Consider the following 72,089-nt stretch of genomic DNA (forward strand, 5'->3'; position numbering starts at 1 on the left):
CACTGCTGATAGCACATTACTTCATCTAATATCTACTGCTGATAACACATTACTTCATCTGCTATCTACTGCTGATAGCAAATTACTTCATCTGCTATCTACTGCTGATAGCACACTACTTCAACTATCTACTGCTGATAGCAGACTACTTCATCAACCATACACTGTTGATGCTGATAGCACATTACTTCATCAACTATCTACTGCTTGATAACACATTACTTCATCTGCTATCTACTGCTGATAGCACATTATTTCATCTGCTATCCACTGCTGATAGCACATTACTTCATCTAATATCTACTACTGATAGCACATTACTTCATCTGCTATCTACTGCTGATAGGACATTACTTCATCTGCTATCTACTGCTGATAGCACATTACTATATCACATTACTATAGCACATTACTTCATCTACTATCTACCGCTGATAGCACACTACTTCATCTACTATCTACTGCTGATAGCACACTACTTCAACTATCTACTGCTGATAACACATTACTTCATCTGCTATCTACTGCTGATAGCAAATTACTTCATCTGCTATCTACTGCTGATAGCACACTACTTCAACTATCTACTGCTGATAGCACATTACTTCATCTACTATCTACTGATGATAGCACATTACTTCATCTACTATCTACTGCTGATAGCACACTACTTCATCTACTATCTACTGCTGATAGGACATTATTTCATCTGCTATCTACTGCTGATAGCAAATTACTTCATCTGCTATCTACTGCTGATAGCACACTACTTCAACTATCTACTGCTGATAGCACATTACTTCATCTACTATCTACTGATGATAGCACATTACTTCATCTACTATCTACTGCTGATAGCACACTACTTCATCTACTATCTACTGCTGATAGGACATTACTGCATCTACTATCTACCGCTGATAGCCCATTACTTCATCTATTATCTACTGCTGGTAGGACATTACTTCATCTGCTATCTACTGCTGATAGCACATTACTATATCACATTACTATAGCACATTACTTCATCTACTATCTACCGCTGATAGCACACTACTTCATCTACTATCTACTGCTGATAGGACATTATTTCATCTGCTACCTACTGCTGATAGCACATTACTTCATCTACTATCTACTGCTGATAGGACATTATTTCATCTACTGTCTACTGCTGATAGCACACTACTTCAACTATCTACTGCTGATAGGACATTATTTCATCTACTATCTACTGCTGATAGCACATTACTTCATCTACTATCTACTGCTGATAGCACATTACTTCATCTACTATCTACTGCTGATAGCACACTACTTCATCTAGGCCTACTATCTACTGCTGATAGCCCATTACTTCATCTATTATCTACTGCTGGTAGCACATTACTTCATCTACTATCTACTGCTGATAGCACACTACTTCATCTACTATCTACTGCTGATAGGACATTATTTCATCTACTATCTACTGCTGATAGCACATTACTTCATCTACTATCTACTGCTGATAGCACATTACTTCATCTACTATCTACTGCTGATAGCACACTACTTCATCTAGGCCTACTATCTACTGCTGATAGCCCATTACTTCATCTATTATCTACTGCTGGTAGCACATTACTTCATCTACTATCTACTGCTGATAGCACATTACTTCATCTACTATCTACTGCTGATATGACATTATTTCATCTGCTATCTACTGCTGATAGCACATTACTTCATTTACTATCTACTACTGATAGCACATTACTTCATCTACTATCTACTGTTGATAGCACACTACTTCATCTACTATCTACTGCTGATAGCACATCACTTCATCAATTAGCTGCTGCTGATAGAACATTACTGCATCTACTATCTACTGCTGATAGCACATTACTTCATCTACTATCTACTGCTGATAGGACATTATTTCATCTGCTATCTACTGCTGATAGCACACTACTTCATCAACTATCTACTGCTGATAGCACATTACTTCATCTGCTATCTACTGCTGATAGCACACTACTTCATCAACTATCTACTGCTGATAGCACATTACTTCATCTGCTATCTACTGCTGATAGCACATTACTTCATCTGCTATCTACTGCTGATAGCACATTACTTCATCTGCTATCTACTGCTGATAGCACATTACTTCATCTACTATCTACTGCTGATAGCACATTACTTCATCTGCTATCTACTGCTGATAGCACACTACTTCATCAACTATCTACTGCTGATAGCACATTACTTCATCTGCTATCTACTGCTGATAGCACATTACTTCATCTGCTATCTACTGCTGATAGCACACTACTTCATCAACTATCTACTGCTGATAGCACATTACTTCATCTGCTATCTACTGCTGATAGCACATTACTTCATCTGCTATCTACTGCTGATAGCACACTACTTCATCAACTATCTACTGCTGATAGCTCACTACTTCATCAACTATCTACTGCTGATAGCACACTACTTCAACTATCTACTGCTGATAGCACACTACTTCATCAACCATACACTGCTGATAGCACATTACTTCATCAACTATCTACTGCTGATAGCACATTACTTTATCTGCTATCTGCTGCTGATAGCGAACTACTTCATCTTCTATCTACTGCTGATAGCACATTACTTCATCTGCTATCTACTGCTGATAGCACATTACTTTATCTATCTACTGCTGATAGCACATTACTTCATCTGCTATCTACTGCTGATAGCACACTACTTCATCAACTATCTACTGCTGATAGCACACTACTTCATCAACTATCTACTGCTGATAGCACATTACTTCATCTACTATCTACTGCTGATAGCACATTACTTCATCTGCTATCTACTGCTGATAGCACATTACTTCATCTACTATCTACTGCTGATAGCACACTACTTCATCTACTATTTACTGCTGATAGGAAATTCTTTCATCTACTATCTACTGCTGATAGGACATTACTTCATTTACTATCTACTACTGATAGCACACTACTTCATCTACTATCTACTGCTGATAGCACATCACTTCATCAATTATCTGCTGCTGATATAACATTACCGCATCTACTATCTACTGCTGATAGCACACTACTTCATCTACTATTTACTGCTGATAGGAAATTATTTCATCTACTATCTACTGCTGATAGGACATTACTTCATTTACTATCTACTACTGATAGCACATTACTTCATCTGCTATCTACTGTTGATAGCACACTACTTCATCTACTGCTGATAGCACATCACTTCATCAATTATCTGCTGCTGATATAACATTACTGCATCTACTATCTACTGCTGATAGCACATTACTTCATCATCATCAACTATCTACTGCTGATAGCACATTACTTCATCTACTATCTACTGCTGATAGCACATTACTTCATCTGCTATCTACTGCTGATAGCACATTACTTCATCTACTATCTACTGCTGATAGCACACTACTTCATCTACTATTTACTGCTGATAGGAAATTCTTTCATCTACTATCTACTGCTGATAGGACATTACTTCATTTACTATCTACTACTGATAGCACACTACTTCATCTACTATCTACTGCTGATAGCACATCACTTCATCAATTATCTGCTGCTGATATAACATTACCGCATCTACTATCTACTACTGCTGATAGGAAATTATTTCATCTACTATCTACTGCTGATAGGACATTACTTCATTTACTATCTACTACTGATAGCACATTACTTCATCTGCTATCTACTGTTGATAGCACACTACTTCATCTACTGCTGATAGCACATCACTTCATCAATTATCTGCTGCTGATATAACATTACTGCATCTACTATCTACTGCTGATAGCACACTACTTCATCTATACTGCTGATATCACAAATTCATCATATGAAAATTTTAGCTCTTAGGTTTAGTTTTCATGTCAAATTGAAATCTATTAATACAGGCTATAACAAATTGATTGCTACCTAATAAAGCACAATACACAATGAAGTCTGTAGATTATAAAACGTTATTAAAGGCCATAATTTAAAAAATAAATTCTAGTCATTTTTTAAGAGGTTCGAACATTGCATTAAGGAAGACATATGTGACGTGTCATGTCAAAAGCTTTTTTGGGTAGGATCGTAAATGGAGAAATAGCCAAAAATCTGCCCGGGGGTAATTTTTTCACAATTTGTGTTTGTTGCGAATTTGTAATGTTATCAATGTTAAAAATATTGTCTGATAGTTTCATACCGGAATATAACTACCATCTTGTATTTTTTGAGCCATTTTTCAAGGAAATTCATATTCTCAACATTGGCAATAATATTTTTAAAGGCCGATATCTCAATTTCCAATCTTATAATACCATAACTTACGAACTCAATATCTTCGCTTAGGAATGTCCGATTTCATAGGGGAAAACGGCGTTGTGGAGCAAAATATCTCTTTATTTAAGATATGTAAAAACCTCAAAATTGATAACCTGCCCAAAAGTGTCTGCTTTTGACATGACACGTCACATCATTCGATGGGAAACTATCATTTTGATATTATTGTATGACCCTTAAATACCACACTAAGAACTGTAAAGCAGAGAAAAACTTAAATGCAGGGTTTAAGGGCAATTTATTTTCTAGATTTTAAAAATATAATACATTAAAAATATATCAGATGGTTTGACTATCATGATAAGCATAGCCTAAATGCTACATGCATACATTCCTGAAAAAAAAATACACAAATTTGACTTGAATACTTTTCCAAGCATTGTGTTCAAACTGCAAGATTCTCAGTATATTCCCATTAAATGATATAAGGTTGCACGGCCAGATTGCCAGCCTTATAGGATAGGTTGCCAGTAGTCTTAGGGCATTTAAATAAAGGCACTTAATTTAATGCCCACGCGACCAGATGGGCACAGCGAGTGGTTTCCTGTGTATTTCAATTGGAAACACAGGATGCATGTCTAAATTTTCTAGCAAATTTGTCATTTTTTTGCAACTTTGTAGTATTATTGTAAGACTTTCCGTTGATAACTTTTTTTTTTTCAACGAAAACTTTCAAAAATTTAGTTCTTGAAAACATACTGAAAAAACCAGAATTCCCCAATTTTTAATTAATTTGCCTATTAAATTTTCAGCAATTTTGATGATATTTGTCTGAAAAATTCCTATCTCTTAGCATTGTAGCACATCTACTGATCACTTGGTGGACTTGGTATGGTGGCGCCCATGGGTCACGTGGGCATTAAATCTAGTACCTTTTATTTAATACCCTATGGTAATTGGTTTCTGTCCATTTTAAGCTAAAATAACAAGGTTAAGTGAAAGAAACCTCACTGGCTATTTAGGCCATTTAATGTGGAGATCTATAGCAAACCTAATGTTGAAATACAAAAATAGAGAGCTTGAGATTTCCAAACGTACGTATCATACGTCAGTGCATCTATTCAAAATCCTGTCACATGAGAGTGACTTTGAATAGATGTACAGGCGTTTGATACATACATTTTCGGAACTGCAAGCTCTCTATTATGTCAAAATTGCTGTGTTGACATGTGACAAATATAACAAATTTGGCTGATTCTATTTAGGCCTAAGTTGAGACATGTGTACACATTACATATAAGCCAAAAAAGTTTGAAACAAATTAACCAATTTCATATTATAAGATTATATACATTGTACATTATTGACTTTAAGACCCTGTACATTACTGTTAGGGTTCAAAAGATTGATGAAGTTCAGTGAAGGGAGGGAGAGGATTAACATAGCAATTAATTATGGTTTTCCTATGCTCTTAAGGGGTACTACACCCTTGATAAATTTGTGACTATTTTAGCATTTTTCTAAAAAACTAATAAAATACTGGTAACAAAGGTTATGTATATTATAGGGTCAACGTATCCAGTTACTAGACTGGAATTTCAATGACTCAAGACAAGTAGTTATTGATTTATTGATCAAATATTGGTTTTCAATGCGCTATAAATTTTGAGAAAAATGCAAAAATAGGCACAAAATTGCTCAGAGGTGTAGTAGTACCCCCTTAAAAACATTATTTTGATCGTTACAGATGGTTTTGTTATAGGGGGCTCAGCTATGGAACAAAATTAGTTATGTTTAAAGAACTTCATCTGTCTTTTGGGTTGTTTCCTTTGTTGGAAACATTTGTGACATGTCATGTCAAAAGCAGACACTTTTGGGCAGGATCGTAAATGGAGAAATAGCCAAAAATCTGCCCGGTTTGTTGCGAATTTGTGATGTTATTAATGTTAAAAATATTGTCTGATAGTTTCAGACCGGAATATAACTGGCATCTTGTATTTTTGGAGACATTTTTCAAGGTAATTCCTACTCTCAACATTGTCAATAATATTTTTAAAGGCCGATATCTCAATTTCCAATTTTATAATACCATAATTTACGAACTCATTATCTTCGCTTAGGAATGTCCAATTTCATTGGGGGAAATGGCATTATGGAGCAAAATATCATATCTCTATATTTAAGATATGTAAAAACTTCAAAATTTATAACCTGCCCAAAAGTGTCTGATTTTGACATGACACGTCACATCTGACATATTTCTAATTTTAAGAATGCATTTCTACTGATTTACACTAAGGTTTAGGTCCAATGTTTTTGACATACAGAGTTTCAAATTTGAGTTCATGATCACATCTTCCTAAAACTCATACATATTTCTCTCCACAAAAATATCATGAATACAATCACCTATTCATAGAATGCGTCATATATACAGGGTGTATCAAAATAAAGTATACAGTTTGAAAAATGCCTCTAGATTAAAAAGTATGAGGTATTTGGTCCAAATGCTATAGTTGATAACTGAATCAACATGATCTTGTCCTCCCACAACTGTAAAATCACTGGCGTGTGATCATTAATAAGGACTGTGATTTTCATTTTATTTTAATTGACTTCGCGCAACTGCATTTTTACACGGCTCACAAAAATCGCCACTGAGTCCTTATTAATGGTCATAGGCCAGTGATTTTATAGTTGTGGGAGGACAAGATGTTGATTCAGCTATGAACTAAAGCATACATGTACTGAATATTTTTCTATCTATTTCTATTTTTTAAACTGTATACTTTATTATGATACACCCTGTATACCTGGAAGAAAAATTCAGTAGATGAAAAAATATGCTATGTTGTTCTTTCAGCATCGCATGTTTAAATTTGTATTATTTACAAAGTACTATCATATAGTACAGCACATGTATTATGTAAAACTTATTTCCTTATATAAATTTGGCATTAGGCAAAAAAAACCAATTATGTTTGTTTCCTGGAGCAGGTCAAAGAAGTCAAATGCGAAATGCAATTTTTTTTATTTTTTATATAATCCGTCTTCAAATGAAAAAAACAACCCTTTTTTGCTGCAAATTGGAATGGAAATTTACAGTGGGTCTCTCTGACACAAAAAAAATCATATTTCTTCATATTCAAGAATCCCCTTTCAACCTGCAGATTAAAAAAGTATTAAAAAAATGTGTGATGTTTTCTCCAGTAGTTTTTTTGTTGTTGTTCAAAAGTGAAAAAAAAATCTAAATGCGCAAAATAGCCATCAAAAACGAAATGCGCACGCTACAGGAAACTTTTTTTTTTTGGCCTTATATTACCATATGATAAAGAGATATCGTATTGACTCTATTAAAGTCCCATTCAGTGATACCAGCAAAAGTGTAAAAAAAATAAAAACAAATTATAAGTTGCTTAAAAGTGAAGAATAAGTCATGCAAATTGTCATTTGATATTTTTGAAATACAACAAATTGGCAAAAAAACAAACACAAAGAAAACGGTAGTATTGACTAAGTTGAGCCCCATTCAAATACATGTAGCAATTTATATACTGTCAGTATAGATGAATCCAATTTCACACATTCCTACACCTCAATTAGCCTTTCAACAAGGCTCTGCCTGGAGCACCATAGTGGGAGCGCCATCTATATTATTCTACTGGAGGCAATTTTCAGGTTCTTATAGGATTGTAAACAGCATTTGCAAAGCTACATTTTGCAGAAAACCACACTGAATTTGGACAACCAGTTCAAAAGATATGAGTTTCCAAAACAATAGGCACTATTATCTCAAAATCTAACTTCAACTGATTTAGCTTGATCACATCGCATAATTAACCAAATCACATTCTTGCATAAAAATGCACTTACAGAGCTAATTTCATAGTTTTTTTCCCAAATAACATGAATTTCAAACCATATTTGACAAATTCCGGAAGTTGTATTTTGCCAAAATTTTTATTGAAAATTCACTTCTAATAAACGCCCCAAGGTATTATTTTGGGCCATTTTTTACATTATGTGATTATGTACATAATGTAAACAATAAGTGTCCATGCTAGGCATGTTCATAAAATTTTGAAATTTAATAAATTCATCTAAAATTGCTTTCATTGAAAAGAGAATCGCTTAACTTAAAAAATGAGGGTCAATCATGTATGTAGGCCTATAATTGGCAATGTTATGAGGAAAAGTATGCTCACCTGAATGTCCCAAAATGGGCCAAATTGTGTGTCCCAGCATTATCAATGGCTTCCTATGTCTTAACATGTGTACATGTATTTTATGGCTAAATTTTTGAGCACGATGGGCCATTTTACAAAAATGTGCTAATGTTTCATGAAATGTAGCTTTCATTACTTGATAGCATCAAATATTATTCAAATGCAGATTTTTAAAAATCATGCTAGGTTGGAGTTTTGAGGGTCAAAATCCAAATTTTCTTCATTTTCCTATTGGATTACACAGTTAAGACAGGATCTTGGTGCACAAGTAAGCTTAATGAAGCCCGCCCTCACATGTTCAAAATGTGATCATGTCTATCCATGCAAAATAACTTGAAAGTCCCATTCAGTGATCACAGAACAAGTGTAACAAAATTAAAATTGTTTATAAATTGCTTGAAAGTGAACGATAGTCATTCAAATTGTCATTTGTGACCTTACAGCACGATTGAGCCGTAAATGTCCTCAATTGTATTCTGAGTTACAGTGTAAAATGGGCATGAAGGTCGTATTCATAGGTACCTTAATTTAGTGCTACGTGTACCTCATTTAATGAGATACACGTAGCACCAAATTGAAATACCTATGAATATGACCTTCATGCCCATTACACTGTAACTCAGAATACAATTGAGGACATTTACGGCTCATTCGTGCTGTACGGTCACATTTGGTATTTTTGAAATTAAAAATTCGGCAAAAAACAAAGAAAACAGCAGTATTGACGAAGTTGAAGCCCCATTCAAATACATGTAGCTTATTTATATACTGTCAGTGTATAAATTACAGATTCATGTAAATTACTTATTTTGACTTAAAATACATATCTTTCAGCTGAAACACTAGCAGGCTATGTTAGTGCATCTATGACAATGACAAAGGTACCAAAATATGAATTTTGATAATTTTTACGATCGTGCGGATGAGCAAATCACTGAATGGGCCTTTAAAACAAAAACAGGTATCAATCCTGATCATTTCTTGTCACTATTATACCAGTCGAAGAAGACACTTTGTTAAAAAAGTAAATGGATGTTTCACTCACATAGCATATTAAACAAAACCAAGCCCTAATCTGATGATGGTAAAGATCATTGAGTGTGTATAGAAAAGTACAAAGTTTGACCCTGAGGGTTCTGATCCCACACGTTCAAAATTTGCCATGCAATATCAACCAGTCAAGCCCATGTTTAACATGAGTGACCACAGAAATACACATGACATACATTTAAACTTCAGTCCATTTTGGCTTTCACAAGACAGTGACTACAGTATGGCATGTTTTTTTACACAGGCAATCAAGGGCAGTGCATCTGTACATGCGTGAAGTATACTGTGACAAAGTACTGATGTCATGCACTGTCTCGTGGAAGCCAAATAGATACAACTATTATACACTGTTCAACTCATAATACTCAATATTTTGTTTTGTTACTGTGCAATCAATAAAGTCCCTACAATTCACAAAACGAGCATCAGTCAAGTGAGAAATTTGTGTTAGTGCTGTACATCATTCTACATGTATATCAATCCACAATGTTATGAATCTCGCTTATTACAAGCTGAACAAAGTATATTCCAATCACAGACGAGAAAATACACAGACCATCCACCAACAGGCAAAATCCCTGTATTTTGTATGCTGCGAATTCTTGCATATTCATGAGCATTGCTTGCCTTTGCGTTAGGCAATTAAGTGTTGCATATCTTCATATGCGAAAGACCATAAAAATATGTGGTACAATATATTTGCGTAGCAGGTTTGTCTCTCGCATTTCATGGAACGATTAGCAATAATAAATGGGTGATGCTAGGAATTGGATGGTAGGTGGTTGGTCTGTATATTTTCTTGTCTGTGATTCCAATTCTCTTTGGACTAATAATGTACACAGGGCTCACATTGACTAGTAATCAACTTTCCCCTAAATCTACATTTAACCTGTAGCTGTTGTTCACAATTGGCCCATCATTAGCCCTCGATATAGTCCGATTATTACAAACAAATTTGCTCAATTCATGATTATTCAAGTTAACCTAATTGTCACTATTCTTTGGTTCGCCTGAAGTTCGGCAATGACATCAGTGCCTTTTTGAGGTTGCGCTGCAAGCATGCCAACAAGCCGCCCTTGTACATGCGCATGATTCAATACTGCGACCAGGCTGACCAGCGAAATAAACAACCAACGTCACTACCTAACTTGAGGCGAATCAATGTACACCAGCCAAATTATCGGCCTCTCCGGAAGAAAAAAAATCCAGCTTTGCCTTGCTCAAACCACCTTGCCAGTGGTTGCGCCACGGGGGGCATGGGGGGCATGCCCCCAGTCAGAACTCTTGGCTTGGCGCACTACGGCGCAGCACTATGATGGTAAAAACTATCACACAGAGAGGCTGATGGTAAAAATGATAAATGGCTATCAACCAATGAACTGTCTAGAATTTATGTATGAGTCATATAACACCCTCTCACACTTGTTCGAAAGTCTTATATTGTTGGGTTAGGAGGCACCATTTGATTTTCAGGGGGCCATGAGAGTTTGCGTCAGACGTAAGGTTGTTTTTTTTTGCTGGCATAATTTTATTATTTGAATGTATACCTTCATACAGAGTTGGGTGGGGAAATTTGTTTAATTACCAGTGCAGCAAAATTCTTTTTTCGACAGCAGCAGTTTTTGAGTGCTGGGCAGCATACCGTATTTCACAAATAGTTGCCCCCCCCACCACTTTTTTTCAACCAAGATGTTTCAAAAATGCCAATATTTCCATGCTATCTTGTGTAGTAAGCTTACCAAGTTGCCCACATGGTCGATAATAGCGTTACCTTTTGGAGAAAATCCACCCAGAAGTCAGTGTTTCTAGTTCATAGTTCGTCATTTTAGCGTGAGTTTTAAGTTTACCTAATGATTTTAATGGCAATTATCGTTCTAAAATTGACCTTGAATAAACGCCCCCCCCCCCCCCTTGGGAAAATGTAACGCCCCCGGGGGCGTTTATTTGACGAAATACGGTATCCAAAAACTAAACATGTTACAGAGTTCATTGACCATAGAGTGTTTTTAACTAAAAAATTTATTCTGTCATTGCACTTTTAATTAGATGATGTACACATCTATCTTGTGGAATATTCTGGTGGGCGCCAACACTAAAATCACAGTTTAGTGGTGGGCGGTATTAGTCAGTGCTGGGCAGCAACCCATTTTCAGCAATTTGGTAAATCAATTTCTGGAAACCTGGTAAAATTTGTAAAATCTACTTTGAACATGACATAAAATTTAGGGCCATAGAATTTAATAGGTATACTGATGTGTCAAGCTTCCTTGGCAAATTGGTATAGCAATGGACCCAACTTCTTTGATTCATGCAGGCATTTAAGCTTGCGTATGTATCTCTTGATTGTGAATGGCTTTCAAAGTCTATCCATTTTCATGATTTGCAGGTTTCAATATCTCTCCCTAGGTGATGTTTAAAGCATTCAGGAGTTGGTTGTTGCTTGCATCATTTCTTTACACTCCAATCGTATTGTTCTATGGCGGATGCGTAGGTGTAAACTCTGGCATCGATGACAAGGTCTGCCCCAGCCATTTCTGTGAAAAATAACAAACAAACAAAAGTTATGAAATTTCCATCAGTAAATTTAGAGCTAGTTGAAAATCTGTTGAAAAGGTGGATTCTTGTTTTGGTTTTTTAATGGGGAAAACAGGGATACAACTATGATGTACATGTAATTGCTATAAAAATAAGGATATCATTTGGTTTGGTCATAAGATTTCAATTGGAGTTCCCCCATTTAGGTAACTTCATTTGAAATTCACACTCCCTGTGTGGGAGATTAAGGTCATATGTCTTCCATAGAGGGTGTATGGATTTCAACTGAAACCGCCCATAATGGGTTGTTAGGGGCTATTTACTTTGGTGGACTGGCCAAGAATAGCAAGTTGTAACACATACATGTACATATATCATATTATTGGAAAAATATGTGGTCAAATATTTCATCAACAAAGGGTATTTTGTAATCCACAGCCTCACCCCCCCCTCACCCCACTTTTTTCAAAACAAGTTGAGATTTTTATACCACTGGAAACCTCTGGCTACATAATGTTTTATGTACCAAATAATTCTTGCAGATTAATTCGTATAGCAAAAATATTGTCAAATTTGAATTTCGCTCTGATATACCAGAACGAAACTAGATGGACCACGGTTCTCGGATGTCGCGGTTTTCGACGCAAAGCGTCGACCGTGATGCCTCCACCAAAGAGAGTGATGTGGCACGTACTCACAAGTTGATACAAAGCTGGGTGACCCCGGATGACCCCTGGGTGACCTCCCAAACATTTGGCTCTAAATGTGACTGTACTCACCAAGTTTCATGGCCATATGATAGTTCAAACTAATTTGACATCAGATGACCCCTGGTGACCCCAAAATGACCTCCCAAAAATCTGGCTTTAAATGTTGACTGCACCCACCAAGTTTCATGCCCATATGATAGTTTTTACTAATTTGACCTCAGATGACCCCTGGTGACCCCAAAATGACCTCCCAAAAATTTGGCTCTAAATGTTGACAGTACCCACCAAGTTTCATTCCCATACAACAGTTTTTAGTAATTTGACCTCAGATGACCCCTGGATGACCTCGGATGACCCCAAAATGACCTTCCAAAAATTTGGCTCTAAATGTTGACTGTACCCACCAAGTTACATGCCCATATGACCATTTTTGCTAATTTACTAATTTGACCTCAGATTGACCTTTGACCTCAGTATATGACCTTGAACCCCACCCAAAAAAAAGTATCCATAGTTTTTGACCATGACGCACCTATCCTGAAAGTCTGAAGTCAATCCGCCCATTCATGCCCGAGATACAGCATCCGGACGGACGGAAGCACGGAAGCTCGGAAACTCGGAAGCTCGGAAGCTCGGACATTGCAAAAACAGTATGCCTCGCGGTGGAGGCATAATTACAACAGTGGCCTATGGAGCAGTGAAATACACATAATCATGCATAACTCGCAAACGCAAAAATTGGAATCAACTGAAAGTTTTTTCGTGGATCTACTGAAAATGTCATAAAAAGAGGATGCTAGGATCACGAAATACTCCTTTAAATATCATTTAAGAATATTTTGCAGTTGTGAAAACGTTTTATACCCTTGAGAAGTAATTCATTGGTAGAGCACCAGCGCAGTCACCTTCGGAGCCTTATTTCACCCTTATACAGATGAGCACTCCATTATAATGCCTCTTTGAAGGTGTCTTGGGAAGTACATATGTATATCTTGAACTGCATATCTCCTTTACTTGGGTAGGCAACAATTGATTCTCTGAGGTCTCTGAACTTAGGACCCGACTCTGGTAGGTTGTTGTTGGTTATAACCAACATTTATGTGTTTAGTGGCGGCCTTTTCTGTCCTTTTGCGAATAATGTCAAAAACCTTTTTGTGTTTGCTGGGTTATCATGCCAAATCACTTCAGTCAAGAAAACTGATGCTTGTTACCTCATTAATAAACTACATATAAGAGTTACAAAATTAAATATTAAAATATTTCAAGTTCTTTTCTACCCCAGCTTGCAGCATGAAGCATTGTTTACACAAAGACAATCAACTGTTGATGTATTCCATTAATATTGTTTGCACAATAACAAAGTATTGCTAAGTTTTACTCATGCAAGTAAAAAATCATCTTAAGTATTTACTAAGATGAGGTTGTAGAATCAGTGATACAGATCCAGGGGGAGGGTTCCTGGTTTTTGTGGGGATGTGAAGTTGCCTTTGGATACTGAAACTATCTTGGAAATATACCAATTTATCCAATTCTGTTCAAATGGAGAGGGGCATGAATATATTTTTTCACTTGTGACTATATCACATTCTTAAACACTTGAGAATGTTCCTGCAATCTTATTGGTTCTTACCCGTGTGATATGACATGATATAACACGGTTCAGCATGTGTGCATCGACGCGATAGGTGTACTTGCTATTTGAACCAATCGGAGGCGCATAGCAACAACGGGACTGATCAATTTTAAGCTCCAGGTAATTCCTAGTAAGATGTAGGATTTAATTTGATTAAAATTTGGTATACTTATGATATTTTTATTTTACATGTAATTGAAGTGTTAAAGAATAAGAATAAAGGTATTGTTTTTAGCAGCTGCCGTGCACCTATCGTCTCATATAACACGGGCGACATCATTATTTTTGGCATAAAACAACTCGGCTTCTCCTCGTTGTTATTTTCTTAAAATAATGATGTCGCCCGTCATATGTGAGACAATAGATACACGACAGCAGCTAAAAACAGTACCTTTATTCTCTAATTTAAACATTGGCCAAAATTGCAATTAGGCCAAAAAAATAAATTGTTTGCTTGTCCATAGATCACTTTCTATCGGTCGGTCGGTCGGTCGGTCGAGAAAAGTGTTTTTTTTTTTCCTTTTCTTTTTTCAAATATATCAAAAGTACCAAAAGTATAATGTGAAGTACTTGTTTGTATGTAAAATACTCACTGGCCACAGAACCTCCACCAAAGACAAAATCAAGGTTAATCCTACCTTATTTGGCATTGTACATGTCTGGCAGACTTAAAATACTGCATTTTTAAGTTCAACAATGTTTCAACAATGCTGAGGATGATAATACGAACTATCGGAACCCTCAGTCACGGACAACCGGCCAGGGGAAACATGCAGGAAATGGTATTTTACAAGATTTCTGTTATATCTTCAGTTTTTCAGATGAAAAGTTCATGACTTTTTAAAAAAAAGTTCTACAGTCGGGACTGCCAAGGACAAGCAAACACAGAGTTTTTTTCCAAATACACTACGACAACAAAACACCTTATCTTGACCTTTTGAAAATAATTTGTTTTGTGATTGCAGAAGGTGTCATAAAAGTTTTCAACCAAAGATAAATAAAGAGTGGGGGGATAAAATTTCTTCTGATATAAGGGCGGTCGTGAAAACTTGACTCAGGTCACTGACATATTCAAAACACCCCTTCCAAAGAAAATTTAACAGCCCCCCCCCCCCCTACAAAGTTTTAAAAAACAATGAAAAATATCACTTTTCCAGATTTTCAGAAAAAAAGTTAAAGCCTCAATGCTGTATATTTTAAGCTAGAATAACAAGGTAAAGTGAAAGAAACCCCACTGGTTATTTTGTCCATTTAACATGCAGTTCTATGGGAGGGCATATAAAGTCATGTCGAACTTTGCTCTGTTATCATACAAAGACAACAAATTTGGCCAATTCCATTTAGGTGCAAGTTGGGACATGTGTAAACATTACAAATATACAAAAAAAAATCAGGTTTGACAAAACTTAACCAATTTCATATTATAAGATTGTACGTTATGGCTTTAAGAAAGTACCCTTTCCCAACACCCGTTTTCTATCATTTTGTAACCAAATGCTATACTTGGCAGCCTAAAAATGGTTACCTTCACAACAGCACATCCCATACCCATATTTCCACTAAGACCCCACCCCCTGGACACTATATATGTACATGTCAGCAATTCAAGTGTGTTTACATAGAAAAAAAGCTTGCTAAATAGTACATTAGTTATTCTATATGGTTATTCACTAGTTAAGTCAATACTATTTAGAAGACCTTTCTAGAAGGATCTGATAAAATTAAAAAAGGTCTATAAAGAATTTGTCCTTTTATAAATATAGTAGTATGTCCAGGGTTGAGAGCCAGAAAGCCTTAACTCACAATCACCTGCTCCCACAAAATGAGCATAAAGATGTCAGGACATAATAGAAGATATAGTTTATTAAACATGACAAAATTCAATAGAAAAACAAAGGAATTCTAAAGGAATAATTGATTTTTGAAGACCAAAGCAAGGAGACATCATAACATGTTTGGTATGAAGTTATAAAATGTGACACGATCTGGTCCATGGGGGCCAACTCTCCACGTGGGTGTCGACTACAGACGACAAGTTTCAATTTTTTTGTAAAATTTCAAAAAATTCAGATTTATAAATTGTCATGACCATAGTTGGAATCAGCATCAAAAATGCATTAAAATGAGTACAAACAAGCCTATTATTGGTCCAGTGGTTCTTAAGATAGCTCTTGATATTGTGAGCAAATCACTGAATGGGCCTTTAAAGTCCATTGCAAAGCGATATGGAGAAAACCACGCATTATTATATTACAATAGATACAATAGAGTCCCTGATCATCACTGATTTCTGCCTTTGGTGAATAATAGCCTATTATTAGAATGTTTGAATCTCGCGCGTATAGGCATAGGTCTATACAACAGGAAATGAGAAGAAAATTGAAATTAGCAAAACAAAATACTCTTTAATCTTATATTCAAAATTTTCAAAAGTACTCAAATTGCTTTTTCAAAATCTGGAAAAAATGTAGGCCTAATAATTTATGTAATAATTGCTTAATCGCCCCCATCCGAATAGGAAAAAGTTGACAGTATTCTCCAATTAAATATACAAACCAAAAAAAAAGGAACATTTTTTGTATGAATTTGACCAGTTCTATATGATTCAAAAACACAAGCTGGGAAAATGTAAAAAAGAAGAAGAAGAAAAAAAAAAATTTGAGAAGGCTTGGGTGGGGTTCGAACCCGGGATATACGCGTGATATTAAAAAATTACGTTATGCTTGCGCTAACCGATTAAGCCATGCAGCCAAAGATAACTAAGTGAGGTAAAACGACAAACTTAATGAAAAAGAAGTCGAATGTTTATAAAACTAATTGATATCTCTCATTTGTGTTTTATTTGCATGATTAACAACAGAAATTAAACTTTATCCACATTTAAGCAAACAAAATACAAAACAAAGGCAATTCAAAATCCGCCTTTTTTAAGGGGAGGGGGGGGTCGAAAAACACACAGCTGCGAGGCGTTCAGAAATACATTTGTTATTGAAACAATACGCCAAGTTTATGCACGATATATCATGTCCCACTGCCTTAGAATATTTCAACTTTTGTATATTTTCCTAAATGATGTAATACAAATATTTGTGTGGAAATACACCTAATATTATGCTCATATTTAAGCTTTTAAAGAACTATAATGACGTTGCACTTCCGGTCCGTTGGAAGTGATTTGCCTCCATGTGATTTGAAACGACATCAGAGGGTGTCTGACTTGATTTAAATTTATTTGTCTGGTGTGATTTTCTATTTTTTTAAAGCAAGTTTCTTGGGGGGGGGGTGTGAATGACTTTAACTCAAGAGACAATTTTGTGTCTATTTTCTGTGATTCTTCAAAATTTATTAATCATCACAGCAACATACGGAGGAAATTTAACTTCAATAGGCCTATATCAACAAGGGAACAAAGGCCTATATCAACAAAATTACTATTGGACCCCTATCTACATGTGGGTCGCTCATTAGAGATAAATAACACTTGGCTTTTTCCAAAATGATTTTCTAATGCCACACTACCCCTGTGGGAAATTTTGGAAAAACATTCCACAGGAGGAGAATAATTTCCAATGGCGTGAGCACATATGAGACAGCACCATTTGAATTTCATACACCCCTTAAGAAAGATTTGAACAACCTTTAATAATCTTCCACAGAGTGAGAGTCATTTTTCAAATAGAGCTAGTTAATGTGCTAATTCCGTTTGACATTCATACTCCCCCTGGGAAAGATACTTCTAAAATCTTCCACAGGGGTAGTGTGGAATTTAAATGGAATAGCCCAATAAATTTACAAAATATTAATGTTTTGGTTCATTTATGTGAATACATCCACTATATAAACCACATTGCCAAAAACAATAAGACAAAAAAACCATTCTACGGGCCCAACCGACCCAGATTTTAAGAAAATGGGAAAAAAATGTCCTATGCAAATCATGAATGCTGACCCAAATTTCAATTTTAAGGTCATTTGCAAGATTAACAAAGGCCTAACTGACCGAAACTACTGGAAAGGTCCATCCGCCCATCAAACAAGTTTTTTGTGTCGCCTAAGTGAAGTATTAGCTCTAACCCAATAGTAATTAAAGTACAGATATCATATTTCATTTAATGAAGTAAGCTACCCTTTCTCCCGCCCATTCTGCATAGACGGTCAATACAAACATTTCCAACAGCAATCGGAGGTCCCGGGTTCAGCTAGTCTTTGTCAAAGACCTCGCTACCCTGGGGGGGGGGGGGCGAGCGGCAAAGCCGCGAGCGGAGCGCCGAAGGTGATGGCGCTCTCACTACGGTGCTCTAGGCAAAGCCTTGTTGAAAGGCAAGGGTTCAGCCATCTCTAAATCCCACACACTGTTCTTTCAAACTCTTATACTTCCATCAGGTCTTTATTTAAAAGAGAGTAGTCCAATTTTTCATGTTCTGCTTTTTAACTTACATTGAGGCCTACCATTATAACAATATCTTTCCAAATTTTGAGCTGTATTGATCCAGCGGTTTTGATATGATATGTGAAGCCAAACATGTATAACAATGCCCTGTGGGACAGTACAAACACATCCCGATGTGGTTACCACAATCACCATTTTTTTGTCAATTCACATCTAACAATATATGGTCAAAATAAGACAAATGTGACCCATTCTGACAAAACCAGGAACAAGTCACATTTTTAACATTTCATGATTTGAATAAAAATGTAACCTTGGTACAATAAGCTTCAAAATGATACCAAAATTATATACATAGTATCAACACTTTGCAAGATATGGATAACTTTGTAAATGATACCTTGATATTTTTGCCGAACTTCTGAGTGATGTGCTAATTAGTTTCATGCTTTACACAGGATTGAATTGGGATTATCATAGTTCAATTGTTAATTATTGATTAAATAAACCTCGCACACCGACATCACCTGGCTAATAATTACTTGGTACAGCAGAGATACTAAAATAAATACCCGGGATCGATACATGTGAATGTGCTATGCACGATTTTGATATTCAGACGAAAATCTTTGGATATAGCGGGGTAGAAATTGATGAATATCTCCCGTAAATGATTTCGTCTAAAGAAGCCAGATGTGGTTCCTTGCACTTGAATATATGTGTTGAACAGATATGATAGTCGTTAGCTTGCGTCTTGAGAAAGAAGCTTGCGTCTTGAACTCAAAAACTGACAATAATTATGATTTTATATGTGCCGAACTATAGCTAACTATATAGCGCAGTGTATAGGCCAATCGTGGAGGTAGTCTAAAAGCAGTGATCTATGGCGTACCATGCTTACTCACACACAGCGAGGTCAGTCACCAGGCTATTGTCAGTAGCCTTAGTCAGATGTCCTTCGGCCCATTATGCATCTCAAAACTATTAAACAGGTCTGAACAAAATGGCTATGCGTGGCGGTGCATTCATGGCGATTTCTGCCATGAAGATATCGGGGCGATGACACTGTGCCTCGTTTTGTAAGTCCCACAAGTCAAATACCATGGAATTAAGAATTCCAAAATTATTTGAATGTCATCCTTAATAAAGGCCTATAACTCAAAAACATGCCTCGCGACTTGTTCCGGGTTTGGTTGGAGCTGGTCACATATACCAAAATCTCAGTTTGATGAAGAAAAGGACTTGTAACCCATGAAGACAAGTCAGTAACTCGAGAGCTGAGCAATCTGGCACTACTTCAAGGTTAAAATCATTACAGTATTATAAATAACAAACCACTGACCCTAGGATATATCAGTATATACCTGCTGTAGTAGGCTCTTAATTGGAAAGACATACTACAAGGCTGGATTTCATAATACCTTGTGTGATGTAATTACCAACATGTTTGATTTCCCCTGAACTCATAGCCAAGGGTAAACAACCTTATAGTAGGGATGACCAATGAACCATCAACTTGATTAGAACACTCCCATAGACATGCAGGGAGCTCAACTGTGCACTGCTTGCACATACATTTCTAAATTGATCTCATTCTTTTATTTTTCAATATTTTTCTGTAAAATTTGGGGAAGTTACTGCCAATTATATTTTGTAACTATCTTGCAAATTACAGCAACATAACTTATTTTGTTTTTCTGTAAGTGCGAGTCAAAATTGGTCCATCGCCACAGTGCGCTTAATTGCCAGTGGCTGAGTTTAGCACTGCTCAAGAATGGCACAAAATATTCAAATCAGTAAGATCAGGTGAAAAACGTGGCCTACTGAGCTGTAATTTGGCAGAGTTGCCAGTAATACCTCTATCATACCCTCTGTAAAAAGGTTAAAAAATTGATCAAGTAGATCTCGAGTTACAAATTAAATCACCAGCTTCCCTTTGGAATTTTTATATTCCTTTCAAATCATGTTAAGAAGACACCTTTCTGAACATAAATGTGAAGTTTCGTGCTCATTCGATGTATTGTTCACCTGATCTTAACCCTAAACGTTTTCTTATATTTAGGCCTATAACATCTACAACTTGCTGCTGGCTATACCTTGTTTAGGACTTTCAAAAGAAGTACCTGAATGTGCAACCATAACTGTTTCAAAATAGCCCGCGATAGTCATGCAGGTAACTCCGAGGTCAAGCATTGAATTGGTTTGAACAAAGATACTCATAATGTATTGAGTGCTACTTTGGTTTGAATGAGGAATACTACAGGAATACACATGAGCATGATGAGGATAATCTCTATTGTTGTGAATGAGTCAATGACCTTCAAAACTTAAGATTTTGTTTACATACACCTACTAATTGGTCATATTAAACCCAATAACATTGAAATTCTTGGTTGTGAAAAAAAGTTCACCTACTTAGTGCAATTTTGATTTTGTGCCATATCGGCTATCTTGGATGATTTTTGGCAAATGTCCTCTAAATGCATGATTTCAATGCCTTGGTTTGAAAAAATAAGTTATGCCAGTGACTAGTTAAGTGCCATTTCATAAGAAACCCTTTGATACTTTCACAATATGCTTGTTTCATGTTTGCAAATATGTTAAAATAAAGAAATATATAAAGGTAAATATATGCTTAGGCCAAGTAAAAAAAGAAACAAGTTTCTCGTCCGGACTTTTTCAAAAAAGGAGGAGGCAGGGCTTTACTATTTACTATTTTTCAATTTTTTGCTATTTTTACCAAGATGGCCGCCATGCTAAATATGGCTGTTCAATGCCCATGTATATTTAATCACCGATATTGTGCTATTTGAGTATACTGATGCAATGTATGACAAAACAAATGATTTGTATCATTTTTAGTCCACTTGGTAAGCCTGTTTCAAAATTCAGAAACAGTGAAAATGTACATTTGTTCAGCTTGACAATATGCATATTCGATATACCCAATTTCCTGGTTTATATCGGTTTGAAATCAATACCGAACTTAAACCGATACGAATATTGTTTTTAATTTTAAACATTTTTTTAATGTTTTCCTACCCTCACACAAACTCTAACCCATCCCCAAATATACACCCACCCAAGCCAAACTAACCTTTAACCTATTCCAAAACCCTTGCCCTTACCCCCAAAAGGGAATTAGGGGAGAAATTGATTTCACCTGAAAATCAGACCTATATTTAATGTTTTAAAATGCATGAATGTGTTAAATTTATAATTACTTTTATTTTGCCTCAATTCATCGAAATTGTTATTTTTATCACTAACAAAATAAAAGAGAAACCTTTCATATTATTTTGGAAATTTTTTCTAAAATTATAAAATACCAAAAAAATACATCTGAAGTAAAAGCTTTTTTCTTCTGGTAAGAATTTTTTTTACATGCAACAGCTTTTTTATTGCACGTTAGAAATTTGATAAATAGGCCATCATATACAAAATGCATGCATGGGCCTATTTATCAAATTTCTAACCTGCAAGAAAAAAGCTGTTACATGTAAGAAAAAAATTCTTAACCCAGAAGAAAAAACTTTTGCACTTGAATGTATTTTTCTAGTATTTTGAGAAATTATGTGAAAGGTTTCTCCTTCCTATAATTAACCATAAAATATTGCCATGAGATGAGATGAGATGATGCTAAATAAAGTAATTGAAACTATTAATATATTCATGCATTTACTAAGTTTAAAAGTTAAATATAGGTCAGATTTTGGAGTGAAATCAATTTCACCCTTAATTCCCTTTTGGGGGTTGGGTCAAGGGTGTTTGGCTAGTTGGGCTTGGGTGGGTTTGTATACATGTAGTAAGGTTTGGGGGTGGGTTAGAGTTTGTGCAAGGGTAGGAAAAAAGTTTCAAATTTTGAAAAAAAAAAAAATCGTTTTTTTTTTTTTTTTTTTTTAAATAGTAAATAGTAAACAAAAGGAGGCGGCGGCCAAAAAGGAGGCGGGCGGGGACGAGAAACTTGTATTTTATTTTACTTGGCCTTATGTCAATTTTGCTCCCAACTGCTATTTTTGGACCTTGTCATTTTATTTCGCTCCAATGACCGGTCAGAATGGGAAACTTTGATAATTCATAATTCGACAAGTTTTTGACCGATTTTGACCATTTAACCACCAAAATACTTCTGTTGATTAGTTCTACTCAGAAAACAATCTTTTGTAGCAATAGGGTCAACATGAAATTTTGATGGTTATCCCTACTTATAGAGGCCTGCTAAGAATACGCCATTTTGAAGGCCAAAATATGCACCACGATTTTCCAAAAAATACAAAATCTTTTGCGATTTTTAATTTCGGTTTGTTGGGTTTTTTGCAGATTTGGAGAGTCCCCTGGACCTAAAGCCATGAACTGAAATCATTCATGGTTGATTAAAATAAAAAATTGGAAAAAAATTACCAAACAATTACAAGTTTGTATTAAAAAGGTGCAGATTTGCAGACTATATTAAGATCTACAAATGCATTGGTTTGGTACACATTTTTATATCTTAAGGGGGTACTACACCCTTCGATAAATTTGTGTCTATTTTTTGCATTTTTCAAAAACTAATAACACACTGGTAACAAAAGTTATGTGTATTATAGGGGCAAGGAATCCAATTACTACACTGGAATTTCAGTGACCCAAGACAAGTGGTTCGTTATTTATGATAAGAAATAAGGTACCGCTATATGATGTACCTCATTTCCTATCATATATGCTGAACCGCTTGTCTTGAGTTACTGAAATTTCAGTGTAGTAATTGGATCCCTTGCCCCAATAATATACATAACTTTTGTTACCAGTGTGTTATTATTTTTTGAGAAAAATGCAAAAATAGTCACAAATTTACCACAGGGGTGTAGTACCCCCTTAAATAGATTCTGAAGTGGCCATAAGTCACATATTGACCCCTTTTCAATACAAAATTTGAATATTTGGTGATTTTTTTTTTCAAATTAAAAAAAAATCAACCATGAATGATTACAGCACTTGGCTTTATGTCAAGGGACTCTTCAAAAATGCATTTGGAACCAAAATACGCAAATTGCACTGCAAATAACGCAATTGCATATTCTTAGCAGCCCTAAAAGGCCAATTAAATAATTTGTCTCAATTTGGCAAACTTGCAAATCATGCACCGCTTATTGCAATATAAAAGAAATAAAATAGTATATCTCTTCCACAAAATGTCAATTTTATTTTTGACCCAAACAGATGAGGAAAAACAAAGACAATTAGTGACCCGTTACAGTACGAATGATGAAAATGTCCTCAATTGTATTCTGGTTACAGTATCTCAAAATGAGGCATGAAGGTCAAATTGAGGTACCTGGTGAATACTAATGTTCATGCCCATTTTACACTGTAACTCAGAATACAATTGAGGACATTTACGCTCATTCGCGTTCTAATACGGTCACATTAATCGTTATTCAACACCACAAACATACACTACAGTGTTATGAACATCGCGTATGTGTTTGACTTATGTCAATCATATACATGTATATTAGTTAAATGACATACTCCATCAACTTTATTCAAAATCCCAGATTTTGTCACACCTAAAGCCTTGATTTTTGCCGGATTAGTTAGTTTACTACAGTACATTTTACATTTGAAGAAGGGCGTAACTCCAATTTGAAGAAGGGCTCAACTCCAATTTTTCTGCCGAAAGCAGTATGTATTGGAATTGGAACCTAAAACACGACTATTGGGCGGAATAATAGCCGGATTGCCATGACAAATCATTATGTCAAGTACTCTAATATTAATAGCGCTCAGGTTTGGGCTACGTTTTCCATGTTGCCACAAAGTTCTTACGGTACAAAATGCTGAATGTGTCTGCATGTCGGGCTAATGAATTATGCATTAGAAAAGAAAATGGCAGGGACGGTCATAAATTCTTTATATGGGGTTGTTGTAAAATGTTTGCCTTGAAGAGTGATTATAAAAAATGTTTGACTTGATTCTGGACTTTGAAAAGAATATAAAGCTTTGAATGTGTAAAGTTTTTATTGTTTTAAAGAAGTTAATCTGAAATAAGGTATCTGTGAAGGATTTTAGGGATATTTAGAGGGCCGGCACCCCCCGTCTTACAAAAAATCTCGGCACCTAAATAGTTCAGCCTGAGACGAATATTTAGGGGAGACCGAGGCAAAGTGGAACACGGGCAAAGCGGAATACCCCATTAACTATATGCGCCCTCAATCGCCAAGCTCATGTAATAAGAACATCACACTCATGCAGTTAACCCTCTATCTTTTTAGCCAAATAAACCACAGAGTTGTGCGATATGTCAAACTTTGCCTCTGGTCATAAAAAACAAAAAGTCAGTGGTCGCATATCTGTAGGATCATTGGTTGATGAGATATAGTCACTTTTTTCTACTTTGTGCATTTAACCCTCTATCTTGTTAACCAAATAAATCACAGAGTCGCATGCGATATGTCAAACTTTTCCTCTGGTCATAAGGAACAAAAAAGTCAGTGGTCGCATATCTGTAGGATCATTGGTTTATGAGATATAGTCACCTTTTTCTACTTTGTGCATTTAACCCTCTATCTTTTTAACCAAATATACCACAGAGTCGTGCGATATGTCAAACTTTTCCTCTGGTCATAAAGAACAAAAAAGTCAGTGGTCGCATATCTGTAGGATCATTGGTTGATGAGATATAGTCACTTTTTTCTACTTTGTGCATTTAGCCCTCTATCTTTTTAACCAAATATACCACAGAGTCGTGCGATATGTCAAACTTTTCCTCTGGTCATAAGGAACAAAAAAAGTCAGTGGTCGCATATCTGTAGGATCATTGGTTTATGAGATATAGTCACTTTTTTCTACTTTGTGCATTTAACCCTCTATCTTTTAAACCAAATATACCACAGAGTCGTGAGATATGTCATACTTTTCCTCTGGTCATAAGGAACAAAAAAGTCAGTGGTCGCATATCTGTAGGATCATTGGTTAATGAGATATAGTCACTTTTTCTACTTTGTGCATTTAACCCTCTATCTTGTTAACCAAATATACCACACAGTTGTGCGATATGTCAAATTTTTCCTCTGGTCATAAGGAACAAAAAAGTCAGTGGTCGCATATCTGTAGGATCATTGGTTGATGAGATATAGTCACTTTTTCTACTTTGTGCATTTAACCCTCTATCTTTTAAACCAAATACACCACAGAGTCGTGCGATATGTCATACTTTTCCTCTGGTCATAAGGAACAAAAAAGTCAGTGGTCGCATATCTGTAGGATCATTGGTTAATGAGATATAGTCACTTTTTTCTACTTTGTGCATTTAACCCTCTATCTTTTTAACCAAATCCAGAGTCGTGCGATATGTCAAACTTTACCTCTGGTACGTGAAGACGGCCCGATTGGCGCGAGGTTCATATTGGTGCATATGCACCAAATATGTATCTTGTAAACCTTACGTTTTGCCTTGCCTTCCTTCGTAATCCTGATTGGGCTGGATAAAAAAATGTGTTCCACTTTGCCCCGGTCTCCCCTAGGTATATTCGTCTCAGGTTAAGCATCAAGCTATTAATAGAGCTCGATGGGTTAAGCTTACTGATTTTCTTTATTTTATTACTAGTATATTGTGAAAAACCAAGTAGCTGTGGTGTTAGCTCAATATGCTAGGAATATATTATAACCGATGACCCCATGTTCACTTTGGCTAAATCAGCTGTATTTTTGCTGATAAGGGTACGTAAAATAGCATTCGACATCGGCCATGTTGCCAGAAATTTGGCGTCAATCAAATACGGGAATAAGTCTGTTTCACTATTGAAGTAGCACAACGTTCGCCGTACACACGACGAAATGATTGCAAATTTACACATTTGTAATCATTTTGACCACAAAATATGATGTGAAAATACAGGTAACTCCATGGAGTTGGGCCCTTCTTCCACAAATATTGGGTTAAAGAGGAATTTTGTTCATCCATGAAATCTGCTTTTCACTGCAATAAACTTTCTTGCCAACATATTACATGCTTCTACTTACGCAATTAATATAATGGATAATTACCAAAATTCTGTAGCTATTTATAACACATCTGCTTACGGAACTGGCACTTGCAGTATATTAGTGGAAGAAAGGCCCAACTCCAGCTTGTATTAAGACCTGTCCCGTTGCCATGGAAACATCATATATAATTTCGAATGCATGCAATATTGTATGTTCATGTATTGAAGGTCCCCTGAAGATGAAAACATTCTGTCTATAAAACTTTTCCAAATATCAAGTTTTTTGTTAATATCTCAAAAACAGTTTTGATGGAGTTGGGCCCTTCTTCCACTCAAGGTATTCATTTGTGTAAACATCTGTATTTTAAAAACACTGATGGCATCTTCCTCAGTATATTTTACAATATTGCTTTTTAAAGCAATACGACTCTGGGATGCATGATGGAAGGTGTGATTGTCTGTGCTCGTGGAGCATGTGTGGCTGAGTGGATAAGGCGCCCGACTCATAATCCATAGGTTGCGAGTTCGAGCCCCGCTTGTGCCAACGTGTTGTGTCCTTGGGCAAGGCACTTTATCCTCATTGCCTACTGGGGATGGGGTGGGATTGGATTGGATGTTTGTATAGTTGTTTGTTTCAATGTTGCAATATTGGCGCTGATTAAGCTGCTGCCTGAAAATTGCATTGTGTCTGTTTAGGCACGTGCTTAATGTACAACTCTAGCAATTTGAACTTGCACTGGCCCGCCAGCGATTCCCCAGCACTGTGAACGTGGGATTCAGGCATGGGCGGTAGTTATCCTCATGGTATTTTGTGGTATCTAGCAGTGTTAGGGTTAACCAATTTCTTACATCATCATATTTCTACTCACCATCAAGTTTTTTCCTCAATTTATGGAATGGAAGAAGAAGCACCTCAATGGACTCGCCATCATCTGATGAGAAAATACAAGATTGAAACGATCTATGGCAAATTAAACTTTTGATTTCAAGTACACACAAAATATTTACCTATATTTTGACCACAAATCCGTGGATTTCTTAAATCCGCAGCAAAGTCTCATCCCTGAAGATACATAAATAAGGCAACTATAGCTTGGCTGAATATATTTCCAGAAATAAATCATTTTAAGGGGACTCCCGACAACATGCATCAAATTGTGGGCAGATATTAACAAAACAAAGTGTTACCTTAAGGTCCGTATGCACAAAACAGGTTAGACCCAGTCTAACATTAGACCTGATTTAAATATGACGGTTAGACTTAGGGAGAGATCCTTTTACTCTTTTTCTTTTCCTCCTTAAGGTGGTACTACACCCCTGGCCAATTTTGTGCCTATTTTTGCATTTTTCTCAAAAATTATAGCGCATCGGTGACAAGTAACATATGTATATTATAGGGGCAAGGACTACAACTGCAGCACTGAAAATTCAGCAACTCAAGGCAAGTAGTTATTGACTTATTGATCAAATATTGGTTTTCCCTCATTTTTGACTGTAACTCCACAACTGTTGTCTGTGTTGAAATAAAATTTCCAGTGCAGTATATAGTTGTAGTCCTTGCCCCTATAATATACATATCTTACTTGTCACCAATGCGCTATAATTTTTGAGGAAAATGCAAAAATAGGTGCAAAATTGGGCAGGGGTGTAGTACCCCCTTAACAGATTTTACAGTAATATAGAGTAAGTTAAATGTAAAGAGTACCAAAAATCCTTCTCCGTATAGAACTAATCTTTATAGCTGACCAAATGACCAGGTCTAAAGTAAGTCTAACTTGTTCTGTGCATGAACCTAAGGTAATTAGACCTAGTCTAAATAATGAGGTACAACAAAGATTGTCATTCATCGAGTGCAAAATGTACACCTTCGGATTACTTGCCTGGCGCATACAGCAAAATAATCCAGAGGTGCACCGTGCAATGGGCTATTCCATTTAAAATCCACACTACCCCTGTGGAAGATTTAGGAAATATGTTCCACAGGGGGGAGTATGAATTTCAAATGGAAAGAACACATCAGGCAGCTCCATTTGAATTTCATACACCATCTGATAAAGATTCAACCTGAATCTTATACAGAGGGAGGGTGAATTTCAAATGGAGCTGCTAATGTGCTCATTCCAATTGAAATTCATACTCCCTCTGTGATTTTAAGTGGAATAGCCCAATAAATTTTGCTCTCCATAAGTGACAAGCATGCATGGTCAGTCACTCTTTGTACTTCATTCTTTAGGTATGCACAAAACAAGTTAGACCAGGTCTAAGTTAAGACCTGGTCTAACTACAGAGGTTAGACTTAGGGATGGATTCCTTTTAATAGTTTTGTCTCCTCCGTAAGTTCTCGTCGTCGTCGTCGATCTACTCATATCTGAGTATTCGTGACCTTTCTGATGAAGTTTCTCCACTCATGTCAATCTTGTGCTTTGGGGTAACAGCTGTAAATTGACATTTTGGTTAACGAAACAATTCCATCTGTCCACCTGAGTCTCTGTCTTCCTCTGCTTCTCTTCCCCTCAACTTTTTCGAACATTATCACTTTCTCTAGATTGACTCCTTCTCACCTGGCAACATGTCCAAAATACTGTAACTTCTGTTTCCTCACTGAGTTGATGAGTGAGACTTTCTCTCCGATTTCATGCCGAACACTCTCATTTGTCCTTTTGGCAGTCCATGGGATGCACAGAAGTTTTCTCCAGCACCACATCTCAAATAGCTGCAATCCTTCTTTGATCTGCCGCATTGATCACCCACGTTTCACACGCATATGTTGCGATCGGGAAAATCAAAGAGGAAAGTCTAATCTTTGTTGACTTGCTGATGCTTCTGTCCTTCCATAACTTGTGCATGGTGCACATTGATGTTTTTGCTATTGCTATGCGACGTCTGATCTCAGTAGAGCATCCACCTTGGTTTGAAATCATGGATCCAAGGAAGTTGAACTGTTTGATAACCTCAATTGCTTTGTTTCCTGCATGAATAGTGGTGTTCTCTTCTTGTTGGTTGATGACCATCACCTTGGTTTTGCTTACATTTAGAAAAAAAGCCAAAGTTATCACTCTCCGTTCTCACTCTTTCAATCAGCTCCTCAAGTTCACAAGCACTGTCTGCTATAGTAGGGTAGTGTCGTCCTCAAGTTCACAAGCACTGTCTGCTAGTAGGGTAGTGTCGTCCGCATACCGTAAGTTGTTGATGGTTCTGCCTCCGACAGATATTCCAATGCTGCAACTCTCAAGGGCCATTCGCCATTCGTAAGTTCTAGCAAAGTCCAAAAGTTAAACGGCAGCTATTTAATATTGACCTACCTGTATTTGCCCTTAATAGGATGTACAATAATATACCTTCTCCATAGAACTAATCGCCATAGTTTAGTTAGACCTGGTCTAACTTGTTTTGTGCATGTATGAACCTAAGGTCCAGTATGCACAAAATAGTTAGACCGGTCTAAAGTTAGACCTGGTCTGGCAAATTCTAAAGATTTTAATGCAATGTTCAGAAATAATACAAAATAACTTCAGCAAATGTAAAGGAAAATATCCTTTCTCCTGGGACTAAATTCTACTTAGACCAAGTCTAACTTTAGACCCGGTCTAAATCTTTTGTGCATACAGACCTAAAGGTTTAAATCTTTATAAATCCAGAATATTTCCTTCAATTTTCAGAACTCACCCAGGTTTGGTGATGGTTTCAGATTATCAGGATCATCTCCATCAACCTGAAAAGGGAAACAAAATAGGAAACTTTTGAAAGGGTCATCAGAGATTTTCTGTACAAATAAGTTAAAAAATTATCATATAGACCAAATTGGTCCTATTTCCATAGTTGTTTGATGTGATCATTTAATTTATAAATGTTTCTAATAAAACATTACATAATTTGTAATTCTAGACCTTTACAAACCCAAAAACTATCACATAGTAGAGGACCAGCCTGTAGACTCCGTGAGGGTCATTTTGGGGTCTTTGATTGATTCTGAATAAATTTAGCTTGGGCTCACCTCCTGAAACTTCTGGGGATTCCGGGAGGGGTCAATCAAGGTCACATGGGGGTCAAATTTTCAGAATGCTCCAATTATGTCAAGTATTATATCAAATTACTCGTATGGTCATGAGGATTCCAAAAATGTATAGTTTGTTATGTGTCAGACCTTTCAAGAGGGTGCTATGACGAAAAACGTTCAAAGGTCAACAACCTTTTAGAATTCTGACCATAGTTAACAACGTCCGATTTTGGTATCTAATTATATGTTTTCTTGCATGAGAAATACAACTATGCACTTTAAAAACTGTACAAGGAACCGATATAGGTCTTTAAATGTTCTTTCAATTGATTTTGTTCTGAATTGGCCCCCCCCCCCCCGCAGTTACGCCACTGGGTGCTTGTGGAGGGAGGGATTGATGGGGGAGGGTTGACCTCAGTAAGATTAAGGTTAAACAATAAGTAGTCACTTACTTGCATATGAACCAGATTAATGGAAGTTGCTGAGATGCCTGAATCTAATGCTAGAGCTGAAATCAAACAGAAAATTTATATCAATATTGATAGAAAAATGCAACATCTTGGGTCTGCATTTTGTTTTTCATCTTTTACATGTATGCCAACATAAGTATACAGCCGGCAGTCTCAAAAAGTTTTGTGCAAGTAAAAAGCGCCCTCTTCAGCAATTAGAAAATGATATTGTGACAAGATGCTTACATCAACGTCAAGGGCGTATTCGTAGCTTTCAAATGCTGTATGTTCTATCTGTTCAATTTGCTTGTTTTAATCTCAAGATATGTGCCACTTTTACTTGGGAAGAGGTCTGTAAATGACATGCTCTTTGCCAAGTATCTTGGAGTCCTCCCAGTTGACGACATGGTTTGCCCTAGCGGCGTGATCTGATATGGCTAACTTTGTTTGTCAAAAGATCCAGAGAAGTATGAGAAGCGATGGAGATCAAAGACCATGAATAGAGAGGAAGGCACTTATTTCCTAAGTCATGTATATGACCCACTTTTAAAGTCTGGAGACAAGACCAATCACAACCTGAAGTCAGTTTCCCGGGAAAGTGGATCAGATGGTTCTAATTTATGATTTGATGACAAACTTGCACAAAACACACATTTTCAAAGAATATCATTTTGTTTTTCAGTTTGACCACAGGACAACTGCTTTCAATTTCAATGTGCTCTCACGTGTCTGCTGGGTTACTTTATTTAGTGTGGGGACTTGCATAATATATTACTAGCCCTTGAAAAATTGATTGGCCATAGACTTCAACATAAAGAGTTTTGAGATATTTTCACAAAATATCAAGAGCTATCTTATGAACCAATATACTAGGCTTGTTTGTACTCATTTTAATGCATTTTTCATGACGATTCCAAATATGGTCATGAAAATTTTGGATTTAAAAAAACTTGTCGCCTGCTATCGACTCCTGTGGGTGTACAGAGTAAAGTTCACTGCACTGGTACTTATTAAGCCAGCTGTTACATCTCAATTTAAAGTGTTTTTAATTATAGTGGGGATTTGGAGTTGATTTCATGCTTAAATGTGTTGACATATGGTGATATATCTCAAATTACCACAGGGATCCTGTGTTGATATAACATTCAGATTCTTTGCCATATATCTCTCTTATTATATGAGTATTGATATTACATTTCAAATGAAAGATTGCATTCTTCTTTTACAAATATTATATTGCCATGTATGCTTCAAGGGTTCATGTCTGGATTTTTTTTTACTTGTCTTTTTTCTTCTTTTTATGACAAAGGTATATCACATTACTACCAACTGAAACTTTAAATTTACGTGTTTTTAACTCTCTTCACGCAAGTTTCAAATTTTTTTTTTTAATTCAAAAATTTCAGAAATGTAACTTTTCATGACCATATTTTGAATCGGCATGGAAAATGCATTAAAATGAGTACAAACAAGCCTAGTATTCCGTAGTTCTTAAGATAGCTCTTGATATTTTGAGAAAATGTTTCAAAACTTAAACTTTTTCCATTGAAGCGCATCGCTAGCATGCAGACCATTAATTACCAATGGGGATTTAATGTTGACATAACACTCATCCGTTGCTTTGCTATGTTGCGATATCTCTCTTCAAAGGAGTATTTCGTGATCTTAGCATTCTCTTTTCATGACATTTTTCAGTAGATATCAACGAAAAAAGCTTATTCCCAAAATTTCATTTGATTGCGATTTTGCGTTTGTGAGTTAGTATGCATGATAATGTGTAATTACACTACTCCATACCATAGGCCACTGTTGTAATTTCGTTCTGGTGTACCAGAACCTAATTTAAATTTGACGATATTTTTGCTAAACGAATTAATCTGCATGAAAGTTTTTGTACATAAACATTATGTATAGCTAGAGGTTTCCAGTGGTATAAAAATCTCAACTTTTTGAGGAAAGTGGGGATGAAGCTGTGGATCAAGTGCCCTTTTAACATGGCTGTGTACTCTAGGCATTATTTCTTTTGCGAAATTGAGCTTTTTTAAAATGTTTGTTATGTTTTTTATAAATACAAGGAAAGAAAATCCAGATTTATAAACTCCAACTGGTCTATTTTATGGATTTTATTTCACTTCCCTCGTTTCCGCAATTTAAAAGGAACGAAAATCTTTGTTGTACCATCGGGGAACACGCGCGCAACCACGCATCGCGTTTTGTAGTCAAGCAATTTGTTAACGCACAGATACGCTACGCATATGCAACGCTTATCTGCACGCACGACGTATCTTATGGAAGCACCACGGAAGCACTGATTTTACAAAAACCTTAAAAAAAAATGGCTCCGTTTTAGCTGATGAAATGTGAATTTTTTCAAGTTCTTTCCCCGATTTAAAAATCAAGATTTGAATAGATTTCGCCCAAACTTCTCAAGGGGCTCTGGATTTACCCGATGTTCACATAATGCAAGGTAGAAAAACAAGAACTGCAGCATTCTCCTGTGAGCTTCGATGAAAGTGCAAAATGTGACCACTTTAAACTTCAACGGCCATTATTTCAATGTTCATTTTCTAGGAAAAATGATGATTTAGGTACACAATAACTCAATAAATACAGCATCTATTAGGTAAGCAATTATGCTCATCATATAAAGCATGATCGACTCAAGAAACCGTTTTCTCATTTTTTTATATTTTTGTCTATTTCCGATTTTAGGCATCATATTGTGCAAATAGGCATTTGTGAATAATAAAAAGTTTTTGATGCCTACATGTAATATGGTCAATACCTCAAAAAATAAGGCAATATCAAAAGACTAAAAAAAAATGGTTTTTGAATGGTGCCTCAAGATTAAGAAAAAAAAATTTTAGAAAGAGCTTTTTTTGTTATGAAGTACCGAACAAAAATTGCCAAAAATTCACTTTTTTGTGATTTTCTTCATAATTGTTGTTTTTACACCAAATCTGAATTTATATTCAGATTCATTGATGCCTTGCCTTTATAAAATGTAAATTTTTATATGTCTTGGGTGAATAATTACAAAGTTATGGCACTTTTACTACATGCATGTCTGAGAGTACACAGCCACCTTTTAAGTGATTAGTAATATTGCATTTCAAAATTCTCAATTACTGCCTCGGGGAAGACATACAGACTAGTCTAGACACCTGTAAGTGTATGTCAATTGACATTTCACTTGAAGATGAACGCAAAGAATATAACCAATGACATTACCTACATGTAACTAGCTAACTTTAAACAGGACTTAAAGTTCGCCATTAGGACTAAAAGTTTGCATTGCCCTTGAAGCTCTAAAATCAGGGTCGATCAAAACTGCTCATTTTTACATGTATCATTATTACTTTCAGAAATACAATAAAAAACAATTTCTTAATTTCTGCCTCGGGGAAGGCATACAGACTAGACATCTGTAAGTGTATGTCAATTGACATTTCACTTACTGAAGATGAACACAAAGAATATAACCAATGACATTAAATAACTAGCTCAATTTAAACAGGACTCAAAGTTCGCCATTAGGGCTAAAAAGTTTGCATTGCCCTTGAAGCTCTGAAGTCAGGATCGGTCCAACTTAAAATATGGCCATTTTTTTTCAGATTTTTGGGTCGGTCGGAAAAGGCAATACAACCTTTTTTAGGCCTTACATAAGATCATCATGTTTGACTATATAGGTTAAAACAATAAATGATGAGACTTTGGGCAAAAAAAAAAAGTTTGGTTGCCCTTCCCAAGACAAAAAGTTGGAGGGTCGATCGGTCAATCCATTTTTTTTCATGGGCTCTTCCTTCATTTTCCCTCCAGTTTGAAAAGGCTTGTATTGACAAATGCTTGATCATTTTCTGAATTTAAAGTCATAATGTACGATCTTATAATATGAATTTGGTTAATTTTTTTTTAACCTGATTTTTTGGCATATTTGTAATGTTTAAACATGTCACAACTTGCACCTAAATGGAATCAGCCAAATTTGTTGTGTTTGTAGGTAAACAGAGCAAAGTTCGACATAAAGTCATAATTCAAGAAATTATGACTTTATGTCCGCCCATAGAACTGCGTGTTAAACAGCCAAAATAACAAGCAGTGTTTCTTTCACGTTACCTCGTTATTTCAGCTCAAAATTGACAGAAACCATTCCCGATCATTATTACTAGTATTATTTCAGCATTTGAGTATTTGAGTATATAATGACAAATTTAAAATTTGAAGGAAATCGTACATTAAGCCTTTAAATTAAAATACTGCCTGTTTTTTAATCAAACATGCATTTAATAAATAAAATGAGTGAATAACAAATACAAAATGTCCTTCATACTGTCATATTTAAGGTTTCTTCTATCTAAAAAAGTCATTGAAAAAAAAACCTGACCCAAAACCTGAGGGCAACTAAAAGATTTTTTTGCCCAACTTGAATCAACTCCTCTCACCTGATGATACACTTAGTATTGTACCTGTGTAACCGGTTTATTCTTTATGATTTACTCAAGTTAAAACAATAAATGACGTGACTAACTTGAATCAACTCCTCTCACCTGGTGATACACTTAGCATTGTGCCTATGTAGCCAGTTTATTCTTTATGCTTTACTTAAGTTTAAAAACAATACATAATGAGACTCACTTGAATACCTGGTGATACACTTGGTATTTTGCATGTGCAACTGGTTTATTCTTTATGCTTTACTGAAGTTAGACCTATAAATGAGACTAACTTGAATCAACTGGCTCTTACCTGGTGATACACTTAGTATTTTTTACTGTGTAACCGGTTTATTCTTTATGTTTTACTTAAGTTAAAACAATAAATGACGAGACTAACTTGAATAAACTCCTCTCACCTGGTGATACACTTAGTAAAATGACTGTGTAACTGGTTTATTCTTTATTCTTTACTTAAGTTAGACCTATAAAAGATGAGACTAACTTGAATCAAACTGGCTCTCACCTGGTGATACACTTAATTAGTATTGTGACTGTGTAACTGGTTTAATTTTTATGATTTACTAAAGTTAGACCTATAAATGACGAGACTAACTTGAATCAACTGGCTCTTACCTGGTGATACACTTAGTATTGTGCCTGTGTAACCGGTTTCTTCTTTAAGTTCTCGTATTGCTGCATCTTTTGGACTCTCTCCTTGATCTATTAAACCTACAGAAGATAAAATGATATTACAGGTAAATTAAGTAATTCTTGGCCAAGCTCAAACATACCTGCGTTCTAAGCATGTACGCAATGCAGGTCGCATGCATGCTTTCTTCTGTACCGTGCTATATGTGCGTGTGTTTATCACAGAGCCACTAGCGCTCCGAGTGTTCCAACTTGGCCAAGAAATACCTATAGTAAGAATTCCAATTGAATGAACGCAGCTTTCAATAGCGTGATGATTTTTTGCATATACTGCGCGTTGTAGTTTGAAATACATGATACGATCGTGGTTGTATCGAGTACAGCTGTTGAAAGCTGCGTTCATTCAATTGGAATTCTTACTATACCTTACCTGTATTTGTTAGTTTTTGTAAGTTACGCAGGAATTTATGACCATAAAAGTATAAAGAGATATGACCAAAATAAGGCAAGAATCAACTTCCTCAAAGCTGAGGGGGAAAACAGGGTGCAGCTGCCCCCTCCCCCCTTGGCTACGCCATGGGCCTACAGCAGGGGTCCTCAACAACTAAATTCCTTAAAAGTGCCACTTCAAAATGTAGAGAATTCTACAGTGACCATATACATGTACATGCACATATATCCATGTATGCGGAGGGAATTGACTAAGGTTCACTAGCTCAGGACCTCTGGTCATGTGGGGTCCATGGGCAACTCCATGTTGGGGGGGGGTCCAGGGCAACATCCCAAAAGCAGGCCTGAGAGTGTGTCTGTTTTTAGCTTTTAAAAATCTGAAATTATTTAAACCATACATACTTTTGTACACAACAGGTATAGAAAAATATCTGGAAGTTGAAAAAAAATATCTGGAAACAGATAAATATCTGGTCTCTCACACCCCTGCAAAAAGGTCTTGGACTTTAGTTTTTTATTGGTTTTGGATGGCTCTCCTTAGACATGAAATTAACCTAACAAGGAACATGCTTTTTTGCTATCGGAAGGCAGAGAAGGAACGAAAAGGGAGTCGCTTGTCCGGCCAGCGACTTGGTGCCCATAAATGACTTAGGTGATTGCGCAATGGCATGATGTGGAATGCATGCATGCGCAGTGGTTTTCCTTGTAAGATTTTGTAAGATTTTCATGTGTTAGGGTTATTATATAGGCCTTATAAAAAAAAAAAAAATAATGGTTTGTCTCAAAGCTCACAAGTGGTTTGAAAACAAATGCGAAATGCAATTTTTTTTTTTTTTAATCCCGACTTTGTCATGGTATTTGGAGAATAAAATCTGATTTTCGCGAATTTTTCTGGAAAAACTAAACAATTTTTTTTTTGAAATAAAAAGAATTTCCGCATTTGTTTTTTTTCCAAATCTCACGATTTTACAAATGCGCGCGCGAGCTTTGAGACAAACTTTTTTTTTTGGCCTAATGGTAAATTTGTCTTAATTAAGGTACAAATATGTATCTTTTTATGTTCATTGTCCTAAAGTACCTACAATGGTACTATACTGGTTGGGACCACTGAATACTTACCAGCAGGGAATTCTATTGTGTTACATTTGAGTGCTGGTCTAAATTGCTTGACGAGAACTATGCAGTCATAATGAATTAACCTCTTCAGTACTGTGACCATTGCTACCGCTGCAAAAAATACAATAAATAGTATATTATTGGGTTATTCCGGTTGAAATCCATACACCCCTATAGAAGACATGACCTTAATCTCCCACACAGGGTGTGTGAATTTCAAACAGGCCACCCATTCAGTGTCGTCTGCTCCAAAATGGGTTATTCCAGTTGAAATCCATACACCCCCTATGGAAGACATGACCTTAATCCCCTACACAGGGAGTATGAATTTCAAATGGGGTTACCTGAATGGGTGACTCCATTTGAAATTCACACCCCCTGTGTGGGAGATTAAGACCATGTCTTCTAAGGGTGTATGTTTTTCAACTGGAACAACTCAATAGGAGGAATAGCCCATTTTGCAAAAGATGGGAGAACGTAGCTCAGTGGATAGAATTCTCGCTAAAATCAGGGAGTGCCTTTTGAGGGGAGCGAGAGCAATCGCTCTCTACGGCTCTCCTTAAATCTGATATAAGAGAGCCATTATTAGGTCTCCTTAGATGACCATTTTCTCCTTACATTCTATGGAAAATGCTCTAAACAACTTTCCTTGAAGGCACCAGAAGAACTATTTAATGCTCTCTTGCAAATTCTAAAAGACAGTCCTTGTCGCTTCTGGTGCAAGAGGTCCAGGGTTCAATTAGAATATGCCATAGTCGATTTTTGATAAATAAAAGCATGTTATTAATCATGATGAAAGCATTCAGTTGAACTCTAAATTATACTGACATTTATTACATCAAAATACTAGTATAAATTGATGAAAAAGTTTATATAATTATATTAGTGACAGTAAAAGTAAAGTGTATGTAGGCTTATATTATTGAATGCAACATATCATAATGTCATAATTATATTGGCACTTCAATAATGAACAATATTATTCTGATTTAAGAATCTACCAGAATTATTAATCGCGAAAGTCGGGGAGTATGAATTTCAAATAGAATGAACACATGACCATGGAGGCAGCTCCATTTGAAACTCACCCTCCCTCAGTGGAATCTTAAGATTCAGGTTGAATATTTCTCAGAAGGTGTATGGAATTCAAATGGAGCTGCCTAATATGTTCATTCCATTCAAAACTCATATTCCCCCTGTGGAAGATATTTTCAAAATCTTCCACAGGGGTAGTGTAGATTTTAAATAGAATTGCCCATTATGTCCATATACATACCATCTGCTGATCCATGTACATTAGGTTTGGTTGTTCTTTCCACAGATTCCCACGTCCTTTGTCTGCCTGTAGGATCTTTGTAGGTTACCCTCTCCAATGATAGCCACTTTTCTTTGTGTATTGTCTGGATGGTTGACAGATTTGTGAAGACACACAGACAGACAGACAGACAGAAAGAAACAGTGAGAGAAAGAAAATGTGTGAAACAAGAGATTCAGTTGTATGTAATTCTGGGGGGTACTTGATTCTGGCTGGGTTCCGATGCTCAGTCCGAAAAAAGTGAAACTAGCACCAGTCTCGAGACAACCACTAGCGGTATCAAATCCAAAAAATGACTCTCTCTGGGATTGTCATATTCCAAAAGTCTCTTCTAGTCCCACTAGGGATATCAAATTCACGTCTTCTAATCTCCTACAATGTATAGGGATATCAAATTTGGTGGTCTGATTGTAACACATTGAGTTTTCTACTCCAAAAAATAAACAAACAAAAAAAAAGGTCATCTTTTGGTTTGAAAATTTGCCATATTTTGAGTGACAAATTACCCATTTTAGGCGAATATTGCCCATCCCTCCTCCCAATTCCACTTTGCGCCCCCCCCCAAAAAAAATATACATAATTGCTGGTGCTGCCACTGATCAACTGACCCCCGAAACTGACCTCTTGTTTGATAAACGTAGCCTGTGGTTGCGTAGGCCTACTGTCCGGTGTTTCTCCCTGGTTATTTTGCATCTTGGACACACAAGTCACAGGGACTTCTTTCTTGGAACTGAAGTCTGATGTTTGGAAGTAGCCGAGTCTTTCACTCCTTAGAAACTGATCTGAAAAAAAAAAAAAAAACAGTTACGCTGTTCTTTATACCAGCAAAAATTACCCCTTAACCAGCAGGTCAAAATTTGACCCTTTTTTGATGTTTTTTGTGATGAGCATGCGTACCAAATAATATTTCAAGTGACCCACCCCAATCCCAGTAACTGAGACCTGCCGACATTATCAATACAGAGGAGTAAGTGAGGTAATGATCCATTCCCGAAAAACATATGAGCTAAAGGCGAGAACCTCGCCAAATTTCCGGAAGTGCAAGAAAGATTAAACGGAAAATAGGCTGCAGGGTATCACCCCCTCAAAAAAATTTGGGGGGCTCTTCTTATGACGAATTATCATAAACCAATCCCGCAAATGTAAAAAAAAAAAAATATTTTTTTATTTCCGGAATTTTCTTTTTTTTTTGTGGCCACATTTCCTGGAATCTCCGGAAGACATACACCTCTGTCAATACATTGGGTATTATCTGCTATTTAATGGTTGGTCTCAGGGACCCTTTGAATATGGTCCTATACAAATTATAAGCACACACTGTGAAATTGGAGAGTATAAAACATGTTTCCCATCCCATCATCATGTGTGTCAGAAGTTCCATTTCTCTATAAACAACATCTCAAAACCAAAATTTACTCACTTGTTTGACAGTTTCGCTTTTCATGGACGAAAAGCATCATCATTAATCACTTCATCAGAATATTGATTGATGATGATCACTTCTTCCGGTTGAACGAATTCCGACCACAGAGGGTGTAGAATTGTCAGTCAATAGAGGATCATCATATACGTGACTTAGATTGTGGGCCACGTTACACGTAACTGTCAAACTAGTAGTGAGTAAAATTAGGTTTTGTTATATATGAAATTGTTCTATTTATCTATAATATATCTACAAACCTTATGAATCTGTTCAAAAGTTTCTTGAGTACCGTACGTCTAAATTGTTATGTCGAATTTTTCACTCCACAGAAGTTGACTTGGAAAGAAAACACTTTAACAGATTATTTTAGAATGACATTGACAGTTTAAATCATGAAATTGTTTACTTTGCTAATTTTAGTAAGCTTAAAATTTTAAGCTTTCTTAATCATTAATTTTGTGTAAATCAAGTAAACAATCAATGCAATGCACATGCATCAGCCACATGCACTGCTGATGCATGCAAGTTATACTACCTTTTTAACTTTACTGATTCCCAGGCTTTTAGTGTTATTCCGGGGTGTTACTCATACATCCAAAAGCTTGCAAATCATGAAATTAATACGTGCACACATACACAGGTATCACCTCAGGTCAAGTTCACTTACAACACGCAGCGTTGATAAACCTCCTATGCATTTCAATGTAAACAATGAACTTCGCCTCCTCACAAAACGCACATGTCTCACCAGCACAAAAACACCTGCTGCTGTACAGTGTTGCCATATTAACTGATGAGATTTTCGCACAATTGGGCGCATAATTTCGTTATAATCTTTTAAATCTCCGAAGTTCGCTCGGTTGGGTTTGTTCCGTTTTTACTCGGTTCCGTTTGTTGCGGAATTAACTTTATTTTATTTTGTTCTAAAGTTCATTTTCAATTTATGAAATGAGTTAATTTCATTTCTCGAAACTAGTAGGCAATTTGTGTGCTACTTTTTCAATTTCTCAAAAAGAGCGTAGTCTACTGTAGTAGACCATTTTAGGGAGTGTTCATTAAGAGCCAGTCTCCCTTATTATGTACATGAATAAGGGGGGTTGTGATACAAAAAAAAATAGAATTGTCTCTAAAAAATAATTTTGGTACATTATTAGCACCAACAACTCACATGTAAAACAGGCTGATGTAAAATATGAGCGTGCACAGCGCCCTCATTCAGCTTAAAAAAATTCTTGAAATTTCAGCCTCTCTGAGCCTTACTTGCAAATGGTAAACTTTGGAGGTGCATAACATCGTGCGCCATCATCATCCCAACCTGCATTTTGCATTTTTTTTAAGTACCAAATGGTTACATTACAAAAACCAAGAAAAAAAATTGGGATCTTGATGGCGCACAAAATCAGCAAATCCAATGATTTGATGAAAAGCGCCCTCGTGCAAACTTCAAAGCATCATAACGGGCTGCGCCATCAAGATCCCAAGTCCGAACAAGTTTGAAATTAAAGACCTCCATGGCAAGTTTCATTTTTCAGCAAAAAATTTTTTGGATTTCGTTGGCGCACCGAGTTAACAGAGGTCAAAGGTCAAAATTTCCTATTTTCGCACATATTTGCACGCCTGTATTATTGCGCGCCAACGTCACCTGACTCTCCGAATAGCATTTCATCAAAGAAGAGGTAATTCTCTGCAAGAACTGAAAAAATTAGCTTGGGATCTCTTGATCTTCATTTTTTTTTTTTTTTGAAAATGGACTTAGCCTCATTTTGGAGGTCAATTCGCTGCACAATGTGGGCTTTTTACTGCATCACAAAAAGATGCGCCAACAAGATCCCAATTTTATTAGTCATCGTCTAGCTTCTTTGGCGACCAGTAGATAAAACACAAGCAACAGCTAATTGGGATCATGTGGGCGCACTAATATAAAAGAGGTCAAAGGTCAAGCTTTGTGAGCTTTTGTGCATGCGCCAAAGTGATGCATATTAATTTTTGCCTATGTGCAGCACGAAAGTGGAACTTTGACCCGCAATAAAAATGTGCGCCAACAAGATCCCATCTTACTTTTTGGATGATTGGATAAAGGGCTTATGTATAACTGATAACAAGTAAAAAAAAAGTGGGATCATGTGGGCGCACTAATTCAATAGAGGTCAAAGTTCATACTTTGTGCCGAATTGGCATTATTTTGCCTATGTGCAGCACAAAAGTGGAACTTTGACCCGCAATAAAAATGTGCGCCAACAAGATCCCATCTTACTTTTTGGATGATTGGATAAAGGGGCTTATGTATAACTAATAACAAGTAAAAAAAAGTGGGATCATGTGGGCGCACTAATTCAATAGAGGTCAAAGTTCATACTTTGTGCCGAATTTTTTTTTCAATGGGACATCACTTGCATTATACATTCCAGATGTTAAATCTACATATGCAAAATTTGAGGAAATTCGTACGAGTCCGTTTTATTTTAGGGCCATTTGTCTATAACTGGTCTTTACATGTAGCCCTATGGAGAGAGTGCCCGTTGAGGGCGCTATAACCCCCATTTTAGGAACGAAAATGTGATTTAAAAAAACCGGACTCGTGCAAATTTTCTAAATTTTTTAGAGTATGTAGTATGAACATGTAGAAATATAATCAAGTAGTTGCCTTACCTGCTCTTCTCCGAAAAAATAAAAAGTCCTATACCTCAATGATAATGAAACCTAGGTGCATCACCAGTGCATTTCAGATGATGCTGATTCCATCATGGTAGTTGGTGAGAGTAAAAAAAAATTTTGTCAAAATAATATTTTTTGCAAAATTTGAGTGACAGGTTGCTGAATTCGGCAACTTTAGGCTAAAAATCGGTTAATTTTGTATGAAGTATGAACTTTGACCTCTATTGAATTAGTGCGCCCACATGATCCCACTTTTTTTGTACTTGTTATCAGCTATACATAAGCCCCTTTATCCAATCATCCAAAAAGTAAGATGGGATCTTGTTGGCGCACATTTTTATTGCGGGTCAAAGTTCTACTTTTGTGCTGCACATAGGCAAAGTAATGCCAATTCGGCACAAAGTATGAACTTTGACCTCTATTGAATTAGTGCGCCCACATGATCCCACTTTTTTTTACTTGTTATCAGTTATACATAAGCCCCTTTATCCAATCATCCAAAAATTAAGATGGGATCTTGTTGGCGCACAATTTTATTGCGGGTCAAAGTTCCACTTTCGTACTGCACATAGGCAAATATGCATCACTTTGGCACATGAAGCGTGACCTTCGACCTCTTTTATATTAGTGCGCCCACATGATCCCAATTAGCTGTTGCTTGTTTTTTGTCTACTGGTCGCCAAAGAAGCTAGACGATGAAAAATAAAATTGGGATCTTGTTGGCGCATCTTTTTGTGATGCAGTAAAAAGCCCACATTGTGCAGCGAGTGGGAAAAAGAGGTCAAATTGACCTCCAAAATGAGGCTAAGTCCATTTTCAAAAATCAGAAAAATATGAAGATCAAGAGATCCCAAGCTAATTTTTTCAGTTCTTGCAGAGAATTACCTCTTCTTTGATGAAATGCTATTCGGAGAGTCAGGTGACGTTGGCGCGCAATAATACAGGCGTGCCAAAATGTGCGAAAATAGGAAATTTTGACCTTTGACCTCTGTTAACTCGGTGCGCCAACGAAATCCCAAAAAATTTTTGCTGAAAAATGAAACTTGCCATGGAGGTCTTTAATTTCAAACCTGTTCGGACTTGGGATCTTGATGGCGCAGCCCGTTATGATGCTTTGAAGTTTGCACGAGGGCGCTTTTCATCAAATCATTGGATTTGCTGATTTTGTGCGCCATCAAGATCCCAATTTTTTTTCTTGGTTTTTGTAATGTAACCATTTGGTACTTTAAAAAAATGCAAAATGCAGGTTGGGATGATGATGGCGCAGGATGTTATGCACCTCCAAAATTTACCATTTGCAAGTAAGGCTCAGAGCTTAGAGGCTGAAATTTCAAGAATTTTTTCAAGCTGAACGAGGGCGCTGTGCACGCTCATATTTTACATGTAAGTTGTTGGTGCTAATATGTACCAAAATTATTTTTTAGAGACAATTCTATTTTTTTTTGTATCGCAAATCCGTACATAATAAGGGAGATTGGCTCTTAATACTCTGGTAGGGGGGCTGGTCTTCGTCACATTTTTCGCTCGAAAACTTTTTGACCCCCCTCGATGGACCGCTAAACTTTTTGACCCCCTCTTTTGACAGACAAAACTTTTTTGCCCCCCCCTTCATAATCGTAGGCCTATAACAAACATTAAACTTAATAGTGTTGTTTCCAGTGGTGTGGTATCTGGGTCACATGTCATTGAGGGAGGCAAATGTTTGAAACATTCTCGGTGGGACAATTGCGCATGAAATGCAAGCACAAGGAAATTTTCATTTTATACTTAATTTAGATTTGTCCCAAATCAGGGTGTTTATCTGATTGTACAGGGATAAATGAAATAGAGGATTTATTTAGAGGTTTATAGGCACATCAGCATAATTTGGATGGCTATTATGATAGTACATAATAATGCGCGCAAAAAATTTGGCCATATTGAAGTTCGAATGGTCAAATATTGTTAAAATTGGAACTAATTTATGTAAAAAGCTGAAATGGTCAAATATGAGATTAATTTGGTCACGCAAATGTAGACAGGTATCAGTTTTGGCCCCAAAGACTGTGGCACCTGGGCTTGTGCCCACTCTGCACTGCCCTATGGTAAATCTACCCATTAACCCATGGGCCTATGTGTACAAAATAATTTTGCAATGAGAAATAGTAGGCCTAAACTGAAGTGTGCAGTTTACGTGCAAAGAAATCCAATTTATTTGCAATATTTTCTTGAATTAGTTGTATATATTTTGATCAGATTGGTACATAATCATGTTTGTAGCCTACTTTGAAGAGATATAAAATTCTATGATAAAAAAATGCCAGTATTTCTTAGACCAACCCAGATGTTGCTGATCATCTTTAATGTTGTATTAAGTAATAGATATAATTATGTGTACACTAAGTGCCATCATTTTTTCCAACAAAAGCACTGAAAACCCAAACTTGACCATGTTAAAAGTGATATGGAGGGTCTAAATGCGCGCGAAAACTTTTTGACCCCCCTTTCCTACCACCAGTGGGGTAACCAGTGGGGGCAGGGGGCAGGGGCAAGCTGCCCCCCCCCCGACACAAAAAAAACTGGGAAGAAGAGCAAAATATAGGGAAGGGAAAAGGGGGGAGGAGAGAAAAAGAGGGAAGTCAAGAAAAAAGGGGAGGGAAGAAAAAGGGGAAGGGAGGGAAAAAAGAGGGAAGAAAAAAGGGAAGGAGAAGAGAAAAGGAGAAGGAGAAGAGAAAGGGAAAGAAAGAGGGAAGAAGATCTATACTAGAAATTTTGTACTCTGAACACTGGATTTTAGCCTCTAATATGCCAAAAACCATGAGCGGGCAGGGGGCTCCGCCCCTTGACCCCCGCCAGGGCTTTGCCCCTGGATCCCAATTAGGGGCCTAAGGCGGGTCCAAGGACCCCACCTGTTTATCACTTCGCGGCAAGCCGCTCGCGATGCGCACATAAATAGTACAACTTTTGGTCAAAAATTGGGAAATTTTTCAATCTTGCCCCCCCCCCCCGGAAGGTCAGGTCTGGTTACGCCCCTGCCTACCACCTAAAACTTTTGGTCCCCCTCCTTTTACCAGCCCCCCCCCACCAAAGTATTTCTGAACACTTCCTTAATTTAGCATCCGTCTAATCCCTCTGGATCATGGAAAATCCACTCAATGACCTGTTCTGATCCAACAGCTATAAACTATACATGGGGAAAATGGTCTCATATTTAGAATACAGTACATGATACAATGAACTATGCACTCTAATACCGGTAGGGCTACTTGGTATGATATGCTACCTCATAATGAGCTCTATCTGGGTCTATCAGTTACCTGACCCAGATAGAGCTACCCAGTTGGACCACGTGGGTTGATTGTAGGCCTACAGTGGGTGGGTCAAGTTTACCGTTAATGCAAACATGTTACTTGTCTGTCTGTTATTGGTTAATGTGAGATTTACCACCCACATTGAAAGAGGAAAAAGATGAAAGAGGTTGAGTCTATGCACTGCACAGGCCCCCGCACCCCCCAATTTGGAAAGGTATATACAAAAAGTCCCAAAATTTAAGAATTTGCGATCGTAGCGAGCAAAAAAATCAGGTTTTTTACGATTTCGTGGAAAAAAAGGTCCAAATTTTGTCCACTTTTCACAACATCTTCCCCCCCCCCCTGGAAAAAAAGTCCACTTTTTCAAAATCAGCACCATCCCCCCACCCACCAAATGAACTCCTGCGGGCCTGTCATGCATGGAATGGAAGTAAGAGACAAGATATAGTGGGTCACACAGGTCATATTCAACTAGAGCAGTCCCTTTTTTTTCTCTGGGTATGGCAGTCACTGGGGGTGTAATGCTGCATGTGTTTCATGCATGGAATGGTATGAATTGTTTATCAAAAAGGGAATGCAAAGCAGTCTAAAAGAGGGGCGAACAGCCAAGAAAGTTTATTTTGGATTGCTATCTACTGAAGATAGCAGACAAAATAATAAGCATTAATAATTGGTTTCCTCCCTTGAATTAAAACTGGCAAAATGGTCTTTTGATGTGACAAAATGAACGCTTGTGCGTGATCGTGACCAAAGTTTATTTTGGTATTTTCTTTTTATACTTTTTATACAAACTTTTTGGAAACCTTTAATTAAGAAGCTGCATGCTATCGCTATCTACTGATAGCAAAAAATCAATCTTTTCAAATTCTCAAATGGGCGATGATCAAGAAAGCTTGTTTTAATATTTTTATAATTATAGCCTACCTTTTATCAACTTTTTTTGTGTGTGAAAAAAAGCCTCCATGCGCCTTGCTGTCGTACTGAAGATAGTAGAAAATAAATAAACGGTTTCCTTCAATTCCGTCAATTTGAACCGAAAGATCGGGTCTTTTGGTGTGAGGGGAAATGTGTGCACTCATAGAAATTGTTCGTTGGCATTACTGATCAGTAAGTTGATGTAAGTCGTTGCGTCAACTTTCCGAGTAATGCCAACGCGTACAATTTTGAGTAACGCTTAAATCGAATTGAATTGAAATGAATTTTGGGCAATTTTATTTCAATCGACATGAGTGGGCTTGGGCATGAATTGAATTGGATTGGAATTTAAATCATCGTGAGCAATGAAGAATTGAATTGGATTGGAATTGAAATCATGTTGAGTGATGAAGAATGAAGTGGAATTGAAATGAAATTCAGCTTTGATTTCAATTCAGCATTTCAATTCACAAGCAGATGTCTGTGATTCCAGATCATTCCACCTGTAAAAAGTGCCCTTCCCCTGTTCTGAATTCTGATACACGTCCAGGTCTATTCACAGAAGACACACACATTAAAAACTTTTGGCACTAAATCATAAAGCCCCTATTTTTCCCAAGCTCCTAATTTTTATGCTCAAAAGTCATTGTACATTTGAACAAATTGTGAGAAAAACATTATTAGAAAATGCTTCTTTGACAGCTTTTTTCACAATTTTCAAAAGTATAATGATTTTAGGTGCAAAATCTTAGGAGGAGCAGGAGACAAGTAGGGCTATCTAATCATAGATCATCTAAATACATAATCTATGATCTAATAGTATCAAAAACTTGATTTTTGACATCTTTGAGGTCAGTGTGCACGGGGACAGGGTTCCATTATTGATCGTACCACACACCTTTAAGTTTAGAAAATAATGTGCATGGTGGACAGCAAGTCAAATATTAGGAAGTCAGTCACCTAAGAACTAAGAAGTTCCAAAGTTTCATAAAATAGGACCCAGAAGCCAAGGATCACTCGCATTGTTTGAATGTGGAAAAGTGAGTTAAGGGGTACTACACCCATGTGGTAAATTTTTGACTATTTTTGCATTTTTCTCAAAAAATAATTACACACTGGTAACAAAAGTTACGTATATTATTGGAGCAAGGAATCCAATTACTACACCGAAATTTCAGTGACTCAAGACGAGCGGCTCAGTATATATGATAGGAAACGAGGTATTAGGCCTACATCCTAGCGGTACCTTATTTCTGGTCATAAATAACAAACCGCTTGTCTTGGGTCACTGAAATTCCAGTGTAGTAATTGGATTCCTTGCCCCTATAATATAGGCCTACATAACTTATGTTACCACTGTGTTATTAGTTTTTGAGAAAAATGCAAAAATAGACACAAATTTATCGAGGGGTGTAGTACCCCCTTAACATAACAATAAAGTATCTGTTGTTGAAATGCTTTTGTGACAAGTAGGCCGATAGTGTATAATTGATTTTGACTTTGTGTTGCTGACTGAAGTGTTATAAAATTGGTAGTAAAATTTAAAACACGCACTGCAAAAACAGTGTCTAGATATTAAACACCATTCTAGACACCATCTTGTCCTCGATTTGTAAACATGTCTAAATGCTAAACATGTTTAGTAATTTGATGCCTTGTGTTTAGATATTAAACACTAAGATGTTTTGAAGTTTGATAATTTGTGTAGATTTTACATGTGTTTACAAATCGAGGACAAAAAGTGTTCTATCTCTAGACACAGTTTTTGCAGTGTGCCTTTGGTCAATTAACACAAACTGCAACTGTATTGGAATTGAATAAGAATTGAAATGAATGCTCAGAATTGAATTGAATTGATTAGCTGTTAATTTCACTGCATTGGATTGGAATTGAAATGAAATGATTTTGAAATTGAAAAATTGAATTGGAATTGAATTAATTCTAAAGCAAGGTGGATTGAATTGGAATTGGAATTGAATAGCAAGACTCCAGGTGCAGAAAGAATTGAATTTGAATAGAATTGAAATCAATTTTCTGGAGTGAAATAACAATACGGCCCTGATTTGGTAAAACGATCTAACTTGAAATTTGGACATTTTGAGATAAATCCATATCATGTGTAATGTGAGGTCGCTCTTTCCATTGGTGATATCCTCAGGGTCTGATATCCTCAAATCACCACCATGCCACCAAATAAAGACATTAGATCTGTTTAATAATTTATTTTATTCAAAAAGAAAAACGGCAAGTGTTCAAACTTTAAAGCTCTTTTTCTCGAAACAGCGATTTTAATTTCAAGTTAGATCATTTTACCAAATCAGGGCCGAATTATAGTAACGCTGACTCGATATCATTATGTTGGTCGCACTCATTTGCACTTACTTTATTGAGTTGTTACAACTCAGAAAATAAAACTAGGTTAGCATAATTTTCTAGAGGTGTGCTATAGTATACACAATTTTGCACTGATTACAAAAATAAATATTTGAATACAGCTAATTGTGCAGAAAATGATCCAATTACGTGAATTAAGTAACAAAGTACTAAATTGGAATAACTCAAAACAGTAAGTACCAGTAACTTAATATGAACGAGTTATATCAACTTACATGTTGAGTTACAATAACTCAACTATTGGTTCTTTGAACCTTGTTTATTTTTAAGTTCATCATCATCATCATCAGCCATTATCGGTCCACTGCTGGACGAAAGCCTCAGCATGTCTCCGCCAGGTAGCTCTATCTCTTGCCTTGTTGAACCAATTTACTGTTCCCCAGTACTGATCTATCTCGTCTCTCCATCTCTTGCACTGTCTTCCCCGGTTTCTGTTTCCCACCATCGGTCTCCATACAGTAATTGCTGTAGTCCATCTGTTGTCTGTTCTTCTGCTGATATGCCCTGCCCAATTCCATTTCCTGTGTTTGGCTGTTTCTAAGATATCTTTGTTTGATCTCTAACCCATTTGTTTGTCTTTCTGTCTTTGTAGGTGATCCCTAACATGTTCCGTTCCATGTTGTGCTGTGCCGCTTGTAGCTTCTTTTCCATTTTTGCAGTAAGCGTCCATGTCTCAGCCCCATATGTAATAGTTGGAATTATACATTGGTTGAACACTTTCCTTTTCAGGCATATTGGTATCTCTCCTCTCATGATGTTGCTAAGCTTTCCGTATTGCCTCCATCCGAGCTTGATTCTTCTCTTTATTTCCTGCTCTTGTCCTTTTTCCTTCAAACTGAACTGCTTTCCCAGGTATACATATTCATTGACTTCTTCTATGTTGCAACCATTTACAGTGACCATTCTTTGCTGGACGAGGGGTCCTATTATTATTTTTGTTTTCTGCATGTTCATCTTCAGGCCACATTCCTTGCTAGCTTCAGCAAGCTCCCTGAGCATGGTTTCAATTTCTTCCAGGCTTTCTGTTATGATGATTATGTCGTCTGCAAATCTGAGATGGTTGAACTTCTCTCCATTGATATTAACACCTTTTTTCATCCCACTGAAGTGATTGGAATATGCTTTCCAGACATGCTGTAAATAACTTTGGCGAGATTGTGTCTCCCTGTCTCACTCCTTTTTGATGTTGATCTTTGCACTTTCTTTGTGAAGAGTTACTGTGGTTGTGCAGTTTGTGTATATATCTCTCAGTAGGTTTATGTATTTACTTTCTACTCCTTGTTGATGTAATGCATCCAACACTGACTGGGTTTCCACGGAATCAAATGCCTTTTCATAGTCTATAAAGGCCATGCAGAGAGGTTGATTATACTCATGACATTTTTCCTTTAGTTGGTTGATGGTATGTATATGGTCCATGGTGGAATAGCCACTTCTGAACCCTGCTTGCTCTTTGGGTTGGTTACTATCTAGAGTGTTTTCCAATCTGTTGGTTAGGATTCTTGTGAAAAGCTTGTACACATTTGAGAGCAGGCTGATGGGTCTGTAGTTTTTGAGGTCTCGTTTGTCTCCTTTCTTGAAGAGAATGGCCATATTTGCCTCTTTCCATCGTTGTGGTACCTTTTCCTGCCTGATACAAACTGTGAAAAGCTTGGCGAGCTCTCCTGTGATGGAGTCTCCTCCTTCCACGATTGTGTCAATTATCACATTGTCTGTTCCTGGTGCCTTTCCTCTTTTCATACTATTAAGTGCATGATTCACTTCCCAACTTGTGACATCAGGCATCTCTTCATTTGTTTCTTGTTGCAACTCCTCAACTTTCTTGTCACTCTGGTAGAGCTGTTCATAGAACTCTCCTATCCGTTGTAGTATTAAGTCTTGATCCCTTATTTCCTGTCCATTTTTGTCTAACAGGGTTATTATCTTCTGCTTGCCATCAGATAACTTCTTGTTGGTTTTCTTTAGACTCCTGTTATTTTCTATTGTTTCCTTTATCTTCCGAGTGTTAAACTTCCTAATGTCTTCCCTCATCTTCTTTCGGATTGTTTTACATGTCTCTGTGTATTCTATATTTTGGATTCCTATTCCATCTCTCTTCATGTTCCTTCTTTTCTCCAAGAGCTGTTTCGTGCTGTCTGATATTTTTGATTCTTTTTCTTTCCTTGCCTTGCCCGCTACTTTGAGTGCACTTTCTTGGATGATATCAACAAGCTGGTCATTCCAACTGTCCAAGTCTGTGTCCTCTTGCTCCTGAAGTACCTGAAACCGGTATTTAAGCTCCAATTGGAATTCCTCCTTCTTAGTTTTCAGGTTTTCAAGGTCTGCTTTCCTGTGTTTTGGTCTTAACAGTTTCTGCCTCTCAAGTCTGGTATCTATCTTCATTTTGCATAGAAGCATTCTGTGGTCACTCCCTGTGTTCACTTTATTCAGTACCTTGACATCATGGATGGTGTTAGGTTTGTTTGTTAGGATGAAGTCTATCTCATTTTTGGTTTTACCATTTGGACTCCTCCATGTCCATCTTCTAGATGCACTTTTCTTGAAGAATGTGTTCATGATTTTGAGTTTATTGCTGATTGCGAATTCGATGAGCTTGTCGCCTCTATCGTTTCTTGTTCCTAACCCAAATTTTCCCATTACGTCTTCTTCTCCATCTTGTCCTAATCCTACTTTGGCGTTGAAGTCTCCTATTACCATGTTGTAATGTGTCTTTGATGTTTTCAGCAGTTCGGCTATCTCTTCATACAATTTATCCACCTCTTCGTCTTCATGGGCTGTTGTAGGAGCATACACTTGTATTATCTTGATGCTGTATTTCTTATTTAACTTCAGTGTGACCTGTGCCAATCTCTCATTGATACCTCTTACTTCCGTTATGTGTTTTGACCATTTCCTGTGGATCAGGAATCCAACTCCTGCCATACTTTTGTTGTCTAAACCTATATGATAGAACTGATGTCCGCTCTTGAGCTCCATGAATTGCTCACCCCGCCTTTTGACTTCACTTAGTCCTATTATATCCCAATTGACTCCTTCTAGTTCCTCTTCTAGTTCCAGTAGTCGGTCGTCTCCTAGTAGTGATCTAATGTTGTATGTAGCAACTCTTAGATCCCAATGATGGCCTATATGAACCCAGGGCTTCTTAGCACCCCTGTTCCTTGCCTGGTCGGGCCGCCATCTTGGTCCGGGGCTGCAGAACTGCTGGGGACTGGGGGCCATTGTCTTTCTGGCGTACTCATCATGCTGGTTGTAGGCCTACCCCTCCACGCTGGCCTTGTGCGGGTTGGAAGGGAGATTTTTATTTCGGAGATCCATCTCCTAGACTAACTGCCTTACAGGGCTAGGAACTTAGTCTGTCCCTTGTGGGTGGTGGTTGCCATTTTCTTCCACCCAGAAAGGAGCACCCATTGGTATAAAATATACCCATGGGAAACCCAGCACCAAAGGTGCTGGTAAGGGTAACTTTCAGCTCCTCGGCAGTGCCAGGCACTGCCTCCCCTTGGGCATTACTTAAAAAGTTGACGCAACGACTTACATCTCTTTGTGAAAGGCTTCTAATTTCACTCTTGCTAGATTTACTCCTTAATTGTTTTGCTAAAATTATGCCCAGCTCAGAAATAAAACCACAATATGCTAGGATTTTATTTTATTATTGTTTTCTGATATGCACGGGATAAAATGATGTGTGAATATTCTTTGTTTAAAATACAAAATTAATGGACTTATAAAAACACCAAATAACCCGTGACCTTTGTATGGTTTAAACCAGTTTACCGCCTCTTAGAACCCGATAGACGGTGACATTTGACCATTCTAATTATGTATGTTTTGAACATGTTTGCACATGAACTAGTTGTTTACAGTGTGACGAATCTACAACATGCTCATCTATCAGGGCACAGTTCTTTAACCCCAATACATTTGTGCATTCATTGAATGACCTTTGAAAATGTGAGTACAAAAACTCATACTTTGCAACTTAAGGTCAAATTTTGCACTATGATTGTTTAATTGAGGTTATTGATAATATGCCACTGGAATGAGGCCATTGTGGTCCATATTGATTGCACACAGTGCACCTAATCCTTAAACCAACACCAATTAATTATAGTTGACCAACACAACCACTGACCAAACATGAAATCACTAATTGGTTTATGTGCTTGAATACAGCTCAGTATCTTTGTGGTGACTATCTCTGATAAAAACATTAATTAACGAAAATCAATCCTGGTCAGCAGAGAAAGGAATAAATTCGGAAGACATGACTGCGTTGAAGGTCAGAAGTTTATTTGCAAAAATAATATTTATTGTAATATGCCTAACTGCTGGGAAGGGTTCCTAGCAAGGTAAAGTGACAGAAACCCCAATGGCTATTTTGTCTGTTTAAAATCATGTTAAAATAGAGTTCTATGGCCGACTTAAAGTCATAATTATGACGTAATTTTGTTATTTATTAATTAATTTTTAGCAGAATTAATAACATAAAAATGGAGAATAACGATCGATCTTACCCTTGATTTAACAGGCCTGTCAATTTCTTGGTATTGTTTGATATGAAAGGAGGGTATGATTGTTTTGTATTAGTTTAAGTATTTCCTAGCCTCTCTTAACCACATGCATGGTTGGCTACAAAAGACACAGAGTAGCCTATACCTTAGGATAAACTGGCATGAGTGCGCCGACCCCAAGTTTTCAACATTTCAGGATTGTTTCTGGACGGAGGTCGGGTGAAAAACGAAATTACGTTTACATGACTTTGTCGAAATTCGTCGTGTGACAAGAATGAGTGTATAGATGACTAGGGGGAAGTTTACTTATTTGTGTCGTCTAGTTATCCATCATATACCCTAGGCCCTGCATAACGAAATTCAACAATATTCAATATCCAAAGCAATATCCTCACTACAATAGGCCCCCAAAACAGAACTCCCACCCCACATAATCGCAAATTGACACGAAAGCTTCATTCCATGAAGCATTTCTCTCGTCATTTGACCATCTTCTGCTCTTCCCTAAAAAAATCATTATAATACCAAATCTAATCACCATGGAATTCACCATATCCCGTCCAGCTCACATTGGGCGCCACATTCCTTTTTTAAAGGAATTTTTATTAAGTAATGCCAACAAAGTTGATTAGTTGACGGAACTTTTTGAGCTTTTCAGCATATTTTAAAGGAGTATTTCGTGATCCTAGCATCCTCTTTTTATGACATTTTTCAGTACATATCCACGAAAAAAGCATATTCCCAAAATTTCAGTTGATTCCGATTTTGCGTTTGCGAGTTAAGCATGATTATGAGCATTCCCAGCAAACACAAAACGTTTTCGACATCATTCGCAAAAGGTTATAAAAGGTTGTCAGAAAACGTTTAAATGTCGGGTTATATAAAGGGTATATTAAGAGTATAAAACGTTTTCATAACCTTAAAAACATTTTTGATAATCTACTGCTCAGCAAACAAAAATGTTTTGCAGAACACGTTTAAATGTCGGGTTATATAAAGGGTATAAAAACGTTTTAATAACATTCCAAAAACATTCTTGAAAACTTGATACAAAACATTCTAAACAGAATGTTATTTTGGGAATTGAAAAAATATTTTGCGAAAATGTTTGCCCAAAATATTTTCAATAACGTTTTAAAAACGTTTTCATGACCTTTATATAACCCGACATTTAAATGTTATTAAAAGGTTTTGAAAAAACATTTTAAGAACATTTCTGTGTTTGCTGGGTTCAAATATTTTAACATAATGTTATTTAATTATTTACGACGTGTCTGGCAACAACGTTTGCAAAAATATTGTTGCATTTAAAAATATTGTTGTGGTGTGTTTTCATACAAAACGTTTTAAAACGTTATCAGGACCTTTATATAACCCGACATTTTAATGTTATTAAAACGTTTTTACATAAACCACAAGCCAAAATATAACTTATTTAAAACGTTTTTAAAACGTTTTTGTGTTTGCTGGGTTATCACTGCTCCATAGACAATATACGTTGTAATTTCGTTCTGGTGCACCAGAACGAAATTCAAATTTCGCGATATCTTTGCTAAACGAATTAATCTGCAAGAAATATTTTGCACATAAACATTATGTAGCCAGAGTATTCCAGTGATATAAAAATCTCAACTTTGTTAATTTGGTAATTGTTCCAAAGCCAACAGTTTAAAGGTAAAATTCATATAATTTTAGGGTATGATTCTGTATGGTACCGGTATACATTCATGTAAAATGCATGCATTTCAAAAGTTCACCCCCCCCCCTTCATCAGCGTTTCGCGCCACAGAGACTAAAGGCCTGATAATATTGACGCCTGCCCCCCCCCCCGTTATTAAATTGTTCTGGAGCCTCTCCGGCTATATATGCTAAAGGTCGCTCCGTCATGTAAAATTTCGTAAAGCCTATAGGGGAAAGTGGGGTACAGGGTGTATCAAAATGATTGGTACCGGGACATGTGACATTTTCAAAAATATATCAAAAATATAAGATTGCTAATTAATATTGATTTGTACTATAAATAGAAAGGGGCATATGTTAACTTATTGATCTAATAATCTGACGATGAAAGGTTGATGCATCTGGGAGCTATTGTCAATTAAATGAAGATCGGCGTAATCATGATTTTAAGCTATTTTACTTATACACAACAAGCTGAATATGTTCACTGCTTGAAATGTTTATTGCATACATGCTCTTAATTCAAGTTAATAAGGTATTACGGCTTTGACATTACTATCAACCAATTGATTAGAACACATCGTGAATGAAGAAATATGCAAGGAAAAAATAAAACATTTCCAAGATCTTCAACATAAATATCATTCTCGACAGGTATTTGTAATAAAATAGAGCGCAACAGCTTGAAAATGGTGCGCTACGGATCCAGCGTTACGATGAAAAGTGTAAAACACCTACTTTCCTTTAGAATCATGTAACTTCAGAACCGAATGTGCTATCTTTAAGATCTAAAATTCGTAGAGAAGATAAAAGTACTATCATTTCAAATATGTAAACAATTAACCCCAAACTGGTACAAAACATAGTAAAAAAAATTCTGCAAAAATGAAAAGTCGTCGGTACCAATCATTTTGATACACCCTGTATATGCCGGACTGTGGGGAATCCCGCCGGACACATCGATTGCAGCTAAACGGAGAAGGGTGACACTGTACCGGTACTACCTTGAGGTAGCTAATAGCTACCTCAAGGTGTACCTCACGTGTACTACTACCAGCGCTTTGGGTCTCGTCTTTCTTTGTGAAAATTACGAAAAAACAGAAATTGTCATTTTTGACTTTTTATCTGAAAAGTGATTTATTAGCTGGGTGACACAGATGAAGTATGGATGAAAATTATGTTTGATACTTGATTGTTAGCTGGATGTATGAATTTTGGTATCTTAAAAATGGATTAGTAGAACAAGCACTGAAAAATTAAATCGGGACCGTGAGGGGTAATCCCGGACACACATGCGTCTCTATATACAGATGGGGTAATGCCGGACACTTGTTATTTCGAAAATATAGACAACAACAACAGCCCCCATAGTTGTATGCTTGAGGTAACAGAAGTACCTAATACATTATAGGGGATTCTCATCCTACTCCACTTTCCCTCTTAGCAACAATCATGTGTCCGGGATTACCCCGTGTCCGGCATTACCCCATCATTTTTTACCATTTTGTTTTTTAATTATAACTTATTAACCATAGATGTTGATTTACTTTGCATTGATATGATTTTTACTGAAGAACTTTATTTAATCTTGTACCTGTGTAGGCTTAACGAAAGGTGCCCGGGATTACCCCACTTTCCCCTATAAGCTAATACTCTATACCATACCCCTTATATCATGAAGGAGTATACATATATATTTTGTTACACTGCACAAAGTTGGGCGAAATTATGTCCAACGTTGTAAGCTGTTGTGAAAATTTTATCTTCGTTTCAACACTGCGGGACCTGCGGGTTTGCCTACCTTTTCATCAATCATGTATTCCCCTAAATCCCCACTTCAACATGATTCGGTGAGAGCAAGATGTACAAAATACATGTATGTGCTCATTGGAAAGTTACAGGCCCGGGTGAAAAGTTACCGGCCAAAACTTTTTACAGCTTTGAAACAGGAAATTATAAGCTGGGACACATATCAACATATTTCCGTCAAGTTACAGCAAGTTCAGTACACAACAAACACAAAACGTTTTTAAAACGTTTTAAACCGGTTATATCATTTGGGTTTTGGTAAAAACGTTTTAATAACAATAAATGTCGGATTATATAAAGTTTTGTATGAAAACACACAACAAAATTATTTTTAAAATGTTTTCAAACAAGTTATCAAAAAATGTTAATGAATGTTATGAAAAGGTTTTATACCCTTTATATAACCCGACATTTTAACATTTTCTGTCAACCTATTCTAACCTTTTGCAAATGATGTCGAAAACGTTCAGTTATATTTGCTGGGTAGTGACGTTTTAAACCAAGGAATTATTTGTAAAATGAATTGCATAGTTATAATTCTGAATAGGTGCTTTAGGGACTTGTAGGTTACTACGGGAAGTTTGGGAGTCTGAACTTAAACATGGGTCCCGATTTTAGAAAAAAATAATTCCTAAACATGCAGGGTCATGATTTGAGAAAACTTTGTCAAAACTGTTTAATCAGCCGTTTTTTAGTTTAAAAAAATCAAACATGGGTCCAGATTTTAGAAATAAGATGGTCAAAAACGGCCGAATCGGCCATTTTGTTAAGTTAAAAAAAATCCCTAAATACGGGTAGAAGTTTCCAGCGGCACACCATGTCAAAATGTAATTCAAGTACGCCCCTCCACCGTAAACTATAACATAATTAAATTAAGATCCACATTACTGATGTCAGAGACTGTAGAGTCCGACTCAGGCTGTTCAAAGGGGGCATCTCGTTACTATGACGAAATACTTTGGTACTAATATAAAATGCACAGAATAAAACTTAGGCTGGTATCGTTGAAATGTTTCTGGCAAGATCGGGTCTGAATTTTGTCGGATTGAAACTATTAAATTTATTTTATACCGTGCTTCGTAAGTGATTTAATAAATAATGACAGATAGATGATGCATTATTCACGAATCATGTTTAAAAACTAAAACTTTGAGCTTTAAAAAGTTACCGGCAACTAAACTGCTAGTCAGGAAAGTTACCGGCCCGGCCAAAAAGTTACAGGCCAATGGCCGGCCGACCGGCCCTATTTCGAACGCTGGGGGGGTCCTCAAGTTTGGTTTGGACGTGCCGCTGAGATTTTGGAAGTGGACCCATAAATATACCAATTTGTCAAGAAATTTGGACCCATTGATATATCAAAAGTCGAAATTTTCGGCCGAATATAACCAAAATTGTCTTAGTTTTTACAAATTTTCCCAAAATGTTGGGAAAATTTTGACAATTTTGGCTAGAGGGGAAACTGGGCTGTTTTCCGAAAAAAATGAGAAAATTTTGAAAAAGGACCCCCCGGTTGAGAGGGACAGTTTGGATCTAAAATATAAGGGTCTTTGATTACAGATCGAAAGGGAAAATATGGGTGACAGAGCATGATTGTGCTCATAAAAATATGGGGGGGGGGGGTTGGGGGTCTTTGGGAGGTGACAGCAGGGGCGTAGCCAACTTTCTTGGTCGGGGGGGCAAAATTAAATGTTGGGGGCACAGACGAAAAAAACTGCAGTTGCATCATAAAGTAGACCGGTTTTGTTTTAGAGAAACTATACTATACGGGCCGACGGTGGCAAGCCTGTATGGGGCGGGGCCCAAATCCACCAAACAAAAAAAATGTTGCCGCCCTTCCTCAAAAAGGTTGACCCAATTTTTTTTCCCGGTGGTTTGAAAAAGTGAAGAGCAAAAAAAAAAAAAAAAAAAGAATACATAGTGACTTCATTTTTTAACAAAATTTTAAAAATTGTTCAAATTCTATCCGCACCTTAGCCTATATCGCTGGCCTATGGATTCTTTTCCATCTCATTCACTTTATTATTTTGCCCTGCGCTGGGGGGGGGGGGCGAAAGTGGCGGACCGTGGCCGCCCCAACCCCGGGGGGCTGAAGAAGAAACAATTTTGCCGCCCCTTCCTTAACAGCCCGAAAAGGTTGACCCAATTTTTTTCACGGTCGTTTGAAAAAGGATTTTAGGCGCTAGCGCCCTAAAAGCAACCTTTTTTCAATTTTTTTTTTTGCTTTTTCAAATTTTGCCGCCCTTTTTCATTTGCTAATTCGTTTTGACGCCCCTTCGTTTTTGCCGCCCCTGTTTTTGCCGCCCCTTCTTCTTCCGCCGCCCTTCGTTTTTGCCGCCCCTACTTTGACCCCGGGCTGGCGCCCCAAAAGCCCCCCAAAAAAATACGCGCATGGGCAAATAGGCATTGCCAAACGGGCAATTGCCCCCCCCCTGTCCCCCCGGCAGCTACGCCACGGTATAGGCCTACGTGTACCGTACTCTCTTCGAGCTTACGGCTATAAATTGGGACGATGTGTGTGCGTAGCGACCATAAATTTTGAATTTGACACTGTTTTTACCCATGATCGTGATGAAAATCTGAGTAGATAGCATGCAGCTTCTTTATTCCAAAAAGTTTCCATAAAAGTTCCGCCCCTCCCACACACATGAAACCCTACACATTCCCCGTCACACCAATTATAATTGCTTATTATTTTGTATACTATCTTCGGTAGACAGCAAAGAAAATCAGTGTACATAAACATCCGGCCAGAGGCACTTTCCAGTGGTATACAGTAAGCAAAAGAATTAAGGTACCAGTTGTGTTCACTCCTGTATATCCTAAATAATGACAAATGTGTCAAAATTAAAACAAGCAACCGACGCCTGTACTCTTTAGCTCTGATTTAAGACCTTATTTGTTAAAATTGGTTGAGAATTAAAGAAACGGTGATCCAAAACCTAATGAAGATACGAAATAAAAAGTTGCACTTTTCTGTTTTAATCATTGAAAGCATGACGCTAGTTTTTCGTGCTAATCAATGAAAGCACGGCGCTACTTCTCTTGTTCGCGATCCGGCTTAGTGTACAAATCAATAGGGCATTTAAGGTTATACAGGATTTTGAACTCTTGTGTAGGCAAATTGGCTGCACGTAGCCACCTAAAATATTTTGTTTTTCAAAAAATAAACATGGCAGGCCTAAAAATCATACTTCATCTTAAAGTTGACACTCTAATGATTATTATTGTAATACTTTTAACGTCATAGCTCATACACAAATGTACTTTGTAAGTGTTTCAATTTGTGTTCAATTTCATGAGCATGAGGTTTTTTGGGAAAGAGGCCAGGAAAATATGGGGAGAGGGTCCGATTTCATTGCGATTTCGCATATGTGTTACAAACAAACCAATGAAATAATGTACCTATTTATTCTTTCGATAGGTCCTCCTGATTTAAAACAGTAAGCTTACATGTTCACAGAATGTCAATGAAAATGATGGGGTAAATGTCGTCTTTTTTGCAACAACAATATTAATTTAGTGTGCCAATATATTGACACAATTATTCCCTACATCTAACACATGCATATCAAAATTTTATGAATCAGCTACGGGAAACATTAAAAATAATTTATTTCATCTCAGCATATCAGGCCAAATGGTCCAAAATGGAGTTCTGAGATATCCACACATTTAGTTTCAAGTACTCACATTTTCTGCTATTTCACAGTATCAATTCACAATCCCATAATATTCCAGGTGCAGTGCTCCTGTATTACTACTGATAATCCTTACTGCATGGGAAGTATCAATTGATTTTCACAAAACTTGCAGAAATTGACAAATTTCTGCCAAAACTTCCACACTATCTATTATCATGTTCAAACCATGTGCCAAGGATTATTAAATCAGGATGTGACACTTCGTAATTTGCATGTGTCCAATTCATATGTTAATAGCATATTGTTATTAAAATGATGGTCTGACCTGGCCAGAGGGCGTTAATATAATAGACGTTTAATAAAGGGACAGAGTAGTTTCCGTTTGTATCGGCTACCGAACGAAACATAATTATTATGCACATTCCGACCAGACTAGCTTTGCCAGGCAGAGTAGGCCATGACGCGTAGGCCTATGTGCCGAATGTACATTTTAACAAAAACAATATTATTTGAATTTATTTAATTAAAAAAAATTACCCTATTTTACTAAATTACCATGTAAATTAACCGGTAATTTACCGACTCACAACACTGACATGAATACAAGTTTTAGTATTATTTAATAATATTATTTCCTCTATTGTTTGATGTACAATGGTACAGGTTGGGGGGGGGCAAAATAGTTTTGTACTTTTAAATATTAAAATATAAGGGTGGGGGTCATAACAGTTTTAGGTCCATTAACTTGTGAGACCGGGGGTCAACAAAGTTTTTGGTTCACGAAGAGGGGATGGGGGGTTAAAAAATTTGTAACACGAAAAAATATATTGCCACCCCACCAAAGTATTTCTGAACACTCCCTAAACTTAGTTGATTTTTCAGCAAATGTTATTTTTCAGTGAGTTTTGCTTTTATTCTGTGTTAAATTATGGCAAACGGAAACAATCAAAATATGATGTAGCTAGGAAACAAATACTATAATCGCTCCTGGGTGTCACCCATGCATGCTTTTTAATGTAGGCCTACCGGTATAGGGGCCTATTGCCAGTCACAAAGTTTGAAATTGTAATTGTTTAATGTAGGCTACTCCCTAACAGAATACGTTTAGACACGCTGGCGAAGTGACGTACTTAAATCGGATTAACTACCATAACAATAGATGAATACAATTTTGACTATATCGCCCTCACTCACGTTCATGCAGTAGGACCTACCGATGCATTGAACCATAGATGTCAAAGAAATGCTAATCACTTGCACCTGTAAGATTAGTCTCTTTGAAAAGAACGGTATTTTATTCAATCTATTATATGATTGAGCCTATGATTTTTTTTTCTGGGGTCTTGTGGTGTACGCTGGTTATCATCGATGTTGACCCTGATAACACAATGCCGTCGGCCCGACGTTGGCGACTGGTCGGCGAAGTCGGCAAGGGTCGGGGTCCTGCTGAAGTAGTCGGGCGGACATCGGCCATACGTCACTAAGTGAACGTCGGCCTGCTGACTTTGGGGCGACGTCGGGTTGGGGTCGACCCTACGTCACTAAGTGAATGTCGGCTCGCTGACTTTGGGGCGACGTCGGGTTGAGGTCGGTGAAATTCCGGTGAATGAGTGCCGACCTATAGACCTTTTTCCCTCTATCCCACAATGCACTATTCCATATATGCGGATTATCGTAAAGGCCATCGATGTTACTAATTATGCAATTATTGAATACACGAGTGATGCAGTTACGGAGCGATGCAGAACATCTGTGTAAGAGATTTATGTTTACGTCTTATTTTCATCTCCGAAAAAAAGTGAAACGGACGCCGACAAAATATCACTGCGTGTCCCGTCATTAGTTTTCACCATTAGGTCTATAAAATGTATACAAAGTTAGGTTTCAATAGCAGGAAACTTTTTTGGGTGAGGACACCATGTCCATAAGGCATAGAAATGTTGTTTTTTGCCCCCGAAAGGTATTAGTGATCGTGGCGCCATTATCATCATTATCGGGGATTCCTTTTTTGTGATGAAGGCACCATTCGAAATGTCCGTATTCCAGAATGTAATGAACATAACTCTGTACTCCCCCGGGGAGATGATGTATTTTGCGACACTCATACCCCCCTGGAATAGTGCATGATGGGAAAGAGGGAAAAAGGTCTATAACGTTGTATGTACGTCGGCACGACGTCCATGACAGAAGCAAAGATGATAGGGGCCTATATTTTATTATTATTATTATTATTATTATTATTATTATTATTATTATTGTTCTTTAATAATTGATGTTATTATTATATTAGTGTTAATTATTATTATTTTTAATTATTATCGTTGTTGTTTTTCTAGTGAATTGTTCTCTTTTTTTTTATTGACCTTAAAATTGCGTGTGATATGGTTATACGTGTTGGGCCAATGTTATTAATACATCCATTGACCAAATTTTTACATGTATATTACTTTATAAAGAAAACAAATCAACACATTTAGTAAATGTTATCAATATTTACAGTAAATTTGATCAAAATATTGCTTATAATTAAAACACTTCATCAAATATAGAAACCTCGGTAGCTCAATCGGTAGAGCACCAGATTTATAAACCGAAGGTCCCTGGTTCGAATCCCGGTAGGTCCATTAAGATAAGTAACTTGTGTAAATTAAGCTAGGAAATTTGTGTTGGTTGTAAAATAACGCGTAGGTAAGTGTAAGACTCGGTGTAAGCAGAGTATACGCTACTAAATAATATTTTTGATTTTTTTTTCATGATTTTTCGTCTCATTGGGCTAACTTGCCAATCGTTGGATCGACGTTGGATAATGGTTGGTCCAACGTAGTTCCAAGGTCGGGCCGACGTTGTTGAAGTCGGGTTAGGGTCGGCACCGGCTTTTAAGCAGTCGGCATTACGTCGGCCGGTGGTCTAACCGAAGTCGGGTCGACCTCGTCGGCAGGACATATACCCAATGAGCAGCCGACATCTGAGCCGACGTTCAGCCACCGTCCATGGCGACCAATACCCGACGTCGGGCCAACCTCTTTGTGTTATCAGGGGAAGTGCCTATAATAGTTCAATGTAAGAAAATGAGCCAATAGACGTGATGAATAAAGATCGGATTTTTGGATTATTAGTGGCGGTATACAATTAAATGTCAAAATTACGGTGCTATTCTACTTTTCAACAATAATTCATACTGGCAGGCAACACCAATAAGTGTATTAGTGCAGATTGATATTTTTCGGGATACTTTTCCACAGGGAGGAAGCACATGGCAAAAACTATTGCCGCGGGTGCCATCCCAGCAAACACAAAACGTTTAGAAAACGTTTTCTCTAGGTTCTAGTTTGGTCTTTTACGTCTTCGTCTTCCAAAACGTTTTAAACACGTTTTAAAAACGTTTTAACTTGGTTAAAATATTGTTCGTTTTACCATAACGTTCAGAAAACGTTTTAAAACGTTACAAAATATTTCGATTTTTACGTTATTTTGCCACGTTTATAATACGTTATTTCCAGAACGTTTTCCGAACGTTTTGTACAACGTCAATTAAATGTCTTTCTAAAGCGTTTAATTATTATTTCATATTATCAAAATGTTTTAACACGTAGCCTACTCTGGTTTAAGGCACTGTATGGTCGTAAATCCTGGGGACAGCGGGGACACGTCCGCATACACTTTGGGATATCAAATGTCACCCCACCCCGTTTTCGGCAAACACTTCCCTGGTCTAGTTTAGAATTGAAATTTTCTCGCGCTCCGCGTACTTCATCGAATTCAAATTCACCTTCATATTCACATCCAATTCACCGTGATTGGGGGCTAAAATAGTATAACAAGATTTGTGTGAATAATACGCGCATCTCCCCGTAAACTTGACCGGTAAAAAGCAATTGGTCTATGTCATTCCGCAGATAACTGGAACGTCAGCAATTAACAGAAAGGAAAAAGAGGAGCTATCATGTCAGATGACTGAGGAAAAGGACGGAATCGAAGGATTGAAGAAAGTAAAAAAAAAGACAAGATACACATGACAACGCCGGCTAAATATTAAATCAACAGGGATTAAATAATTCCTTGAATCCTTATGACAACCCTCCCCCCGACATCTCAAAGAAGAAAAAAGTGAAAGAAAAATTCCTTGTTGTTTATAGATAGCATTAAACGCCTTGATTTGGTATAAAATAGTTTAAAATTGCATATTTTTTTTTGCTTCGTGGGTAATGAACCCAAATGTGTATCAACTTTCACTTCAAAATATGAAACTTAATGTTCGCCTGCTGTGCGCGCATATAAATCCCAGCAATTGTGAAGTCAATGATGTCTGTATATTGTTGATGAATACAAGTTTAACTGTTTAATTCTTTATTATTATGTGCATCAATCAGGAAACATGTACCTAATTTGGCAAGTGTTTCACGCAGTCCTTTTTTATTATAACAATCTCTTCATCACAGCACGGTTCAATTATATGCATTCGACAACATCACTTCTCGGACGTTGATCTCAATTTGTAGAGATAAGCTTTTGCAACCAACATTTTAAAGTCAGCCTAAGCCTAGCATAAGCTGCTGGTTAGTGAGGAACTGTGTCTTAGAGATTGTGATGTATGACCCGGGTGTTTGACTTGCTTGACATCTTTAAGTGTGACCTATATAAAAGTTTTATGGTTTTGTGAATCGTCTGGCAACCCAAAATTCAAACCTGGAATGTGAAAAATTATACGTTTCACACGATCGTTTATGCTGGCATGCTGTTCTAAGGAATATACATCAAGTTGCTCATCAAAAGGAACTATTTGCATCTGTTTCTTTCAGTTCTACCAAACAAAGGTAAGATTGTATTTTATTATTACTATATTTGCATTAAACATGTTAAAGCGTGTATGTTTTAGTCAATTTAATCAGTGAAGTTTTAAGTACAATGAGTATCATATGGCATCCACAATATAATGACGGTTGATGTAATTTGAATTCGAGGAAAGTCTTTAAAAGCTGAGGACTTAAGATGTTTTTAATAGGATATTGTTTTTCTAATTATTTACCATTCTTGACTTAAAAGTATGTTGTAAGGTTTGATGATATTCATGGTTTAATTCCGTATTGGTACTACTAAATAAAATACTTGTATGCAGCTGTATGTTCGTGATGCATTCGTATAGCTGGCCTATTCGTCGTGATTGAAAGCTTTATAAAATTGCAATCTCAAAATTGAAAAAGATCGGCGATGTTGTCAGAATCGAAAGGCCGTGCCTACAATTAATTATTTGGTTGAAATTCAAGGTGGTTTATTGACTTGAGTTTTGTCTTGTTTGTCAAATTGTTATACCTATTTCATAAGTCTATCTGACATAATGTGTTAGATGAGTATTAGATTAGCATGACACTCATGACACTCGATCATCAGATCGTCGGACAACTTAGTACCTGATTTAATTACAAGTAGGCTATATTATTATTCTCATCTATATCATGTATATTTACACAGGCAAATTCCTGAAAGTAGTAAGAGAAGTCATCAAGTATAAAAACAGAACACGTGAGAAGTAACATTATTAATTACAAGTGCAAAAAAGAGTGGCCGTGGTTACCCAATATGTAAGCAATATGTGATTAATAGGGAGTATTTAGCGCCCAAAACCTCATAATTTGAATAATTACTTTAAAGTCAGGCAGAAGGGTTTACTGGAAATCCATTGAAATGATTATCATGTTGCCGGTTATTGCACCCAGAGGTGTATTTTGTGCACCCAGAACTTCACCTGTACCACCTCAGTCTTGACCTATGTTCTGGGTTAGTCACAAACTCCAAGTCCATGGTTAAAACAACAGATGGTATGACCTATAAATCATATATTACCCAGAGAAGTTCAAGTACGCTAATTTTTGCCCTAAACAATGGAATGTTGCAGATGTTGGAATATTTATGAAATGATTGCAAATGAATAATGATGTATATTGATTGCTTGGAAGTGGAACACATTTGTTTTTATTTTTAGTGTAATTAATTAGGTTTGTGTTGCCTGAAAGCACTGAATTAAAAAAAATCAAAGAGATCGATGACCAGTACGATTCTTTAGCCCTAGGTATGCATGCATAAGAGTTCAAAATGATTAAAAACAACAAGTAGAATTTTTTAGCTGTAAATTAAGACCAAAATCAAGTTCATGTAGCCCTGTAGTCATTAATTTATTCAAGTTACACATGCGAAACGCCCTGTTCCCATAGACTTTGTGTGCTCCTCTTCCCCATCCTTCCCTCACAACTTTCGATCAACCACACATCTCCAGTAGTTGAAAAGCTACATTGTTCATATTTACAGGGTTGCTAATGTTAGTGGTGTTTTAGCTTTCAAATGACACCAAAACAAACTATGACATTTTATCAATTAAACAGATCACAATTTAAAAATACATAACCCACCACCCTGTTTGGGTGGCGACTGGGAAAACGCATATCCATTAGTATTAGATTACCATCTCTTGTAATCTTAGTTGTTCTCCTTCGTATAAAGTTTTAAAAGCAAGACAATTACTTATTTTGTACATGTAACATGTCATAAAATCATATAGGCCTTAAGGTCTGGCAACTGCTGGTTCAGAAGTTTAAGATATTGTCCTTCGTTCTGTTGAAACATTTTTCGATGTGCTAAGAACATTGTCGAAAAATATCCATATTCCATATTTTGCAACATTGAAGTTTATCATTTGTTTAAAGAGTGATAGAGTTACGCAATCTGCTGTTTAGTTAGTTATCAATTAGAACTTTGTAAAGAAACATGACAAGATAGCTTTTTATTGTACCTGATTGAAATACAAAAAAACTATGTCAATATTTTGGTGCACTCTTAAAGGGATCTAAAATGAGCGTTTATTGCGTTTCGACAGTATTTTTTAGAGGGACATGAGAGCACCTCAGACCTATCGAATTGCATTCTGAATACGAAGCATGTCTTTCTGATATCAAATATTTTTCATTTTTGAAAATCACAATATAATACAAATTTTATGACAAATTATAAAAATTGATATAAATTCAAATTTTGATATATAACAATCCTCGAAGTAAATTATATAAATCTAATGACATATTCTTAAAGTGTATGTAGCAGGGAGGAAAAGCCGACAGTCAATTGAAAATTTTGACCTTTCATATTGAAGATATGGATTTTTTCCCAAAAAAGACTTTGTTTTGGGAAAAAATCCATATCTTCAATACGAAAGGTCAAAATTTTCAATTGATCGTCGGCTTTTCATCCCACCTACATACACTTTAAGTATAAATCATCAGATTTGTAAAGTTTACTTCAAGTACTGTTAAATATCAAAAATATCAATTTTTAATGATTTGCCATAAAATATGTATTACATTGCAATTTCAAAAATCAAAATTATTTGATATCAGAAGGACATTCTTCGTATTCAGAATGCAATTCGATATGTCTGATGTGCTCTAATGTCCCAAATAAATACTGTCCAAACGTTCATACCCCAGCCCTTAACTATAAGTTTTGCTTTTTGCAAAACATGCACATGAGGGCCGCATGTGGTTTTATATTAAAACTCCACTCAGCCAAAAATATTTCTATATACATGTATTTTAATAGGAATATCGAATAGACACGAGAGGTTCTTTAAATATTTTAATATTTCTCAGGAACTGTCATTTTATACCAAACAATCATAACCTGTGCAAAATGTTCCCTTGCCTCCACCCTATACTAGCTTTAAAAACAAAATTATGAATTAAGATGCAATTTTCGTGTGTTCAAAAGTACACAATATGAAATTGTGGTTGATTAACACAATTGAAGTACTAATAATCATGATCATTTATAAATAGGCCATAATTCAAAATAGGCCTATGTTTGACATTTTGCACTTGCGATGAAAATCACAATAACTTTATTCAGTTGTGGGTCAAAGTATCACAAGATACTGAACCATCAACAACGGCAACATCATAAACGATATTGACTTCCAAATTCCATGCGATAATGCATTAAAATATTTAGCTTTGATTCATATGTCTTTATTCCAGATACGACACCTTAGTCTTGTTGGAGGACATGATCTCAACGAAACCATCAGGAGGATGATGAGGAAGCTGGGAACGAACAATTTGTGGTCCTCCTACAGTGTATAGGGAGAAAAGGCAAGCTGAGCATTAAAGATAGCCCTTTCAAGTTTCTACAAAGTTATCGTCAGTAAGTTTCATAGGCCCAAGATACAATCTATGATTAACATAATATGTCAAATCACGCAGGCCTTTCCTTTTGGGTGAGAAAACAGATCCATAAGCTTCCATAGAGCTAAGATCGGCTAAGCCTAAACAGAATGCATATAATTTGTCATGCTGTCTGAACCAATCATAGTGGGTGTAATATACTCATATTCTGTGACTATAAAATTAAAATATGGATATTTAAATCTGGCCCCTAAATCGGACATACGTTTCCAACTTGGTTTTTGTTGTTGTTATTTTAGATTATATGTGTATACTTTATTCATAAACTTATCAAATAAAAAATTCCCCTAAGACCACAGACCGCACGTATGGTAACACGTCGACATGTAGGCTTTTGGAAAATCCTAATATTGAGATACAGACCGTTTATTTTGATAAATGAGTTTAATTTAATACTGAACTCATATCATTTCCACCTTTCTATAGAAGCTTGCATGAAGAATCATCCTCAAGCTAAGGAGGTTGAGATAGAGAAGGTACTTGGAGATTATCTGAAAAGAACACCAAATCTTCCAGGTGGAAAAAAGTATAAAGTAAGTTCAAATATCATTGCTGAAATGCCAAATTCATTTATTTAATTCATGTAGGCCTAAAACAATGTCTAGGGATTATAATATAAGCACTCATTCTAGACACCACCTTGTCCTCTATTTGTAAACACGTTTAAATGCTAAACATGTTTAGGAATTAATATGTCTTAATGTGTTTAGATATTAAACATATGATGTTTTGAAATTTGACATTGGTGTTTAGGTTTTAAACGTATTTACAAATTGAGGACAAAAAAAAGTGTTCAATCTCTAGACACTGTTTTTGCAGTGTATTACTATGTTTCTGTATCTGAATATCAAAAGTGCATAAATATTGTTCGTTGAATGTAAAATGAAAAAAATATCGCATATCGCACAGCTCATTTTCTTTTAAAAATAATGTTTAAAAAAATAATAAAGCATAGCACAAAGCTATTTTACCAAATGTATCTGAGACATACTTTTTTGTCCTTACATTTCACACACCTGGTTTATACAGACCTTGAAAATTACTCAGAATTAATGATACTGATAATATAAATAAGTTGTCTGGATATCTAAGGGTGACCATAACCTGATAGTATTTTTTTATTCATAGAATTTCTTATGCCTATTTATATATATTTTGTCATGGCTGCTATTTTAGTGAGCTGATAGATTTAGGGGAATCGGGTTTCAGTTCAATTTAAAAAATGATGTTTCCCAAAATGATGATCATGCTTATAAATAGATTGTTTTCCATTTTATTATCTATAGAAAGCTGGGAATGTGGATGCAGCGGTACCTGTAGGGGAATTGGAGGATGATGAGCGCGGCGAAAATGAACGTGGCTCCCAACAGGAAGAGGAAGAACAAGACTAGGGGACACATTGAAACTGAAGACCACAGGCACTGTACTGGTAAACATGCTAGTTTTACAACATTGTCGGACAAGGTGCTCACTGTCTATTGAAGTATATATATTCGATAAATATAAGGTTTAAGTTTAAAATAGCTGTGATTATAAACACCTCAAAAGAAATAAGTCCCCCTCTGAACATGTCGTCATAACATCGTAAGGTTTCATTTTGTACCAACAAAACTAACTTTGAAATAATTATATGACTGTTTACTAAGTGCTGTGTGAAAATGAGAGATTTCCATGACTTCAGGGCTGAATGAGCCTAAATTGAAGACAAAAGTGCCCTTTCCAAAAGTCACAAAGTAGGCCTATGCTTGTTAACTGCAAGGCGTATTGGGACAGGAATGGAACTGACCATCTTACAACTCACTGTGCTGAACTCTGCACCAAGGGGATTTGCATGGCTGAATGATCAAGAATCGATACACATTACAGTAAATGTTCACTTGGTGAGGATTTTAAACTGCACTCAAACACATGGGGTTTTCCATTAGTAACAAGCCATGAATCATCTTTTGTGACAAGCATAGGCCTACTTTGTGACTTTTGGATTGGGCACTTTTTGACTTCAATTTAGGCTCATTCAGCCCTGAAGTCATGGAAATCTCTCATTTTCACACAGCACTTAGTAAACAGTCATATAATTATCTCAAAGTTAGTTTTGTTGGTACAAAATGAAACCTTACGATGTTATGACGACATGTTCAGAGGGGGACTTATTTCTTTTGAGGTGTTTATATCAGACTTTTATTTTAAAACATTTCTCATAAGCATGTTAAGATGTTTTTGTTTCTGGCGAAGTGACGTCCTAATCGGATTAACTACCATAGCAATAGATGAATACAATTTTTGAATAGATCGCTCT

The 72,089-nt window shown here is 36.6% G+C and overlaps 1 protein-coding gene and 1 long non-coding RNA gene across 4 annotated transcripts; one reads left to right on the forward strand and one right to left on the reverse strand.

The window, feature by feature from the left end:
- Positions 1–9,163: 9,163 nt before the first annotated feature.
- On the reverse strand, positions 9,164–41,426 carry LOC140162693 (ADP-sugar pyrophosphatase-like). Of its 3 annotated transcripts, none has more exons than XM_072185967.1 (9): positions 41,338–41,426; positions 39,869–40,029; positions 39,209–39,332; positions 37,936–38,043; positions 36,352–36,447; positions 31,286–31,341; positions 30,503–30,548; positions 27,706–27,768; positions 9,164–12,132 (listed from the first exon to the last, which is right to left on the reverse strand). In XM_072185967.1, the coding sequence occupies exons 1-9, from the start codon at positions 41,366–41,368 to the stop codon at positions 12,044–12,046; spliced, it is 774 nt and encodes a 257-aa protein (XP_072042068.1). In that variant the 5' UTR covers positions 41,369–41,426; the 3' UTR covers positions 9,164–12,043. The 3 variants fall into 3 exon arrangements, with proteins under 3 accessions (XP_072042068.1, XP_072042069.1, XP_072042070.1); XM_072185968.1 differs by lacking the exon at positions 41,338–41,426 and adding an exon at positions 41,206–41,283; XM_072185969.1 differs by lacking the exon at positions 41,338–41,426 and adding an exon at positions 40,928–41,020.
- Positions 41,427–66,001: 24,575 nt separating this feature from the next.
- LOC140162695 (uncharacterized) lies at positions 66,002–71,339 on the forward strand. The gene is made up of 4 exons (XR_011860329.1): positions 66,002–66,379; positions 69,587–69,752; positions 70,220–70,326; positions 71,080–71,339. It is a non-coding gene; the product is annotated as an uncharacterized lncRNA (long non-coding RNA).
- The last annotated feature ends 750 nt before the right edge of the window (positions 71,340–72,089 follow it).

Source organism: Amphiura filiformis, chromosome 10 (assembly GCF_039555335.1).
Source record: "Amphiura filiformis chromosome 10, Afil_fr2py, whole genome shotgun sequence".
Classification (NCBI taxonomy): Eukaryota; Metazoa; Echinodermata; class Ophiuroidea; order Amphilepidida; family Amphiuridae; genus Amphiura; species Amphiura filiformis.

What these genes read in the sequence shown, in the direction of transcription:
- LOC140162693 (XM_072185967.1), bottom strand. Translation starts at nt 41,368, where the DNA reads ATGCATAGGAGGTTTATCAACGCTGCGTGTT. An exon ending in CTACGTTTATCAAACAAGAG is followed by an intron (nt 39,333 to 39,868) that starts GTCAGTTTCGGG and finishes TCAACCATCCAG; the next exon opens with ACAATACACAAAGAAAAGTG. An exon ending in CACAATAGAATTCCCTGCTG is followed by an intron (nt 36,448 to 37,935) that starts GTAAGTATTCAG and finishes TATCTTCTGTAG; the next exon opens with GTTTAATAGATCAAGGAGAG.